Source organism: Sarcophilus harrisii, chromosome 4 (assembly GCF_902635505.1).
Source record: "Sarcophilus harrisii chromosome 4, mSarHar1.11, whole genome shotgun sequence".
NCBI classification, from domain to species: Eukaryota; Metazoa; Chordata; class Mammalia; order Dasyuromorphia; family Dasyuridae; genus Sarcophilus; species Sarcophilus harrisii.
Window position 1 is genome coordinate 271,461,469 of NC_045429.1, and position 60,948 is coordinate 271,522,416.

General features: G+C 38.7%; 2 protein-coding genes across 2 annotated transcripts; both read right to left on the reverse strand.

Moving 5' to 3' along the window:
- Positions 1 to 14,658: 14,658 nt before the first annotated feature.
- Positions 14,659 to 27,783, reverse strand: GUCA1A (guanylate cyclase activator 1A). The gene is made up of 4 exons (XM_031964855.1): positions 27,556 to 27,783; positions 21,967 to 22,116; positions 15,625 to 15,718; positions 14,659 to 15,170 (listed from the first exon to the last, which is right to left on the reverse strand). The coding sequence occupies exons 1-4, from the start codon at positions 27,754 to 27,756 to the stop codon at positions 15,010 to 15,012; spliced, it is 606 nt and encodes a 201-aa protein (XP_031820715.1). The 5' UTR covers positions 27,757 to 27,783; the 3' UTR covers positions 14,659 to 15,009.
- A 12,859-nt stretch (positions 27,784 to 40,642) lies between these two features.
- Positions 40,643 to 53,077, reverse strand: LOC116423195 (uncharacterized protein 114841037). Its single transcript, XM_031964856.1, has 2 exons — positions 52,946 to 53,077; positions 40,643 to 41,165 (listed from the first exon to the last, which is right to left on the reverse strand). Exons 1-2 carry the CDS (start codon positions 52,955 to 52,957, stop codon positions 40,827 to 40,829), a joined length of 351 nt encoding a protein of 116 aa, XP_031820716.1. The 5' UTR covers positions 52,958 to 53,077; the 3' UTR covers positions 40,643 to 40,826.
- Positions 53,078 to 60,948: the final 7,871 nt, after the last annotated feature.

Genomic DNA, 60,948 nt, shown 5'->3' on the forward strand with positions numbered 1-60,948 from the left:
TCTTGTCCCTGAACCATGTATTATATGTAACAGATAAAAGATAGCTAGATTTTTAAATGTCAGTGGGATATTTTGAGGAAAAATATAATCTTCAGAGAACTCTAAGATAGTCAAAAATATCAAGATAAAAAATAGAGAGATAGATAGAGAGACAGACAGACAGATTTTAAAACATCAATGGGATATTTGAAAGAAGAATGTAATCCCCAGAAAATTCTAAGATAGAGTCAACAATACTAAGCTGTCACCTGCAGAAGAGAACCTCATCTTGGAAACCTGAAGAACCTGAGAGAATTGTAGATCCTCATCCTTTGTGAATGTTAGAGAAACTCTGACCCATACAAATAACAAATTATAGGGATATGGTTTTCATTACATCTGTTTCTCATCCTAGACTGCCACCCCTAAGCAAAGCTGCAGCTGGCAACTGTTTCCATATCTTGCACAGGTTTAGGACTCTTAGTGCTGGATATAGGACCCTTTTGTGCCTAGATATACAGCCTCTTCCTGCTCTGAAAGGTTCTCTATTTGAGTTCCTGACCAGATTCTATCCCCAAAGTCTGCAAATGTTTCTGTCTCCTTATGTCAATCAATCTGTCCTGGAAAAAATGACTATGATTTTTTTCTTGTATTTCCAACTTAAAATTTAGTCTGATAAGTTTTTTCATGTGCAAAAAATGTTTATAACGGCTCTTTTTTAAAAAGTTTTTTTTTTATTTTCAAAATGCATTCATAGAGAGTTTTCAGTATGCACCCTTGCAAAACCTTATGTTCCAAATAGTTTTTTCCCTCTTTCCCCCCACCCTTCTCAGCAAGTAATCCAATATAGGTTAAACATGTGCAATTCTTCTATACATATTTCCACAATTATCTTGCTACACAAGAAAAATCAGATCAAAAAGATAAAAAATGAGAAAGAAAACAAAAATAAGCAAACAACAACAAAAAAGTGAAAATACTATGTCTTGAGCCACAGTCAGTCCCCACAGTCCTCTTAGTGTAGATGGCTCTCTCCATCCCAAGTCCATTGGTACTGACCTGAATCACCTCACTGGTGAAAAGAGCCATGTCCAGGTCTGATCAGTTTTCTAGATTAAGCAGCTAGGAGCCTCAGCAGATAAAATGCTGGAGTCATAAAGACTCATCTTCCTAAATTTAAATCTGGTCTCAGATCTTGCTATGTGATCCTTGGTAAGTCATCTAACTCTGCTTTGGTATTTGCCTTAGTTTCCTCATCTGTAAAATGAGCTGGAGAAGAAAATGGAAGTTTGGTATCTTTACCAGGAAAACCTCAAATAGGGTCACAAAGATTCAAACATGAATAAAAAATGACTGAACAAAAGCAACATTTTTTAGATCTATTTGATGTAGCTATTAGGTGGGGAAGGTTACTTTATTTCTACTTGCAATTGGTTCAGCCCATCAATGATCTTTTAATTATCAAATATGGTATTCTTTTCTCATTTATAATTCTTAATTTCTCTGCATCATTTGACATTGTTGATCACTCTTTCCTCTCAGATACTCTCTCTTCTCTGAGTTTTTGTGGTACTATTCTCTCCTTTTTCTCCTATTAGTCTTCTTTATTTGATTAGCATCTATAAAAGACCCCTGATTGTGATGTACCCCAAAACTTTGTGCTGAGCCATTTTTTCTTCCCTTTCTATCATCTGATTTGGTGACCTCATCAGCTTTCAGGATTTTAATTATCATGATCATGCATATAACTCACAGTGCCAGTCTTTCTCCTGAGCGTGGGCAAATGCCTATTGGCACTTTAAATTGTTTATCACATAGACATATCAAACCCAACTCCAAAGCAGACAGAATTCATTATCTTCCCTCCAAATGCACACTTCTAAACTTCCATATTTCTGTCAAGAACAACACTACCCTTTCTTTCCCCCAGTTCACAACTCATCATTAACCCCACTCCTCACTCTTCCTTGTTCCATACATACAATCACTAGACAAATGTTATTATTTTTGCCTCCCTAATATCTCCCACATTTCACCCCTTCTCACTAACCACACAGCCATACCCTAGTTCAGTATTTCATCATATCACCTGGACTACTGCAATGAAATGACCTCCCTCACCAATTGCCCTGCCTCAAGTCTTCATTCAAGTCAAGTCAAGTGAATCCAGAGTGAAGGATTCATGCCAATATTTTCTCCATACAGGTGCCAAAGTTGTTTTCATTAAGCACAAATACGATCGTGCCATTTCCTTACTCAAAAAAAATTCCAATGGCTCTTTATTGCTTCTAAGATAAAATACAAACTCATCTATTTAACTTTTGATCCTTTCAGTCTAGTCCCAACCTTCCTATCACTCTAATGGTCCCTTCCTGCCCTCTATGATCCAGACAAACTAACTTTTTTGCTGTTCCTTATACATGGAATTACCTTGCCCAACTCCATGCCTTTGGATGGTGAACCCCCATTCCTGGAATTTACTCCCAAATTCCACCTACTTCCTTTATGATTCAGCTCCGCCACCAGCTTCCACACGGAACCTTCATTGGTTACAACTGGCAGTGCCTTCCCTCCCTAAATTACCTTTTATTTGTTTTGATTCCCCATTATATATATACTTAGATGCTATAACCTTCATAGACTAAAAGCTCCTTGGAGACAGGGCTTATTTCATTTCCATTTTTAAATTGTCAGCATCCAGCACTATCTAGCTCATAGTGTTGTTTGATAAATACTTGTTGAAGGAAAACATAATGATAAATGTTGGAGGAGAAAACTGGGACATTAATGTATTGTTAGTGACCCAACCATTCTGGAGAGCAATTTGGAGCTATGCCCAAAGGGCTATAAAACTGTGCAAACCCTGGCACCCATGGCATACCATGGCATCCAGCAGTGCCATTACTGGGTCTGTTTCCCAAGGAAATCACAGAGAAGGGAAAAGGTGCAAAAATGTTTGCAGCAGCCCTTTTTGTGGTAGCAAAGAATTGAAAACTGAGTAGATGTTCATCAACTGGGGAATGTCTGAACAAGTTGTGGTATATAAAGATAATGCAATATTATTGTTCCATAAAAATGATGATAAACAAGCTGATTATAGAAAGGTCTAAAAGATTTACATGAACTGATGCTGAGTGAAACAAACAGAACAAGGAATACAATGTACACAATAACAGCAAGATTGTGAGATGATCAACTATGAAAGACTGGGTTCAGTGATCCAAAGTTATCCTAATAGTCTTTGAAACAGAATGCCATCTGCATCCAGAAAAAGTAAGGAGACTGAATATAAATCAATACATGCCATATTCACTTCTTTTTTCTGTTTTTTTTTTTCATTTCTCCCATGGTTTTTCCCTTTTGCTCTGATTTTTCTCTCCCAAAACGATTCATAAAGCAATATGTATTTAAAAATAAATAAATTTACTAGAATAAAATAAATAAATGCTTGTTGAGTGATTGATTCATACAGATTATACTTCAACTATCAAAGGAAATATGAAACGGAAGCCTTATGAAAGAAGAGTTTCTTTCATTTCTGACAGTTTGAAACTCGGCTGGAGGGGCAAGAGGAACTAAGACTCACTTGGCATAGAATCCTGATCCTTTCGGAAGTGAGAGTTATTGGCCTATAGGTTTAAGATATTTTTTCCCTTTCAGCTGATTCTGGAAAAATATTACCAGAGAAACAGGTACAAAGAAAAGATGGGGAAAAAGATGAAGAATAGTTTCACTTTCCCTTAAAAACTGAAAATGAAACCATTGACTGTTTAAAATAGCACAGCCATTCAAGGGAATTAGTGCAAAAAATGCAAACAAAAGTGGCCTAGCTGTACCATACTTAAAACTATATTATAAAGCAGTGGTAATCAAAACCATTTGGTATTGGCTAAGAAATAGAGTAGTGGATCAATGGAATAGCTTAGGCCCATAAGACACAACAATCAATGACTATAATAATCTAGTGTTTGATAAACACAAAAACTCCTGGGATAAGGACTCACTATTTGACAAAAATTATTGGGAAAACTGGAAAATTGTATGGCCAAAAACTAGGCATTGACTGACACCTAACACCCTATACCAAAATAAAGTCAAAATGGGTTCATGATTTAAACATAAAGAGTGATACTATAAGCAAATTAGGAGAACAAGGGATAGTTTATATCTCAGATTTGTGGAAAAGGAAGGAATTTATGTCCAAGGAACTAGAGAATATTATGAAATGCAAAATGCATAACTTTGATTATATTAAATTTAAAAGGTTTTGTGTAAATAAAACCAATGTCGACAAGATTTAAAGGGAAGCAGAAAACCAGAGAAAAAATTTACATACAAGGGTTTTGATAAAGGCCTCATTTCTAAAATATATAAGTAATTCAAATTTATAAGAATATAAGCCATTCTGCAATTGAAAAATGGTCAAAGGATATGAACAGGCAATCTTCAGACAAAGAAATTAAAGCCATTTATAATTATATGAAAAAAAATACTCTAAATCACTATTGATTAGAGAAATGCAAAGACAACTCTTAGGTACCATTTAAAACCTCTCCAACTGACTAACATGACAGGAAAAGATAATGATGAATGTTGGAGGGGATGTAGGAAAACTGGGACACTAATATGTAGAGTGCTAAAACTCCAAAAAAGTGTGCTTGAATAAAACAACCGAGCACTTAAAGCTAATTACCTATTTGAGGTGAGACACTCTATTAGCATATGTTTAGATAAATGGCTTTTCTCACAGTTGATGCTGAGTGAATGTTTGTTGTTATGATTATTGTAGGCAAGGATTGGAGAATTGGAGAATCACTTGACTGCAGGAAGAAGAGGAGGGAGGCTGGCGACTCCTGACTCCGGAATCCAGGATTCTGCTTTCCTGACTCCTTAACTTCTCCCCCTAAAGACCAAGGACTTTAATTCATCCTGACTCTGGCTGCCTCCGAGGCCTGCAGGGAACTAGCCCGGACTTTACACTAATACAATGTTGGTGAAGTTGTAAACTGAGTCCACCATTCTGGAGAGCAATTTGGAACTATGCCCAAAGGGCTATCAAATTGTGACTTCCCTTTGATCCAACTGGTTTCTACTGAATCTGTATCCCAAAGAGATCATAAAAAATGGAAAAGGACCCACATGTGGGAAAACGTTGTAGCAGTTCTTTTTCTAGTGGTGAGAAACTGAAAACAGAATGGATGCTCATCTACTAGGTAATGGCTGAATAAGTTGCAGTACATGAATAACGATGGAATATTATTGTTCTATAAGAAACAATCAGCAGGATGATTTCAGAAAGGTCTGAAGAGACTTACAAGAACTGATGCTAAGTGAAGTGAGTAGAACCAAGAGAACATTGTATATGGAAACAACAAGACTATGTGATGATGAGCTCTGATGGACATGGTTATTTTCAACAATGAGGTGATTGAGGCTAATTTCAATAGATTTATGGTGGAGAGAGTCTTCTGCACCCAGCAAGAGAGCTATGAGGACTGAACACAGATCACAATATAGTGTTTTTACCTTTTTTGCTGTTGTTTGCTTGCTTGTCTTTTTTCCTCTTATTTCTTTTTTCATTTTTGATCTGATTTTTCTTGTGCAGCATGATAAATGTGGAAATATGTTTAGAGGAATTGCATGTGTCAAATCTATACTGGATTATTTGCTGTCTACAGGAAAGAGGAAGTGGGGAGGAAGGGAGAAAATAAGGAACACAAGATTTTGCAAGGTGGAATGTTGAAAATTATCTTTGCCTCTATTTTGAAAAATAAAAAGCTATTATTAAAAAAAAAAATAAAATAATACAGCTAACAATGCCCAGATACCGTTACCAAAGGGTTCTAAAAAGTTCTTACATTGTCACCAGATTGCATTTCAGCAGTTCAGCAAGTGAAAATGAGCCAGCTAAAAAAGGGAGGAACCCCCCATCCACCCAATCCCAAGATTTGAATAGTGTGAATGCATGCATAGCTTTCTAAAATTAGGGCATTGCTCCACATCCTAAATGATCTGTCTGTTATTTTCTCTCAGATTAATTGATCCTGAGTCTATAGATGGAAAGCTGGAAGCTTGAAGAAATATAAATATGAATGTTATACTTCTGCTCATAAATTTCAAATGACCCTATCAAGTCATTCAAGGCCTTATGCTCAAAGTAAACTGGTCCTGTGTGCCCCATGAAATATTCTGTACTCTCCTCCTTCTGTTCTTTTGCCTATATTCTTCCCTTTACTTAGAATGCAGGAGATGGAGTAATTTCCAGTAAGGATGGAAAGGTAGTTTGTGGTTCAAGATTGTATAGGGCTTTATAAGCCAAATAGAAAAGATTTTATTTTATCCTAGAAGCAATCAGAAGCCACTGATACTGACTGAATAGGAAAAACACATGTATCGGTTAGCTCTGACTGAACTCTTCCAGAATGAAGCCGGGTTTCATCTCTTTTTAGGGTTTCCCTCAGAGGCTCTGGGGTATCTTTCTGTAATGCTATTGGCATTAGATCAGAGTCCGTTCTATTCATTGCTCTACCTAGCATTCTCTTTGCACTTAGTCTAAAGCTTAGGACCGACTCTAGGTCAGTCTCTAGGTCTTTTTCACTCTTAACTCACCTCTGATTGATGAATTGTTCTCCTCTAACAAACAGTGTAACATCTTGTCACTTTAAGTGAGAGTAAGATAATTGATTAACCCTTATACTCTAGCCCTAGATTTAAGATTTGCTGGCCTCTGAAAGTCTACTAGGACTGTTTTTGGCCAAGACTAAAGTCTCAACTCTTACATAGCTCTTCAGGGACTTGGGGAAGCTCTGTATTATCCTTTCAGAACATGTTTCCCAGTCACTTGTACTAAAAAGTCTCAGGAAATGTGTTTGTGGTATAATTCATAACAAAACCCAGTAATCAATGTTTTCCCCTCAAAAAACAAAAAATTCCACCTCCCACTTCCAAGCCCATGACTGCTTCCACTTTTTTTAGGACCCTTAGTGCCTTAAGCACCCTTCATAAGGCATCCATTTAAAACCTTATCGAATGACTTTTATTAGCATCCATATAATTATATTCTAGGAAACTTTTTCCAATGTGGAAAACCAGGGATTCAGGTTAATTTACTTCTCTCATCCACTTAACATTTTCTGCTTAGCTGCCCTGATTTAGCCTGGTATCTTAACTGGATTTTAAGCTTCGTAACGTCAAAGTACATCTTAGGTAAACTGTTTCTCTTTCCTACAGTAGCCTAGAATTCTGTACAAAACAGTAACTTAAGAAATGCTGAATTGAACCAAATTGAATTTGGGAGAGAGAAATTTAAAAGTAATAACGATATTTTAAAAGGTATAAAGCATTTTTTATATTGATGCCAATACAATTTATTTTTTAAAAAAACCAAAATTTTGGTGCTTGTTTCTGAACAAATTTTTTTCTTTTTTTTAGCTTTTTATATACAAAACATATGAATGGGTGATTTTTCAACATTAACCCTTGCAAAAACTTTTGTTTTAACTTTTCTCCTCCTTCCCCCCATCCCCTCCCCTAGGTGGCAGGTAATCCCATACATGTTAAATATGTTAAATATTATATATATACACACATATTTATAAAGTTATCTTGTTGCAAAAGAAAGATTGGATTTTGAAAGAAGATAAAAATAACCTGAGAAGAAAAAAACAAAAATGCAAGCAAACAATAACAGAAAGAGTGGAAATGCTATATTGTGGTCCATACTCATTTCCCAGTGTTCTTTTGCGGGGTGTAGCTGGTTCTGTTCATTACAGCTCATTTGGAACTGATTTGGATCCTCTCATTGTTGAAGATGGCCAGGTCCATCAGAATTGATCATCATGTAGTATTTTTGTTGAAGTATATAATGATCTCCTGGTCCTGCTCATTTCACTCAGCATCAGTTCGTGTAAGTCTCTCCAGGCCTCTCTGAAATCATCCTGCTGGTCATTTCTTACAGAACAATAATATTCCATAACATTCATATACCACAATTTACTCAACCATTCTCCAACTGATGGGCATCCATTCAATTTCCAGTTTCTAGCCACTACAAACAGGGCTGCCACAAACATTTTGGCACATACAGGTCCCTTTCCCTTCTTTAGTATTTCTTTGGGATATAAGCCCAATAGTAACACTGCTGGGTCAAAGGGTATGCATGTTTGATAACTTTTTGAGTATAGTTCCAAATTGCTCTCCAGAATGGTTGGATTTGTTCACAACTCCACCAACAATGTATCAGTGTCCCAGTTTCCCCACATGCCCTTCAATATTCATCATTATCTTTTCCTGTCATCTTAGCCAATGACATGTGTATAGTGGTATCTCAGAATTATCTTAATTTGCATTTCTCTAATCAACAATGATTTGGAGCATCTTTTCATATGAGTAGAAATAGTTTCAATTTCATCATCTGAAAATTGTCTGTTCATATCCTTTGATATGAGAATGGCTTGATTTCTTATAAATTAGAGTTAATTCTCTATATATTTTAGAGATGAGGCCTTTATCAGAACCTTTAGCTGTAAAAATGTTTTCCCAATTTCTTGCTTCCCTTCTAATCCTGTCCACATTAGTTTTATTTGTACAAAAGTTTTTTAACTTAATATATTCGAAATTATCTATTTTGTGATCAATAATGATCTCTAGTTCTTCTTTGGTCACAAATCCCTTCCTCCTCCACAAGTCTGAGAGGTAAGTGATCCTATTTTCTTCTAATTTGTTTATAATCTTATTCTTTGGCATAAAGCATTTTTAAAATTTCCTCATGATTTTCCAACTCCTCTGTTTCAGAAAACCCAGGCATCTTTAGATCATTCAAGGTTCAATGGTATCTATCACACACACCCATGATCATTGCTTTAAAAGCTTCCCCAGGTTTCTATGGAGATAATTCTCAATTTTTTTTAGTGGTAACATACAATTTGTTCTTTCAGACAATTGGCTCAACCTTGTTGTTAACACAATTCAGCTTGACTTTTGAAGATCCTAGAACCATAACTAGAGTGGGACAACCAAAGCTTTACTCCTGAGTAACAGGAGGAATTCCATTCCCATAGACCTGTACCTTGAAGTCTTCCACAATTTTGCAATGCATGATGTGATCCTGCATCCCTCCTAGAGCCCAGGGTATGATTCCTAGGATTTTATAGTGAAGTCAAGTCAAGTCAAGAAGCATTTGTTATTTTTTTTAAAAAGAAGCATTTATTAAATACTAACTATGCGTCATTTTGCTAAGCACTGGAGATACAAAGGAAAATAAACTAAAAAATAAACAAATCAAAACACCCTAAACCTAGCATGGGTTCAGACAGGCTAAGGGAACAGTCTATCTTCTTTCATTCTGTGTTCTCTTGGATTTGAACTATCTTTGTCCCATGATTTTCCTTCTAATCCTCAACACACAACATTTGTCCATTAGGTGAAAGAATTCCTCGTGCTCCAATCTAGATCCCAACCTTGTATTCCCTCTCAGCAGAGGAAACAACTCTGAAAGGGAGCTCATACTGATACCAATGTAATGCCAGAGAAACTGAGGCAAAAGATCAGATAGTTTTAAATATTTTCTTTGCATTTCTGAAAGGGAGAGATTGTGCTGAGGGCATGCTGTCCCCAGGGCTGATGCCCAAAGCATCCAGCATCAAATGTGAGTTCTCAATGACATATGTATAGCTCTTAGCTCAGGTAGTTAAACAAAGGCAGAGGGATGGAGTCCAAATTCTGGTGAGTGGGAATATCCAGGCAGGGACCATCCAACAGGTTCTGACAGTTTGAGAGGTAGGACCATAAATTCTTGATGACTTAGGAAGAATTAGGAGCCAGGAAGTCTGAATTCCCCCTTATCTTAAGTTTACATATTTACAATTTATACCAGAGTATACTAGAGTAACTAGTCCTGAGTTATATCAGTCCTAATGAACCAGAGCGGGGGTTGCAACTAAGGGGATTGAGGCAAAACAATTAAGGGAAATTGAAGTGTAACAATTTAGGGAAACTGAGGCAGGACCATTAAGGAAACTAAATCAGGACAATAAAGGAAACTGTGGCACCACACCTCGAACTCTTTGTGTGAATTTATGGATGTGTGTGTGTGTGTGTGTGACACAGAGAGAGAGAGAGAGACACAAAGACAGACAGAGATAGATGGACAAAGGTGCTGGGAGATGAAAAATGGAATCTTAATTGAACCAGCTACCACCAGCAAAAGAACTCTGGGAGATAACTAAGAACCATTACATTGAATTCCCAATCCCTATATTTTTGTCCACCTGCATTTTTTTTTAATTTCCTTCACAGACTAATTGTACAATATTTCAGAGTCCGATTCTTTTTGTACAGCAAAATAATGGTTTGGACATGTAAACTTATTTTGCATTTAATTTATACTTTAATATATTTAACATGTACTGGTCATCCTGCCATCTAGAGGGGGGGGTGGGGGGAAGGAGGGGAAAAATTGGAAAAAAGGGTTTGGCAATTGTCAATGCTGTAAAATTACCCATGCATATAACTTGTAAATAAAAAGCTATTAAAAAAGAAAAATGGAATCTTAATCTCAAGCTGGCCCAGACTACCTTGAGCATCAGCACCAAATGTGAGGGATGCTCTCAACTGATGTCCAAGATGTGGATAATGCGTGCCTTTCCAGGAAGAGAATGGAAGTGAACAGAGAGGGATGTTTTAAGAGGAAGGAAAAAGGCCAACAGTATTCTAAGAAAATGTCCTGGAAGTAAGGAGTAAGACTGTAGTTTGTGGTGACCAGATGCTGGGGACTCCTTTAGGGAATCAATTCTTTCAGGGGACTAAATTCCCCAATGCAGTGGGACAGGAAGGGTTATTTCTAGGTAAAGGGAAAAAACTTGGGGTAAGTTTCTGAGGAATCTGAATCACCACCTTTCCATGCATTCCACATAGCCTAGGCTAAAGTTACATGCTTTCAGCTTCTCTTTCACACAGTTTAGCTCATTGGGGACTTTCCAACCTTAATTCTCCAAAAGACTGTCCTGGTCAATCAGCAGCCAAAGAACCAGTGATCTCATTAGTTACTAGGTAAAGCTGTTATCTGAAGATCCCCTTGGCTTGCTTCTCTCCTCCCTGGTTTGTAGAAGGCTTCTCCCCCAACTTTATTCTTTATTACTTTCCTCTCCTGAGAAATGTAAAGGTATTCCTAAATACCTCATCCCAACCAGGCCCAGCTCTGGCCCTTCTCCTCTGTCCCCAGGATAATATCTTGCCTATCTTTTCCTCTAATCATGTTAATAATATTTTTATATAGCTTCATCATCCCTTTTTTTTGGTAATGTGTTACAACCCAATCATGACTACCCTGCATATGTTGTGTATTTACATAGCTATCTCTTCTTATTTCTATTTTTATTCTTTTTCTTAGCGTAGTTCTGATTTTGACTTCCGATTTAACAAGGCAGTAGTATTACTACACACACAGTTGAACTAAGAATGATTCCCAGGTTAGCAATAAATAATTTCCTATCAATTAAAATACATTCACTTTCTTTCTTTGTAATGTTTGTCAATATTCAACACATCCCATATCTTTTTGTTTTTTCCTTGAAGAAAATATTCATATCCAGGAATGAGTATTCTACAGGCCTTTAACTTCCCCCACTTCTTACTTTTGAAATATCTCTTCCAACAACTTTTTCCACCATCCTCATCCATACCCATGTTTGTAAACATGATAAAAGTAGCCACCAAGTATCCAAGTACAGGTTGATTTAATTGGGAATATTTTACTAATTTCTTTAAAGAATTTTTCTCTCTTCATTGATTGCAACAGATATTGATACATAAGCTGCAAGCATTTTCATGGTAATCTCTTTGCATATGTCATTATCAGTGCAATACAAAATGACTGAACAGCCTATGAAATTATGTTTCTTGGAGTCTTTGGGTGCCCCATAAAACCAACTATATAAACTGTTCTTCCATTTAACTCTAAGATTTTCCAGTCTTCTGGTTTTATTTTTGCTGAAAATTTATACAACTCAGTTTCTCTGTAAATATGTCTACTTGCTGGTTATTGACAAAGATATCACCCTTAGTAAGTTCAGGTTTATAGACAGTTTTACAAGTTTATAATTCTTAATGCCTTCTGTCCCCTTTTTACCCACTCTACTGCCAACACTGTAAAAATATAAAGGAGTTACATAGGACTATATGGTATTTTTCTTTGTTTTATAAGTTGACATATCAGAAACTCTGATAACCTAAATTGGTCCTCTGATAACCTAAATTGGTCACCTTGCCACTATGAGGTACTGGGATTGCATTTTTTGAAGATACAAGGGATATAAAGACAAGAATAACTTATTATTTGCTCTCAAGGAGTTCATATACTATTCAGGACATGAGTACAGATACACATAATGCAATAGTAATTAGCTGATTTTGTCCTTCATGCTTAGAGTACCAAAATAGCATCACTATGGCAGGGTCAGGGTAAAGTGTCCAGCTTGGAAGGCTCTACCACAGGTCAGGAATAAATAGTCCATATGAACATTTGGAGTAGAAATAGAACATCTAAGAGAAAGGATTGCATTTCCCATGAGGCTCTGAGCTTCAGGGACAAGCCAAATTATAGGGCCTAGGATTTCAGTGCCCATATGACTGTCACAATACAGAGGGTTCTATTAAGAGGGCAATGGAGACTTCTAGGAAGAAGGAAAGGAAAAGGTTAGCTACAATGTAGCCCTCTTGCTAGTTGATAGGCAGAGGGAAGCAGAAAAGGATGAAAGCAATGGACTCAGATCATAGATTCAGCTCCTCCATGAATGGATCTCTCCCACCAGTCTAGTCACCCAGGAGACATGCACCTTATACTCCATTCATCAGAATATGAATCTTGAAGAAGACTGCTTTTCTATGATTTTCTTGGGCATGAAGCTCTAATCCCTAAAATAGGTGTGATGAAAATAATGCTGCTTTATTGCATTATTCATTGTTTTAGTACTGATTAAATACTTTATTTTTATCTTGCCTATTCCTTAGCTTCCCAGCTAACATGATAAAACTGAAGTTAGATGACCTTAAAAGTTCCCAGCTAAGGTAGGAGTGAAGCTTAAGCCAAATGAGATATATTATTATATCTCCATACTGAACCCACTAATCCATAAGAATCAAAAATTGAGTACCATGTTCATTATACAAGTTAATTGGAGAGAGATTAACATCTAGAAAGATCAAGGAAAATATCAAAAAGAGATGGTTTCTGAGCCACCTTTTTCCAGAAGGAAGAAAAAGATTCAACAAAGAGTTGAGGAAGAAATGTCTTCTGGCATAATGGAGGTTTGGTACATGTTTGGACTACCTACCTAATTAAGATAAATGCTTCCTAGAGGCTGGATATGGTTAGAAGGACAAGGATATGGTATCCTTGTCCAATAACCAGCAAGTAGACATATTTACAGAGAAACTGAGTTGTATAAATTTTCAGCAAAAATAAAGTCTTTTTCCGTTGGCTGCATATCTGTCTTTAAAACTGATCACTTCCAGGGCTTTCTCTACACATCCAAATGTAGTGAAGAACTCTTTTTCACTTATAATATGTGCCTAAGGATCACTTCTTTAACACTTGTTAATTCAAGACTTGGAAAAGGTAGGAAGGGGGAAGATTGGTCTGTGTGGAGAAAAAATGGAAGTGAGAAATGGCATTTTGAGTTTGAGAAATAAGAAATAGTCTTATTTTTCTGGAATATGCATTAAAGGAAGTCGGTCTGAGAAGGTTTATTTTAATATCAGACTGAGGAGTTTGTATTTTATCCTACAAACAAAAGTAAAGTCAGGATGCTCCAAGCTTTGGATATGGACAAATCTGTGGTTTCAGTAATACTGTCTTAGTAATTGTGTGGAGGATGGATTAGAGAGGGGAGGACACCTAGAATAGCAGGTAGTACATAGTAGGTACTCAAACATTTGTTAAGTAAACAAGGTGACAATTTTCATAAGGTTGGTAAAAATAAAAATCCTATGGGATATCACGGATTTGCATGTGAAATACATACATCTATATGTATATACACTCATATTCGGATACACAATCCAGCATACTAATCCACAGTTCACATACATGCCCATGTATATATATACACCTATAAGGTTTCTTCCAACCACATGGTAGATCTATGCAGAATGCCCACGTATAAGCCAACTGGATCCAGCCTCTAGGAAACTTATCTTAATTAGGTAAGTGGTCCAAACACGCACCAAACCTCCAACTTTACCAGAAATCATTTCTTCCTTAACTCTTTTTTGAATCTTTTTCTTCCTTTGAGGAAGAAGATGGCTCAGGAAGTATCTTTTTTTGAGTTTTTCCTTGGTCTTTCTAAATTTATTGAATGAGTGACTCAGGATAAATTGAGAACTCCCTGGAGGAAATGGAAGGTCTTTTCTCCTGTGTTTTTCCCCTTCCCTTCTTCATCAGCCACTCATTCCCATGCCCACTTTCCAAGGATGAGAAGGGATCGAGATAAGACAGAGGAGAAGCCTAGGACTGGCTTTCAGAGGCTGGAGGATCCCTTGCCTGGGATGTAGTAGTAGCCCGGGTCAGGGATAGAATAAATCACCATTGAGATGTCTTTGAACTTTGAGATCATTGTGGTGCTAGGACTATAAAGAGCTGATCTAGCTCACTCAGGAAGGCTCACCCAGGCTTCTCCCTTCTCATGTCCTGTGAATGAGACCTCAGGAAATCAATCACAGGATCCTAGATTTAGAACCAAAAGGGACTAAGGGGACTGAGTCCAACCCCTTAATTTTGTGAATGAGGAAAATGGGCATTTAAGAAAGTTTTTGCCCAGTGTCATGAGCAGTGTCTGAGGCAAGCATCAAATCTAGACCTTCCTAATTCCAAATCAAGCGCTCTATCCACTGTTCCACGCTGCCCGACCGCCCACCAACACCCCGAAATGAGTTAACTGAAACCCGCGTAAGTAAGCGCTGCATAATCTGTATTTTTTTTAAAAAAGCAACACAAACGGAGCCCTCGGAGGAGGCAGCCCGGACCCCCCGGGCTCACCCCGCGGCCCCCTCCTCCCCTTGCGCGGGGTCCGCGCTCTGTCCGTTGCTCTGTATCATGCGGACAATATGCGTCAGGTCTAAGCTTCGGGTCAACGTATCCAGCAGCATCTTGTCTTTCTGGACGCCCTCCATGAACTCCTCCAAAGACAGCTCGCCTGGAGAGGGCAGAGGAGAGGGCGTGAATCTGCGGGCGGGGTCAGGGTCCCACGGGAGGGCCGGGGGAGCGGGTGCGGCGGGGGAGGCTCCGGAGTCAGAGCAGATCCGGAGTCCGGGGCGAGGGCAGGGATCGGTTAAAGGAGGGGCCGAAGGCCCGGGGGGAACAAAGGAAGGCGATCTGGAGGCAGAGGAGGGAAGGCAGAACCAAAGCCGCGGGGTCAGAAGAAAGGGATGAGCGCGGAAGCTAAGTTTGGGAGGGCTGGTGGATGGAGCGCGCTTGCAAGGATCCAGGGCGCACGGCCAGGGCGGGTACCTCTAAAAGCCAACGCGGAACCTGCGGAGCAGGGCTTGAATGGGCGCTTGGACCCATGCACCGGCGAGGGAGGAGGTGGGAGCGAAGGAGAAGGGTCCCCAAGACATCGTCCCCTCCCCCCCCCAGGGTTCCTCCTTTACCGTCCCCATTGACGTCGATCTTGGCAAACACTGTTTCGGTGAACTCCTCCGCAGTCATGGTTGTGTCGCTGCAAGGGTTAATGGCGCGTATGGCCTGCGGGAAGATAACGGGAGGGAGCGTGAGATGAGCAGGAGCCGCAGGGTCATCCCAAAGCTAGCCCGGAGAAGGGATGCAATGCCAGGATTCGGGCAGCAGGCGGCGCGGCGGACAAGCTCTCAGGGCTTCGGGGCGCCGCCGTTTAGATCTGGAAGGAATCTCATTTCCCACGAATTCGAGTAGCTTCTTCACTTTCCTTCATAGTCTGCCTTGACTGCAGTCACATCCAGGCCAGAGAAGTCTAAAACTGGAACAGCGTTTTTCAAAAAGAGTTCTGGCTTTGCTTTTGCAGACTGCAGGACTGAGAAAGACAATCGCTTTCTTTGCTTACACAAAAACAATCGCTTTCTTTGCTTACACATCGGAAGGAAATGGGTTGGTGTCCAAATACATGATGGTCTTTTTGACAGACTGCTCCCCCTAGTGGAGAGTTTGCAGACTGCAGGACTGAGAAAGACAATCGCTTTCTTTGCTTACACAAAAACAATCGCTTTCTTTGCTTACACATCGGAAGGAAATGAGTTGGTTTCCAAATACATGATGGTCTTCTTGACAGACTGCTCCCCCTAGTGGAGTGTTTGCAGACTGCAGGACTGAGAAAGACAATCGCTTTCTTTGCTTACACAAAGACAATCGCTTTCTTTGCTGATACAAAAACAATCGCTTTCTTTGCTTACACATTGGAAGGAAATGAGTTGGTTTCCAAATACATGATGGCCTTCTTGACAGACTGCTCCCCCTAGTGGAGGGTTTGCAGACTGCAGGACTGAGAAAGACAATCGCTTTCTTTGCTTACACAAAAACAATCGCTTTCTTTGCTTACACATCGGAAGGAAATGAGTTGGTTTCCAAATACATGATGGCCTTCTTGACAGACTGCTCCCCCTAGTGGAGGGTTTGCAGACTGCAGGACTGAGAAAGACAATCGCTTTCTTTGCTTACACAAAGACAATCGCTTTCTTTGCTGATACAAAAACAATTGCTTTCTTTGATTACACATTGGAAGGAAATGAGTTGGTTTCCAAATACATGATGGCCTTCTTGACAGACTGTTCCCCCTAGTGGAGGGTTTGCAGACTGCAGGATCGAGAAAGACAATCGCTTTCTTTGCTTACACATTGAAAGAAAATGAGTTGGTTTCCAAATAGTCCCTAGCAAAAGGGTTAAGTAAGTGACTTGCCCAGGGTCACACAGCCAGGAAGTGTTAAGTGTCTGAGGTTAGATTTGAACCCAGGTCCTCCTGACTTCAGGGCTGGTGCTCTATCCACTGTGCCACCTAGCTGCCCCTATTACAGTATTTTTCAAGTCAAAACCATCCACAGCTCAGAAAATATGAATTTTTCTCTTCCTACAGAGGCGGCAACGAGCTTCATTACTGGGAAGCAGTGCCTTGCTGCTCAAGTCACAATGTGGTTGATGCTGTGTGGGGACAGGACATGAGCTATAGGGATCATCCAGTCTGGGGACAATAAGGTGACATGGTGGATAGGGTACAGATTGGGAGTCAGGGAGATCCGAGTTCAGTTCTGTCTTCAGACACTTCCTGGCTGTGTGTCCCTGGGCAAGTGACGGAACCCTGTTTGCCTCAGTTTCCCCATCTGTAAAATGAGCTGGAGAAGGAAATGGCAAACCACTCCAGTATCTCAGCCAGGAACACCCCAAGTGGAGTCACAAAGATCGGACTGGACTGAAACAACTGAACAACAACAACGCTCCATCCTCATGGGCTGTAGTTAGTGAAGTCTGAACCTAGCAGCTTTGTCTTCATTCCTGGAAAAAAACAGTGGTGGGGAAAAGAGAGGGAAGAAGGAGGAAGGCTTGGTTTAGGGACAGAGAGAAGATAAGGGTGAAAATCAAAACAGGAAGATACAGATTGGTTGTTTTCTCTGACAGAATGTGAGTTCCTTGAGGACAAATGGAGTGTAGAATCAGAATTTTGTGAGTTAGAAGAGATTTTAAAAGCTTTGTAATAAGTGGATGCCTTTGATCTCCACGTTCCCATCCACTCATCCATCATTCAGTACAGGAGTCCCATATATGTCTCATGTTTTATACTTTTCTGTGTTCCCGGCAGTGCCACACCCAGGACCAGATGTACTCAAAATGTACTCGGTTTATAACAATAAAAGAAGAATTCTAGACTTGGAATCAAAAGACCTAAGTTTGAATACTACTCGTGCCATTGACTTTGTAACCTCACACGAGCTAATTCCTTCTCTGTACCTCAGTTTCCTCACCTATAAAATGAAAGGGTGTGGCTAATTGATTTCCAAGTTCTCTTCAATTTTTGGTAGTCTATGTTTTGTTCTAATATTCTATAGGCCTCTTCCAGCTCTGAAATTTTATGTCCTGTGTTCCATCATTCTAATTTTAAAGTTTTTCTACCTCTGATAGTTTGCATTATCTATTCCAGCATTGTGTTCCAAGTTCCCTAACAGTCCCAACGATCCAAGCTCTATGTATGACATTCTATGTTCTAAGCTCCCTTCCAGCTCTAAAATTCTGTGTTCTGTGATCTCTGTCCCTTCCAGCTTTGACAGAGAATATTCTGTATTCTAACATTCTATGTTCTAAAATCCCTCTGCCAGCCCTGACATTTTATATTCTGTAATCTAACATTCCATGTTCTAAGGTCCCTTCTGTGTTCCAGTTGATAATCTGTGCTCTCTGTCTAACATTGTATGTTCTAAGGTCCCTTCCAGCTCTAACATTTCATGTTTTGTGTTCTAACATTCTCTGTTATTTATTGTTTACTATGTGTTCACAATAATGATACCCCCCCAAAAGTAAAAGACAATCCTTACTCTTAAGAAGCTTGATTCCTATGATAGTGTGATCATATGATCTCACATTTCCATTTTGATCCTCATAGCCTTGTGAGGCAATATAAGGACAATAATTCACATGTAAACAGAGCTCTAAAATTTGCACACTACTTTGCTCACAATGACAAGTGTGAACTTGGTAGTAGAATAATTATCTTCTTTTTATAGATGAGAAAACAGTTCAGAGGCCAAGTGACTTGCTTTAGAATACTATATGGAGAGAGACAAATCTTCAGTCCGTAAATCACAGAATTGCGCAGGTGCAGGGGACCTCCACTACCATCTAGTTTACCTTGTACTAGAAAAGGAATTTACACTATAAACATCTGCCACAAGAGGTCGTCTGGCCTTTTCCGAAGACTTTTAAGGCAGGGCAACTACTGATGGAATTCAGTCCACCCCACTTTTGGACATTTGTAATGATTTAGGAATATAATCTAATTATATTAGGAATTAGTAATTATTTCCTGACATCAATCCTAATTGTTCCTCTTTAGAATTTCATAGGATCATAGATCTACAGGGGAAAGGATCTTAAAAGCCACTGACTCCAAATACCTCTTTTAATAGATAAGAAAACTGAGGCACTGAGAAATTAAATAATCTGACCTGCAAGACTGTTGAGTCCAACTCCCTCTTATGACAAATGAGGAAACGGAAGCACCAAGATAAGGATACAGATAGGGAAAGTTGAGGAATGGAGAAGTGACTTGCCCTGAGATATATATTAAGTATTTGAGTAGTTATTTTAACACTGATCTTCCTGACCACCATACCACACTTATGCCTAAAAGAAGGATCCAAAGCTGGGAAGATACCCCAGATACCCTCTGACACTGACCCCCTAATTATATGGATGAGGGAACTGAGGCCAAGGGAAGATACCCCAGATACCCTCTGACACTGACCCCCTAATTATATGGATGAGGGAACTGAGGCCAAGGGAAAATAATTAACTTTCCCAAACTCATGTAGGTAATAAACATCAAAACTGATACTAGAATCCAAGTCTGACATCTGACTCCAAATCCATTGCTCCTGGATTTATCCACAGCTAAACAGGCTAAACAGGAAGAGTTCAATATTTCTGCCATATGACATCTCTTCAAATACTTGATGACAACTATCAAGACCAAGACTATATATATATATATATATATATATATATATCCTCATGATATCCTTCCATTGGTCCTTACCTTATTCAAGGGAAAAATATGAAGGGACTCAAAATCCTTCACACATATACCATTGTCCTTATTTTCAAGGAGTTTATAAACCATCCCCTGGACACTTTCCATTTTAATAATGTCCTTCCCAAACTGGTATAGTGGCCATGTGAATAAAGCAGTGGGGCTGGAGTCAGGAAGACCTGAGTTCAAATAAAGCTCAGATAAGTCACCTAATCTTGTTTGTCTCAGTTTCCTCATCTGTAAAATGAGCTGAAGAAAGAGATGGCAAACCACTCCAGTATCTTTGCCAAGAAAACCCCAAATAGAGTCACAAATAGTTCCATTAATGGAAAAAAAAATCATCACTTGTACCAAATTGGAGATGAGATATCTTTTAAGATATCTAAGGTTCAGTCTGACCAAACCTGAATCCAAGTCTCCTGATTTCCATTTGTACTACAAAATATTTATTAAAAATTTTTTTTTTGGACCACACATGCAAAAATGTTTTTATTAGCCCTTTTTTAGGGGCAAAAAACTGGAAACTGAGTGGATGCCCATCGACTGGAGAATGGCTGAATAAGTTATGGTATATGAACATAATGGAATATTATTGTTCTATAAGAAACAAAGGGCAGGATGATTTCAGAGAGGCTTGGAGAGATTTACATGAACTGATGCTAAGTGAAGTGAGTAGAACCAGGAGAACATTGTACACAGCAATGTTGCGAGATTGTGTAATGTTCAGTTCTAATGGTCATGGCTGTTTTCAGCAGCAAAGTGACTCAGGTGAATTCCAATAAACTTATGAAAGCCATCTGCATCCAGAAAGAAGACTATGGGGACTGAATGTGGATTGCAACATAGTATTTCAATTGTTTGCTTGTTTTTTTTTCTTTCTCATTTCTTTTCTCTTTTGATCTGGTCTTTCTTGTGCAGTGCAATAAATTTGGAAATATATTTAGAAGAATTACACATTTAACCTATATTGGATTATTTGCGAAGAGGGGGGAAGGAAATGAGAAAAATTTGGAACATAAGATTTTGCAAAGGTGAATGTTGAAAACTATCTTTGCATGTATTTTGAAAAAAATTATTATCAAAATTAAAAATATATTTTAAATTAAAAATAAAAACACTTATTAATAGAGAAACTGAAGAGCCAAACCCAACACTTTTTAGCCTGTGCTTCTCCCTTCTCCATACCTAATGCCTACAGTAGTCAATCAAGGTAGCTGTTTCCAGACTTTCTAATGCTTTCAAGAGAGAGGAAAGTAGGTGGGATTGGAGGTAGTAGATACCAAGTGCTAAAACTTATTTCTAACTAGCCAGTAAAAAGAAGAGAAAAAGAGTGGGAGTAGGATAGGACTAGGGCTACACAAACTTTCAATGTGAAATATATATTTCAGAAATGAGGAAAAGCTAAAATCCACGGTTTGGTTTATTATTTTGTTGATTGATTAAACTTAAAGTAAATGATAAAATATTAATAATTCAGATTATGGAATATCTAGGTGGCATATTAGATAGAGAGTGGTGGACCTAAAGTCACAAAGACTCATCTTCCTGAGTTCAAATCCAGCCTCAGACACTTCCTAGCTGCATGACTGTTAGCAAGTCACTTCACCCTGTTTGCCTCAGTTTCCTCATCTGTAAAATGATCTGAAGAATGAAATAGCAAAACATTTCAGTATCTTTGCCAAGAAAACCCCAAATCAGTTCACAAAAAGTTGGACATGACTGAAACAAGTGAACACCAACAACTGAAAATTAAAATTACAAATTTGTTATGAGTACATTTTTTTCTTCAGAGAGCCAGTTGTTAAATATTTACCAGCATACCATTGACTATGGATCAAGCAAGATATTATAAAAGGAGATTATTTATATCTCCTCCCTTCTCCAAAAAGCCTAAAGCAAGTCTAGAGAAATTTTTCTTTTAGGGTTGATCTGGAAAAGGGGTCTAGAGCTATAGTCAAAGTCTTAAGCATTATAAGGAGCTAATTTAGATATGGTTATTCATAGAGTAAGGAAAAGGACTTCACAGTTGGTCTATAATCATATTTTAGTTAGATGGGGATCTCAAATATGATCATTCACAGGATAAGGAAGAGGGCTTCACAATTAACCTATAGCTATATTCCTAGTCCAAGGGATCAAACAGGAATTTCCCAGCATGCTTGCCCAGATTATTAAAATAACTGGGCCAATCTGGTCCAAACCAGACTGTCTGGTCACTTTAAGTTACCCGGATGATGTTGAGCAGCTCCGCTCGGTCAATGCAGCCATTGCCATCCACATCGTACAGTTTAAAGTACCAGCGAAGCTTCTGTTCCACTTTCCCTTTCAAGACAAGACTCAGGGCAGCCACATACTCCATAAAGTCAATGTAACCATCCTAGGCAGAAACAAACAGCATTATTAATGGATTCCTAGCTCAAGCACATTCTTTTCCATTTAAAAAAAAATCATCTCTGGACTCCTATCTTCCTACCTCTGATAAAACTGGCTATTGTAATAAGTGGGCAGCTAAATGGATAGAGTATAGGCCTGAAATCAGGAAGACTCATTTTCCTGAATTCAAATCCGGCCTTGGACTTGGACTCAGACAAGACCTAGCTTTGAGCACCTCCTCTGACATGCTGTATGAGAACATGTAAATCTGTTATTCTTTTTGATCTTTCAGTCTTCACTTTTCTAAAGGTAACTTAGGCATAATATAAGCTACTTTATAGGACTATTTAAGGAAATCTATTTGAAACCATAAAGCTCTTTAGAAGTGTGTAAGCTATAATAGAAATATAAATCAGTTACTGTGGTCTTGTTTGGCATCCTTCCCCCAACACTTGCCTGTCTGTCCCCATTTCATCAAGATCTACTGTCTAAGAATTCTGTAATATAACCCCCAAGCTGAAATGACTGCCATACTTGTCAATAACAACCTGTTCTCCCTCTTGACCTTCACTGGCATATTGATCTTTACTGTATTTATCTTATACTATTTTGCATCCCATTTTTATCCAAGAGTATTGTTATTTTTCAGTTGTATGCAATTCTTTGTGACCCCATTTCAGGTTTTATTGGCGAAAATAATGGAGTGATTTTCTATTCCCTTCTCTAGTTCATTTTATAGATAAGGAAATGGAGGCAAACAAGAGTAAATGACTTGTCATATTTCTAGTTAGTATCTGAGGCCATATTTGAACTTAGGTTAACATTTATATATCATTTTAAAATTTGCAAAGAACTTTACAAATATTATCTCATTTGATCCTCACAACAAACCTAAAAGGGAGGTGTTACTATTTCCCTCACTTTATAAATGAGGAAAATGAAGCAGGCAGAGACTAAGTAACTTGCCTGGGATCACACAACTAGTACCTATCTGAAGCTGAATTTGAACTCAGATCTTCCTGACTCCAGGTCCAATGCTTCATCCAATATACTACCTAGCTACCTTCCTCCTATAAGTTCCATAAGGATGTTATTATTTAAAATTTCCATCACCCCATCAATCAGTCTACTTGCATTTATTAGAAATGCCTACTATGTGCCAGGCACTGTGCTAAGTCCTAAAAATACAAAGAAAGGCAAAAGATAATCCCTGTTCTCAAAGATTCTGTAATCTGAGGAAGCAGACAACATGAAAATCCAATTATTTTCATGTTGTCTCCCCCCTCAGAATATAAGAATAGAGGAAAAAATAATGCAAATTAAATTTTTTAATGTGTCAAACATTTTCAGGGATCTAATAGTGAAACATTTACCAGCAAATCACTGGGATAGAAAATGTATTGAATGATGCTGTTAAGTATGTCTAGTTCACACATATTGGTGTTCCTAGGTCCCAAGGGGAAGTTAAACATATTTTCCCAAGGACCATGTCCACGTATTTCACATATCAAAAAGAGCCATGTTAATTTTTGCATGCAGTTTGAAGCCTTCCATAGAGCTTGACCACTTCAACTCTCAGGAATCAATCTTTCCCTCTCCTCAACTCCCATTACCCTTCCTATCTGTTCTGTTCATTTGGAACTAAGCACTCATTACCTTGTGACAATAACAATAATAATTTGGCATTTATATAGAGTATTAAAGTTACAAAATGTTTTATAAATATCACTTCCTTTAATCCTCACAACAACTCAGGTAAATGCTATTATCTCAATTTTATTTCTATTTTGAGGAAACTGAGGCAGAAAGAGGTTAGTGACTTGCCCAGAATCACACAACTAGGAAATATGTAAAGTCAGACTGAACTCAGGTCTTCTTGTCTCCAGATCCACTGTTCCACCTACTTGTTTTTTTACTATTTTTATTTATTCCTATTTACTATTACTGTTGTTACTGAAATTTGTTTTATTTTAATTTTCTTTTAATTTCCCCCAGTTATATGTAAAAATAACATTTTTTTTGTTATACATGTACATTCATATTTCTTTACACATCTCCTTATGAATCCTGTTGGGAGAGAAAAGTTAAAATGTGTTATATCTGTTAAAAGGCACTATAGGAGGCATTGGGCACAAAGTCAAAATGAAAATCAGTCCCTATCAGTTTATCCATTGCTGTGCCACCTAGCTGCCCGTCAAAGAAGAAACTCTACTAAGACAGACTGGTAGGGAAGACACTTGGATTGAGGATCTCAAATCAACCTGAATGGGTCCCTTCCTACTTCCAGCCAGCAGAGGATATTATCAGTTCTGGGATAGTGTTACTGTAAACTGAAGCCCTTCTCTCTCCCTAGGGCTCTGGCTCTATCTCTCCTGTCTTTTTCAGCTGGCTACAGGATGACATGAGTGGGACATGAGTTGCCCAGAACTGAATACAATTAGGTCTCCATTAATGAGAATAATGAATCTCCATGATGTGAGTGCACTATTCAAGTTCTCATTGCAAATTTCCACTGGACTGGAACCAATGACCATTGGTAGAAAAAACATAATTTTAGAAAATGTCAATTAAAATGCATTCAACCACTTCAGGAGATTCACACTAATCAGCATCTAGCTTCATCTAAGGCCAGGGAAAGCTGATAGTAAAACAGTTGGATTAATATTTGTTATCCCATTCCTGTGTGCTGTGATCCTGCCAAATTGGTCTTAGCCAGTCTTGCTGGAAAATGTGAAGGGTTAGGCCTGATGGCCTCAAAAATCCCTCCTAACTTTAAATCTGATTCTCTGATTAGTTTAAAGCAGTTTGAAAACCTAAGGGCAGCTAGGTGGTGCTGCAGTGGATACAGTGCCTGACCTGGAGTCAACAAGACTCATCTTCTGAGTTCAGATCTAGCCTTACACACTTTCTAGCCATGTGACCCTGTTTGCCTTAGTTTTCTCATTTGTAAAGTGAGCTGGAGAAGAAAAAAGCAAATCACTCCAGTCTCTTTGCCAAGAAAATCTCAAATAGGGTCACAAAGTTAGACTCGATTGAGATTGAATAACAATAATAGAAAGTCTATTCTATTCTTTTTAGTTACTAATTACTAGTATCTAGCTCCAAAATTAATTTTTAAAATATAAAAATTTATATTCATTTTGTATTTATTCATTTACATGTTCCTGCACAAAATAAAAATTAGTGATGGAAGTGAATAGAAGCAGGTAAAGAATTTGGGTCCTCCATTCCAGATTTAAATTGTACCTACTATGTGCCAAGCAGCAGCTAATAGCTTTCTCCTCTCCCCAAGGTGAGGAAAAAAGGAAAAAAAGCTATTATCTCCCTATAGTTGAAGGTTATGAACGCCCAGGGTCAAAACTGGTAAAATTTGAAGTCAGGTCTTTCTGACTGCAGACCCAGCACTGTACCACTAACTGCCTGATTGTTATCAGGCTGTATGTATGGACAGAAGTCAATGACCACAACTGTTCATTTCTTCTTCCTTTGACTTTTCAGGGTAATCTCAGCTAACAACCCATATGGATCAAAACCACCACTGATGTATGGGGGTTGCAAATCTCTTGGGGAAAAGCTTCAGATTTGTTACATAAGCTTCAAGTGTTCCCCATGGGCTCCTTAGAGTTCCAGTGCCAGTCATTAGGCTGCTAAAGTGCTGCTGCTGAGGTTATTCTCCCCTTCTCCCTTCTAATATTCCCACCTGTGGATTCTAGACATCTGTCCATACCACTACAGGTAACTCCCATTTCCCCGCAGATGCTTCTCTGACTGGATTGTTCCTTTCTCTGCTTCTTTTCACCCACTGTCTGGATGACTCAGCTCCCTCCTACCTTGGCTACTTTTCCTCCCTCCAGCTTCTCCAGGAAAAAGCTTCAATCAGCAGACTGAAAATCTTTCTATTTCCATTGCCCAAAATCCATAATCTACTTTATGCGAGTTGAAAATAGCCCTGAGTCCCTACCAGCCCCCAGAGGTTCCCCAGTGCCTCTTATAGACCCATGTGTAACCCAATAGAACTCAGGTCAGCCTCTCTCAAACTCTTTCTTGCTTAATCCTGGCCCCAGGGGAAAAAAAAAAAGATAATTTTATTTCATTATCAGCTTCAGTGAACAATTCCTCTCATGCCTGTAGCCCATTGCTTGGGTCAGGGAGGCAGGAAAAGGGTGTGATTCAGGCTTGTTTGTTTTTATTGAGGGCAATCCAGAAATGGTGGTCTGTTCTGAATCCAGGAGGCAGTGGAGAAAGGTAGTCTTAAGAAGAATTTATATTAGCACTTCCATTTTCTTAGATACTTCTGAGGCCAGATTTTATTTTCAATTTTTAAAAAATGTTTATACTTTGAAAGAGCTGGGATTTTGCCTGTGTGGATACTTCTCCTACTCTCACCCCCAATCTATGCCAATAAGAATCCCTCTAAGCCTTATCCTTTTCATGAAGTACATTGGACAAATGCCTATAGAACAAGTGAGACTTCTGGTGATGAGACAATAAATATTCTGTGGTTTTGGGGAAATCACTCAATCTCTGGCCTTCAAAGTAAATTGGAAATAAAGTTCCACTCTAATGCTCCCATACGTCATGAAGATTCCTTAGAGTTCTAATAGACTATGGCAGCTTGGCAGGTCCCTCTAGAACTTCCTTGGTATTGCCTTAGGGATCCAAGAGTCACCTCCATATACCATGAAGCATCAGAATGGAACTGAATTTTCCTTACAGATAAAGAAAAAATGACACAGAAGTTAAGTGAATTTATCCAAAGGTCAGACAATAAGATAATGGTTTCAAGGCAGTTTCTCTACCACCACAACAAATGGCCTAAGAGGACCTAGGTTTGAGTCCCACCTTCGACTCATAACTGGCTGTGAGATTTTGGGCAGTAATCTCCTAAAGTTCTAGGCACCTCTCAAAAGCTATATAAAATACCCTCACTGGTATAAGAGAGTTCCTTATCCCAATAAAATCACAATCCCATTCTTAGTTCCCTCTCTCTAATGTCATGGCAGAATCTAAATTAAATTCCAAGCTCCCAGACTTGCTCCATCTGTATGCTTTCACCTACATCATTAACTCTGTCTAATCTATAAGGGGCATAGTGCATAGAGTGCCCAGCCTGAAGCCAGAGAGACTCATCTTTCGGAGTTCAAATCTGGCTTCAGACATTTACTAGCTGTATGACTTTGGCTAAATCACTTAATCCTGTTTATCTCAGTTTCCTTATTTGTAAAAGGAGATGGAAATGGCAAATCACTCTATATCTTTGCTAAGAAAATGGGATCATGATTTCTAAGCTTCCCTCTCACTAAAATAATAGAATTGCAACCTCCTTATTTTACAGAAGGGGAAACTGAGGCCCAGAGGGATGAAATAATTTGCTCCTCCTATGATGCTATAATCTGCCTTCCAAGACTTCTTGGGCTGCTTGGTCTCTTTGGTCCCCACTCACCTTGTTGAAGTCAAATGTCTCAAACATCTGCTCGACGTACTCGCTAGCTGAGGGACTCAGGTTTTTCAAGCCAAAGAATTGTCTGAACTCATACAGCGTGAGCTGGCCAGATGGACACTCGGTCATGAACTTCTTGTACCACTGGTGGCATTCAGTGCTGCTCAGCTCCTCCACTGTCTTCCCTTCCATGACATTCCCCATCTTCTCTCTTAAGATTTCACCGGTTAGCTGATGAGAAGGTTGAGATTAGGGCAGAATTTGCTCCCTTTCTTCTTTTCAATGGGACATACAATCCCTTTTAAACCGATCCCTTCTCACTGAACACACACATTCACACAAACAAATAAGTTTCCTCTTTCAACAGCAAGCACACCGGAACTCCTGGACAGAGTAGTGGAAGAGGAATTGGATGGATGCTTAAATCATCCAAGGGAGAAGCAGAGAAAAAGAAATCAGCTGAAGGGAAGGAAGGTTGGACAGCTAGCACATTAGTCTTAATTCCTACATCTAATGTCTGGCCCTTCTTTTCTCCCCTCCCCCAGGTGAAAGACCTATCCCATTATCTTCTGACAGCCCCCCCCAGGTGTTAAAACCCCTCACTAAATCCTTGAGTAGCCAATGGGGCTGACACCCTAAGGGAGATCAAGTGAAAATAGAAAGAAGGCGACAGAAGGGAGTGCCAGGGATTAAACCCTCAGAGAATAGGTGCCCAGATTTTCTTAACAAAGAATAATCTCTTAATCCCCTCTTGCAGGGATAGAGGAGGACAGTTGGGCAGAGGAGGAAATGGACCGCAGTTCCCTTTGCTCTGACTGGTCAGAGCTAGGACCTGTTAGACTGTGAGAAGCCCCCTTAAAAGCAAAGGCAAGTAGGTGATGTAGGGGATAGATCATTAGACCTTCAGTCAGGAAGATCTGAATTTTATTCGATCTCAGACACATATAAATTGTGAGATCTTGGACAAATCCCTTAACCTCTGTTTACCTTGGAGGTAAACAGATAAAGTTTAGCAGATAAAGTCAGAAAGATCTGAGTTCAAATGTAGTCTTGGATATTTAATTAGCTGTGTAATTTTTGACAAGTCGCTGAACTTCTTTTTGCTCTGATCCCATGAATAAGGAAATGGTTAACCATTCTAGTTTGCCAAGAAAACCCCTTAAATATATATGGTCCTCAGGATCACAAAGAGTTGGATATAATTGAAGAACAGTCATGCAAGTATTAAGTGTCAGAGTCAAAATTTGAATCCAGGATCTAATTTCCATTTTTCTTTTAAAATTCAATTATTTTTTCAGTGCAATATGCTTCTTACTCCCTCCACCCCATATATACTCTTCCTCACCTAGTAAGTCCTCCTCTTCATTTCAGTCTATATAAATCCAAAGACATGATATATAATAATAATAGTTGCAGAGTCCTTTGTCATTTACAAAGTACTTTCACTCACATCACCTAATTGGATTCTCAAATTTTTAAGGATTTAGAGCCAGAAAGGACCTTAGAAACCATCTGTCTAAGTTTCTGGTGCTAGACTTGGAATCAAGAAAACCAGTAGGATTATTAGCCTTTCTGAGCCTCAGCTCCTCATATGTAAACAGGATAATAATACTTTCTATATAAATGCCATTTATGATCATTATCATTTAAATTATCTTACAGATTAGGAAGCTAAGAATCAACCTTGCAAAGTAGTTCATAATCATTCATTTTTAACTAGCACTTGAAGGTTTATAAAATACTTTCTATATATTGTCTCATTTGATCCTCCCTAACCCTGTAGGGTAGATGCTATTGTTATTTCCATTCGTATAGATTAGGAAAACGAGGTTCATAGACACTAAGGAATTTGTACAGAATTATGCATCAAACAAACCTCTCCCTAAATTCAAATCTAACCTGACACTTCCTAGCTATGTGACCCTGGGCAAGACACTTAACCCTGTTTGTCTTAGTTTTCTTATCTATAAAATGAGCTGGAGAAGAAAATGGCAAACCACTCCAGTATCTTTGCCAAGAAAACCCCAAGTGAAGAGTCAAACACAACAACAACAACAAAAAAAAAATTTACCTAACACACAAGTTTTCTTGACACTAGGCCCAGACATCTATCCAACACACCACACTTCCTCTCAGGACAAGGAAAATGTTAGAAATAAATGTTTGTCGAATTAAATCTCCCCCACCCTTCACTTTTGCGGTCACATATCTATTAAGCAGCTGAAAGAGAATTCCTATATAGGTCTTCTGGTTACTATTTCAACATGACAGAACTTTGAAAGCTCAACAAACAGAAAACACAAAGAGAGCTTTAAATATATAGTTAATAGGATAATTCCATAGACAATCAATACAAGGGTATAGATAAGAAGAAGGCAGACAGGCAGGAAGGAAGGAGGGGAGAAGGAAGGGAGGGAGGAGGGAGAAAGGAAGGAGGGAGAAAGTAGGAGAGAAGAAAAGAAATCAAGAAAAAGAGAGAGAGAGAGAAGGGAGGAAGGAAGGAAGAAAGGAAGGAAGGAAGGAAGGAAGGAAGGAAGGAAGGAAGGAAGGAAGGAAGGAAGGAAGGAAGGAAGAGAAAGAAAGAAGTGAGGGAGGGAAAGTGGGAGGGAAGACAAGGAGGAAAGGAAGGAAAGTAGGGAGGAAGGGAAGGAAAGAAGGGAAGGAAGGGAAAGAAAGGAAGAAAAAGAAAGAGGAGAGAGACAGACAGACAGACAGACACAGAGAGAGAGACAGAGAGAAACACAAATTTTTGGAGCCTTGGTATCCTCATCTGTAAAATGAGAGATTGCCTGGACATACTCTAAGGTGCCAGCAGCTCTAGATCTATTATACTTAGATGGTTTTGGCAGTTTCATTATCTGCCATCTAGGTCCAAGATAGGTCATTATTATAATTCATCAAAATTAGACTGCCTTGTGTATTATTTTCATTTGTATTAGTGTAGTCATTGTTTACATTGTTCTCCTGATTCTGCTTACTTCACTCTATATCAGATCATTAAAAATCTTCCCATGTTCATCTGGATTCCTTTATTGCTTCTTACAGTACAACATAGCTTTTTATTCACAATGCCACAATTTGTTCAGCTAATCCTCACTCCCAGGCAGTAAGTAGGTAAAGAACTAAATAGGACACTGGCCCTGAAGTTAGGAAAACCTGAGTTCTAATCTGGCTTCAGATATTAGCTATGTGACCTTGACAAATCACTTACCTTCTGTCTGCCTCAGTTTCCTCAACTTTAAAATGAAAATATTGGCACCTTCAGATTGTTATGAGGCTCAAATGAGAGAGTTTTTGTAAAGTTTTTAGTACAATGTCTAGAACATAGGAGGAACTTAAATATCCATTCACTTTCCAATCTTTGTTACTTGCTACCTCAAAAAAGTGCTGCTAAAAAAATAAAACAAAAACAAAGTGCTGGCATATAACTTGTAAATAAAAAGCTATTAAAAATAAAATAAAATAAAAACCCAACATGCTGCTGATAATACTGTGATGTATATGCCAGTCCTTCTTTTTGCTGAACAGCTAATAACCCTTTCTACTATTTGGAAAATCAGCTCCTCGGATGGTTGAAACAGTTTTTTTTAATTGTTTCATTTTTCTTTTACCACAGCTGCAGATGCCAAGGAAGAAATCCTCCTCATCACAGGATCTAGAGATGCCCTATGTTAGGGAGAGACTCTTTACATTCTATGTCCACATTCTCTGTCAGAACGGTTGGAAAGGAACTTATTTATGGGCTCCTTTTGTTTTAAACCACATATTCCCAAAGTCTCACAGACTTGGGATCTTTTAGCTTTGGTTATAGTGCATCCTGACAGAAATAATTTTAATATTTTACTTGAGAGGCAATCTGGTACAGTAAAAGGAGACTTTTTAGCAAAGGTGTTAATCACGGAACCCACACAGAGCTCCAGGAACAGCTGGTTGAAATGGGAGACCTGTGCTTCCACCAAGGATCAGCAGGAGAAGGGAAGGGGATCCTTGTCCATCACCACCCCCAGCTGGCCATGGTATCCAGCAGAGAAGATACTGACCCCTTAAGAGGTAACTCATCCAGTTGTTGGAACATAAATTTGAGAGTTCGAGGAAAAACTGAGGGAACAGTCACACTCTCCCAACAGATCTAAGAATCAAGGAATCCTGACAGCAGAGAAGAGAGCACAGTATGAATTCAAGACATACCAGCCCTAGTAATCAAAAGTGGAAACAAGCAACCCTTGGGATCTCAACTAGACAATCCATCAAAGGAGATGCTGCAGAAGCAAGCTGCATGAGGACCCCACGAGGGGAGAAGGAACAGGAGGGCATTCGGCACAAAAGGTGTGAATTACCTTTGGTCACTCACACCATTGAATTCCAAGCTTGGGGCTGGGTTTTTCCAGTTAACATAAGGCATCATATTTGTGGGACACTATACCCCAGTTTTATGGGGGACAATGTTTTATAATGACTATTCTTGTTATTCTGTTTTAATAAATGTATTTGCTTTTAGGTAATTTTATCTACTGCCTTACAGTTAAAGGGAAGCAGACTAATTAGGACTCAAGCTAGGAGGGCAAATCTTTTTTTTTTTTTAATTTATTTTTTATTTAATAGCCTTTTATTTACAGGATATATGCATGGGTAACTTTATAGCATTAACAATTGCCAAACCTCTTGTTCCAATTTTTCACTCTCTACCCCCACCCCTCCCCAGATGGCAGGATGACCAGTAGATGTTAAGTACATTAAAATATAAATTAGATACACAATATGTATACATACATGACCAAAACGTTATTTTGCTGTACAAAAAGAATCAGACTCTGAAATATTGTACAATTAGCTTGTGAAGGAAATCAAAAATGCATGTGGGCATAAATATAGGGACTGGGAATTCAATGTAATGGTTTTTAGTCATCTCCCAGAGTTCTTCCTCTGGGCATAGCTGGTTCAGTTCATTACTGCTCCATTGGAAATGATTTGGTTGATCTCGTTGCTGAGGATGGCCAGGTCCATCAGAACTGGTCATCATCTAGTATTGTTGTTGAAGCATATAATGATCTCCTGGTCCTGCTCATTTCACTCAGCATCAGTTCGTGTAAGTCTCTCCAGGCCTTTCTGAAATCATCCTGTTGGTCATTTCTTACAGAACAGTAATATTCCATAATATTCATATACCACAATTTATTCAGCCATTCTCCAACTGATGGACATCCATTCAGTTTCAGTTTCTAGACCACTACAAAAGGGCTGCCACAAACATTCGTGCACATACAGGTCCCTTTCCCTTCTTTATAATCTCTTTGGGATATAATCCCAGTAGTAACACTGCTGGATCAAAGGGTATGCACATTTTGATAACTTTTTGAGCATAGTTCCAAATTACTCTAGGAGGGCAAATCTTCACAAGCTATTGTAGAACCTGGGAAAAGTACTTGCCTTTTGGTATAAACTATATAAACATGTGATTTAACTGTTTTGGAAAGATCACTGTATTCTCATCTTCTGCTAGAAAATATATGCTTTCTGTTAAGAATATAGGAAATTGCAGAACATAGAGATCTTCCCGCAAGCTTCTGTCCATCTGGCCTCTGGGTTTGCTTTCTGTTAAGAATATAGGATCAAACTTTGCATATAAGAAGAATCTGATAAAGTGTTTTCCTAGTAACTCATATGCCTAGTAACTCATAATTCTACTACCTGTCTACCCCTGACCAACAATTCTTTTTTTTTTTTTTTTTATTTTATTTAATAGCCTTTTATTTACAGGATTTATACATGGGTAACTTTACAGCATTAACAATTGCCAAACCTCTTGTTCCAATTTTTCACCTCTTACCCCCCCACCCCCTCCCCTAGATGGCAGGATGACCAGTAGATGTTAAATATATTAAAATATAACTTAGATACACAATAAGTATACATGACCAAAACATTATTTTGCTGTACAAAAAGAATCAGACTCTGAATTATTGTACAACTAGCTTGTGAAGGAAATCAAAATGCATGATGTGCATAAATATAGGGATTGAATTTAATGTAATGGCTTTTAGTCATCTCCCAGAGTTATTTTTCTGGGCATAGCTAGCTCAGTTCATTACTGCTCCATTAGAAATGATTTGGTTGATCTCGTTGCTGAGGATGGCCTGATCCATCAGAACTGGTCATCATCTAGTATTGTTGTTGAAGTATACAATGATCTCCTGGTCCTGCTCATTTCACTCAGCATCAGTTCGTGTAAGTCTCTCCAGGCCTTTCTGAAATCATCCTGTTGGTCATTTCTTACAGAACAGTAATATTCCATAATTTTCATATACCACAATTTATTCAGCCATTCTCCAACTGATGGACATCCATTCAGTTTCCAGTTTCTAGACCACTACAAAGGGCTGCCACAAACATTCGTGCACATACAGGTCCCTTTCCTTCTTATAATCTCTTTAGGATATAATCCCAGCAGTAACACTGCTGGATCAAGGGTATGCACAGTTTGATAACTTTTTGAGCATAGTTCCAAACTACTCTCCAAAATGGTTGGACTCGTTCACAACTCCACCAACAATGCATCAATGTCCCAGTTTTCCCGCATCCCCTCCAACAATCATCATTATTTTTTCCTGTCATCTTAGACCAATCTGACACGTGTGTAGTGGTATCTTAGAGTTGTCTTAATTTGCATTTCTCTGATTAATAATGACTTGGAGCATCTTTTCATATGACTAGAAATAGTTTCAATTTCTTCATCTGAGAATTGTCTGTTCATATCCTTGACCATTTTCAATTGGAGAATGGCTTGATTTTTATAAATTAGAGTTAATTCTCTATATATTTTGGAAATGAGGCCTTTATCAGAACCTTTGACTGTAAAAATATTTTCCCAGTTTATTGCTTCCCTTCTAATCTTGTCTGCATTAGTTTTGTTTGTACAAAAACTTTTCAGTTTGGTATAATCGAAATTTTCTATTTTGTGATCAGTAATGATCTCTAGTTCTGCTTTGGTCATAAAGACCTTCCCCTTCCACAGGTCTGAGAGGTAAACTATCCTGTGTTCCTCTAATTTATTAATAATTTCATTCTTTATGCCTAGGTCATGAACCCATTTTGACCTTATCTTGGTGTACGGCGTTAAGTATGGATCAATGCCTAGTTTCTGCCATATTAGTTTCCAATTTTCCCAGCAATTTTTATCAAACAGTAAGTTCTTATCCCAAAAGCTGGGATCTTTGGGTTTGTCAAAGACTAGGTTGCTATATTTGTTGACTGTTTTGTCCCTTGAACCCAATCTATTCCACTGATCAACTAATCTATTCCTTAGCCAATACCAAATAGTTTTGGTAACTGCTGCTCTATAATATAATTTTACATCTGGTACAGCTAAGCCACCATCATTTGATTTTTTTTTCATTAATTCCCTTGAAATTCTTGACCTTTTGTTTTTCCATATGAACTTTGTTGTTATTTTTCTAGGTCATTAAAATAGTTTTTGGGAGTCTGATTGGTATAGCGCTAAATAAATAGATTAGTTTAGGTAATATTGTCATCTTTATTATATTTGCTCACCCTATCCAAGAGCATTTAATATTTTTCCAATTGGTTAGATCAGACTTAATTTGTGTGAAAAGTGGTCTGTAATTTTGCTCATAAAGTTTCTGATTTTCCCTTGGCAGATAGATTCCTAAATATTTTATATTATCAGTAGTTACTTTAAATGGAATTTCTCTTTGTAACTCTGACTGTTGGATTTTGTTAGTGATATATAAGAATGCTGATGACTTATGTGGGTTTATTTAATAACCAGCAACTTTGCTAAAGTTGTGGATTATTTCTAATAACTTTTAGCAGGATCTGGGGTTCTCTAAGTATACCATCATGTCATCGGCAAAGAGTGATAATTTGGCTTCCTCATTGCCTATTCTTATTCCTTTAATCTCTTTCTCAGCTCTTATTGCTATAGCTAGCGTTTCTAATACAATATTAAATAGTAACGGTGATAGTGGGCAACCTTGTTTCACTAGATCTTATTGGGAATGGTTGCAGTTTGTCTCCATTACATATGATGCTTACTGATGGTTTTAAATATAATGCTAATTATTTTAAGGAAAAGTCCATTTATTCCTATACTCTCAAGTGTTTTTAATAGGAATGGATGTTGGATTTTATCAAATGCTTTTTCTGCATCTATTGAGATGATCATATGGTTTTTGTTAATTTGGTTATTAACATGGCCAATTATATTGATAGTTTTCCTAATATTGAACCAGCCCTGCATTCCTGGTATAAATCCTACTTGATCATAGTGTATTATCTTGGAGATGATTTTCTGTAGTCTTTTTGCTAATACCTGACCAACAATTCAACAGGGGAAGAAGGGAACAAGTATTTATAATGTAACTACTATCAGGTACTATGATAAGTGGTTTTACAAATATCCTATTGGATACTCTGTATCCACAACAACTCCGTAAGTTAATTGCTATTATCCAAATTTTACAGTTGAGAAAACTGAGGCAGACAGAGTTGTCTAGGATCAAGCAGCTAGTAAGTATCCAAGACAGGGTTCCTGAATCTAGATCAAGTACTCTAACCCCTGCACCACACAGCTGCTTATAGAAGTTCAATATTGCATTCCTGTTATGTACTAAGACTCTAGGTTTAGAGTTTATATATAATCCAATCCCTTTGCAGATGAGAACACTGAGAAGTTGAATGGCAAATATCCAACATCATACAGATAATAAGTGAAGAAGTGAAATCTGAATCCAAGTAAATTGACTCCAAATTCAAAGCTTTTCCCACTACATTAGGAGGTCTTTCTAGTATACTAAGTGCCCTACTGAAGATTTAAAAGCAGTACATGGAAGAGATGTACTTGGGACAGATTTTTCTTCATGGAATGAACAGGTTTTAAAACAAACACACTTTCATCAGTCCTCTTTGTTGTTTTACTGGCTGAGTCTGCAACTGGGGGAGAGAAATAGCTCAACACAGAGATGTTTTTTACTGTTGTTCCAATCTAGCTGATGACAAATGGGGGACTCTTGTCGTGACTTTAATCTTCTAGCCCCAGTCTCTTCTACTGTACCATTTCCACTCTGGTTCACAATCCCTCCCCTTTTCAGATGACTGGTACCCCACTCCCTGACCCTTATTTAAACTGGGAAGAGCTGGAGTGAGACAAGGCATTGACTTCAAAGACTGATAATAGTTTATATAAGATTTAGTAAGAGATTTTTAATTCTCATGATAAAATGAAGGCTTTTGTCCTAAATGCAGCTAGGAGCATAATGGATAGAGTGCAGTTTCTGGAGAAAGGAGGCTCATCTTCCTGAGTTCAAATCTGGACTCACCAAACAAGTCACTTAACTCAGTTTGCCTCAGTTTCCTCATATATAAAATGATCTGGAGAAGGAAATGGCAAACCATTCAAGTATCTTTTCCAAGAAAACCCCAAATGGGGTCACAGGCTGGCTGTAATGATTAAACAATAATATAGAAGTTTCAACAAGGCTTGCCAATCAAGTAAGATGATATTTGGGAAGTTATGGAGGAAACTAGGGGGTCTATAGCAAAATTGGATCTTTGAAGAGATTTGATGGTATGATTAGAGCAAGAGTCTTAAGGCCATCTCTTAAGCTTGAGAGATGGTGTCTGGAATGCAATGGAAAAACCTTGGTAGACAGTGAGTTCCTCATAAGTGGAAGTGTTCAAGCAAAGGTTGGATGATCACGCATTGCAGATGTTGTAGAGGGGATTTCTGATCAAGGAAGGATTAGAGTAGTAGCCTCTTTCCCTTCAGAGTGTGTTGGCTCTTCTAAATAGTGAGAAGAGGCCCTCAGAACCAGTAATATGTCTACCACTAGCCTTAATGAACTCCCCACTTACTTTGCTGTGGGTATGAAGGGACCCTATGGAAACCTTGGGTTGAATACACGGGATTCAACTTCATATCTTTCTAGCCCCTTTCCCCTCTGAGGCTTGGAGAGCAAGTAAAGGGGTAGACATGTATACTGATTTTCTAAGGTTATTTTTCCCTCCCCCAAGGAGCTGGAAGCTCATGGAACCTTATGGTGTTCCCCAGCTGTTTTTTCTCTGCTTCTGCTCAGAAATCCTTTCTGGGACAGATTCCACCCCAGATTGAGAATCCACAAGGCTGAATAGCTGCCAGTGGAAAAAAAAAGGGTGGGGCAGGTGGCTGGGCTGGCATGGGATCATATCCCAGGCAGAGGCAGGGTAGGATAGTCAGGCCGGATGCCTGGCACAACAGAGCCACACGGTGGCCAGCCCACTGGGCAGTTTTCCAAAGGCTTAGGCCACTGTTGTATGTCTTCCAACTCTGAAACTGCAGAATCCAGAGATCTTCCCACAAGCCCCTGTACATCTGGCCTCTGGGTTTGTTCTGCTCAGATTCAAGTGGGCCTTGAAATGTCAGAAGCAGGCCCATCTATGCAAAGTGGTCACAAGAGGGAGGTAACCCTTCATTAATGTCTAGTGCTTTAGTTTCGGAGAAATAGGTCTTTTTTCTTCTCTTTTCCCTTCCAATTGCATTCTATTCTTACCCTTCTCCATCTACTAAATCATTCAAGTGAAGAGAAGAAAATCTATAGGGACAATTATTTCAGCCCCTACTTTTTCCTCCAGAAGAATTAGATTTCAGATGCTGACCAGCCTCTAGCCATTTTGTCTTTTTTTGTTTGTTTTAATGAGGAGACTGTACCTCTAAGGTCTCTTCCAACTCTGATACATGAATGATGGACTTTATATAATTCACGATGCCACGTCTACTCTGCTGCTATCTTTCTCCCAAAGAGGAAAGACCTGGGGAGGTCTGGTCAAACCCTTTGGCTACTTAATCATTATAGGTTTCCCTCTCCTCCACAATCCCAAATCACAACAGAATGTTGAAGCTGGAAGGACCTTAGTGTAATATGATTCTTATTTAACAGATGTCCCAGGCCCAGAGAAGGGAAATGACCAATGTCATATAGAATATAAGTAGTAGAGGGCCATTCTTCCCCATGAATACAGCTCTTTTGAATCCACCTGCAATATTCTTTCCATCATAGCATCATTCTTCCCTCCTAGTCCAGTCTTGTCCCCAACTTCAGAAGCTGTCTCACTAAATAATTCGGCCAACCAGGGGTGAGGGGTGGAGCTGGGGAAATAATGGCTGACTTCCACGAAACTTGTTGGGCAACCCTTTCCCTGAAGCTTAGACATCAGGCAATATTGAGGAACTCAGGTCACTGACAAAGGTAATTGCTTCCTCTTCCCCATACACCATACACCTACCTGGAACACCCCTGTATGCTTTCAGAAGTTTTCCTCTCCTGGTTTCTGAGAGAGGAAACAGGAATCCTCTTCTTTCCCACCTCTCCCCCAAAAAAATTAGCAAGGAAGACCTTTAGATTTGGTGGAAGAGCGAATCACCACCAGACTCCAACAGAAGTTATCTGTTCTTCCCCCTTCAGTATGGCCCAGGTCTGCTGATTCATTATCCATAAGATCACAGGAGTTAATATTGAAATCAATTATCCAAAGGATGAGAAATGGTCTAATCCAGCAAATGTGATCCAGGGACCCCTGAGGATCCTGAAATCCTTTCAGGGGGTCCAAGAGGTCAAAACAATTTTCATAATAATTCTAATATAGTAACTATTAATAGCACCTCCCCCCTTTTTCCAGCTTCTTTTTATATTTTCTCATTTCTCATTAGAATATAAGCTTTTTCAGGGCAGGTTCTCCCTTTCTTTTTGCCTGTATTTATTTTCCCAGTGCATGACACTATGCTAAACTGAAAAAAATAAATGAACAAATAAGTTAATTATTAATAGAAAACTTAATGAATACTTATTGCCTATAGGCTGAGCTATAACCCACATAAAGAAAGCTTTGAGGAGGGAGTCTCCTCAATAATTTTTAAAAGTGTAAAGGGAGCCCAAGACTAAAAAGCTTTGAGAACTCCTGCTCTAACAACCTTTATAACCATTGCCATGCAGCATTTGTAGTTTGGCTCTTGGCCCTGCCACTTACTATTTGTATGACCTTTTCTGTGAGCCTCAATTTTCTCATCTATAAAAGAGAGAAGTGGTTTAGAACTCCAAGAAACATGCAGACCTCGTTTTCAATGAAAATATTTATTAAGTGCTTACCATTTGTCCAGATGTAGGGCTAAATTCTAAGGATTGAAATACAAATAAGAAAGATAATCCTTGCCTTCAAGGAGTTTACAATATAATTAGGAAAGACAACATATTAGAAGAGCAAGAGCTGGAAAGCAGAGGAAGGCAAGCTGAAGCTGTATGGGTAAAACATCATGTCTTAGAAATGTTTGCCTGGGAAGTCTCATGGCAAGTCCTAGCCTGGGTAAGCTAGGGTAGAAAGCTCATCAATCAGAGGCATAGGAAAGTAGGATAAGAGATCTTGGATAGGGAAAAGAGGAAAACTAAGGTCAGAGAATGGAAGTAATGTGCCCAGGTCACACACTAGCAGGTAGGACATCTGTGATTGTCTTGTAGGTCTTCTAAGATCCCCTGATCTCTTCTCAGGACTTCCTTGTCCTCAATTATCTTTGATCTTCATGGAGGGGAGAAGGAAGGGGGTTTGAGGGACAAACTTAAAATGAGGTTTAGTAAGCAAGTCATAGAAATCCCCTTCTGTGAGCCTTTTTTTTAATCCTTTTTAAAATGAATTATTATATCATAGATCTACACTTGGAAACTGATGTCAGAGGCCAGGAAAAATCTATAGACAAGGGAAGTTAAGTGACTTACTTATAATCCATTCTACATTCATGGGTAAAATTTAAACCCAGGTCTTTTGAGACCCTAATTAAGAGTTTTTTCCCTTGAGCCCCGTTAGGTTAAATATTTATAAAAATCCTTTCTAACTTAACTATCCATAAATCGATGGAAAGTGATAAGGCAATTCTCCTAAGGCCACACCAAGGGAGCAACTGAGGCCCGAACCTCATTCTAGAGACCCAGAGGTGAGTGAAAGAGGGGGTTCGGGAGAAGGAAAGGGACAGTGCTATAGAGGACAATCTCACCAGCAGCTTATCACACATGATATCCAGTGTAACTCGCTTGGATGTAGCCTCAATTTGTAGACTAAAGAAGGGTAATGTTTAATTGGTGCTGAAGAGGTCTCCCTCGTTGCCCAAAAGTGACCATCCTGGGGAGCCCAGCCGCCGGGGCAGCCCCTCCCTCCCCTAGCAAACACACCCTCCTTTCTGAGGGCCCAGCCTTCCAGAGATGAAGCGGGCGGAGGAGTGCGGGAGCCTCCGGGGACTACAGAATGGCATCAGTCCGCCATTTGTTTACGTTGGTATAAGGGATGTCCAACCTCTTGCGGGTGTGGTCCGTGTCTTGGCAGTAAAGGTAGCCGCACGACGGTTTCTGCAAGGTGTAGAAGGGCGTGTATGAGTTGGTGTACTGTCGGGTGTAAAAACGGTGGTTGATGACCTTCTGCTGCTGCTTCCAGGGGTCTACGGCCACCGGTATGGTGGAAGCGAAGGACTTGCGGGGATGGGAGGGGTCCTGGTGCTTGTCTGGGATCTGGCAAAAGCTTAGCAACGGATCCTTGTCCTCTGGTTTGGCCTTTAGGGGCACCCGGATTCTCCTTGGTAGCTGGGGACACAGGAGAGAAGCAGGAGGGAACACACAGCATTAGGTTGGGAGAAGGGAGAATTATTGAATTCATTTCATTCTTTATTATTGATTTATTAAATGTCTGCATTGGCCCAGGGAACGATACAGTGCCAGTTATAAGCTTGCATTGTGACTTTGGGCAACTCAGTCTCTCCAAGCTTCCGTCTCCTCATCGGTAAAATGGGGATAATGGTTGTATTACCCACCTCACAAGGCTGTTCCAAATAAACCTTAAGGTGCTGCAGAAATATAAGAAACTATTATTACACTGGAGGAAGTGACATGTAGGCAGTGTGGGGCCAGAATCATTGCTTGTCCGAGCTGTAAGGGACCTTAGATGTCATCTATTAATTAGTCAATCAACAAGCAACCCTTAATCGCCTACAGTAAAAAGATGAATGACTCTTTGAAATGCTCTTTATTCTCCATTGCCACTTCCAGTTTTCTCTCTACCTCCATCACTCCTAACTTCTCCTTTAAGGTCCTTGATTTTCATCTTTACTAGCCAATCAAAATCCTGGTAGCTAATTTTTTCCAGACCCCTTCCTTCCTCAATGAGTCCAGTAGATGGGTCACGTTTTTCTCTCTCCTTCCTAATTCCTGCTCTCATAATAAGGACTTCAACATTGATAGGCCATTTCCCCAAAAAAGACTTGTATTTTCCCCCCATCTTGATTCCTTAGTGAATTCTACACTATTCTCCTTGCTTGAATATCTAATTCAGCTCTATACTATTCTCTTTGCTCTAGCTAACTCTTATTATATTGTCTATTTTGGCCAGTCAAGCCTCAACCTTGAGTCACTCCCACCATTCACCAAATGCTACCCAATGCAGGTAGAGAAAATAATACAACTGTTCCAATTGGGCTACTACAAATGTATGTTATATAATCTCAACTGGACTCTCACTACTGCAGGTAATCCTGTTTTACTTCTCTGCCAACTCATCCACTTCACAGTGACTCTTCCAAACCTTTTCATCTCTCCTCAGAACTCCTATGGTTTACCATCTCCCTATTTTCTCAGCTGAGAACCCGGCCTCATATTTTACAGGAAAAATTGAGATCATGAATTTCTACTTCTCCACTCTTCATTTCATATGACTCATATGTCTTTTATCCCTTCCATGCTTGTTTCACATGATAAAATCTCCTTATCCCTTAAGCAAGACTAACCCTTGTACCTGTTCAAGCATTCCTATTCCATCCCATCTCCTTCAATAGATTGCCCCTTTCTACCCATTCTATCACTTATTTTCAAATTCTCCTTGTCTATTGGCTCCTTCCCTACTTCCTATAAACATGTTCATGTCTATTCTGTCCTAAAAATAACTTTTACTTGATCCTTCCATTCCCATTAACTATTTATCTCTTCTGCCCTTTGTGGCTAAAATTCTTGAAAAAGCCATCTATAATATAAGTTTCCACCTTCTGTCTTCTCTCTTTCTTAATCCCATACAATTAAGCTTTTGACTTCATAATTCCACCAAAATTGCTCTCTCTAAAGTTTTCCAGTAGTCTCTTAGTTGCCAAATTTAATGGGTTTTTTCTTGATCCATTTTCTCCTCAATCTCTCTACAGCCTCTGACACTGTTTTCACCTTTCCTTGTCTCTAAGTTTTCAGGATACCACTTTCTCCTCTGGTTCTCCTCCTACCTATCTAGCTACTCCCCTGTCTCCTTTGCTGGATCCTCTGGATCTCCAGTTGTTGTTTAGTCAATTCAGTCATGTCTCACTCTTTGTAATCCCATTTGGGGTTTTCTTGGCAAAGATATCATAGTGGTTTGCCATTTCTTTCTCCAGCTCATTTTACAGATGAGGAAACTGAGGCAAACAGAGTTAAATGATGTGCCTGGGGTCATACAGCTAATAAGTGTCTGAGGCTAGTTTTGAAATCAGAAAAATAAGTCTTCCTAACTCCAGGTCCATTGTGCCACCTAGCTGCTGGCAGACATCTTAAATTCAACATGCCCCAAATTTAATTCATTATCTTTTCCCTGAACTTTTACCTTCTCCCACCTGACCTAATAGTGTAGAGTATAATGCCATCCTACCAGTCTTTAAAAGTCCTCCTGGATTCCTATCTTTCAGCCCCCATATCCAAGCTGTTGCCAAGGTCACCTTTGCAATCTCTCTCCAATCTGTTCCTTCTCTCTTCTGACACACTGCCATCAATCACTCTAGTATAGACCACATCAGTTGTAATAATCTATGACAAGTCTGTCTACCTCTAATGTCTCTTCACTCAAATCCTCCATTCAGCCATCAAAGTGATTTTTCTAAAGTGCACATCTTGTGATGTTATCTCCATACTCAATAATTCCAGTGGCTCCCCATTGCCTCTAGAATCCAATACAAAATCTTCTGGTGTTAGACAGCTAATAAATGATAGACTTGGGATTTTAAGATTAACTAAATTAGGGAAATCATAAGGTCAATATCACAGAATTGCATGGAGTTCTAAATGCCAGTCCAGTTTCCCACCTTCTTCTAGATTACCCTCCAAAGCCTATATTTGAACAGTTTCTCTGATGAGAAGCATTATCTCCCAAAGCAGTGTTTCTGTTTTTTGGTTTGGTTTAGAATGATAATAATCCAACCCTTTCATTTTACAAATGAGAAAACTAAAGACCGAACTTATATGGCTTATTCAAGGTCACTCTGATGGTAGATGGCAGAGTTGAGATTTGAACCTACATCTCCTGACTCTAAAACTTTTTCCACTACACTTAGTTCTGTGTCCTTTCTTAGGATGAGTTGAAATATTCTTTTCTGGAAATTCTCCCTCTTGTTTGTCCATATGGTCAATTCCATTCAGACATCATAAACCCTTGTCTCTTTCATTGGAGCAGAGAAGGGAAAGGGGAAATTCATCTCTTATGAATAGATGGTTATGGGGGTTCACTTATGGGGCATAGCTTCCAAGCCTCAAACAAGTTTCCCTGATCAAGAACCCTAACTAACCCTGATGATTCCTGCAGTTCCATCATTAAAATCATTTTCTCCACCCACCCCCTCCCAGCAGTATTTTCTCTTTTCAAAATTCAGCTCTAAAATTACAGACCACTTTTCACACAAATTAAGTCTGATCTAACCAATTGGAAAAATATTAAATGCTCTTGGATAGGGCGAGCAAATATAATAAAGATGACAATATTACCTAAACTAATCTATTTATTTAGCGCTATACCAATCAGACTCCCAAAAAACTATTTTAATGACCTAGAAAAAATAACAACAAAGTTCATATGGAAAAACAAAAGGTCAAGAATTTCAAGGGAATTAATGAAAAAAAAATCAAATGATGGTGGCTTAGCTGTACCAGATGTAAAATTATATTATAGAGCAGCAGTTACCAAAACTATTTGGTATTGGCTAAGGAATAGATTAGTTGATCAGTGGAATAGATTAGGTTCAAGGGATAAAACAGTCAACAAATATAGCAACCTAGTCTTTGACAAACCCAAAGATCCAGCTTTTGGGATAAGAACTTACTGTTTGATAAAAATTGCTGGGAAAATTGGAAACTAATATGGCAGAAACTAGGCATTGATCCATACTTAACGCCGTACACCAAGATAAGGTCAAAATGGGTTCATGACCTAGGCATAAAGAATGAAATTATTAATAAATTAGAGGAACATAGGATAGTTTACCTCTCAGACCTGTGGAAGGGGAAGGTCTTTATGACCAAAGCAGAACTAGAGATCATTACTGATCACAAAATAGAAAATTTCGATTATACCAAACTGAAAAGTTTTTGTACAAACAAAACTAATGCAGACAAGATTAGAAGGGAAGCAATGAACTGGGAAAATATTTTTACAGTCAAAGGTTCTGATAAAGGCCTCATTTCCAAAATATATAGAGAATTAACTCTAATTTATAAAAAATCAAGCCATTCTCCAATTGAAAAATGGTCAAAGGATATGAACAGACAATTCTCAGATGAAGAAATTGAAACTATTTCTAGTCATATGAAAAGATGCTCCAAGTCATTATTAATCAGAGAAATGCAAATTAAGACAACTCTAAGATACCACTACACACCTGTCAGATTGGCTAAGATGACAGGAAAAATAATGATGATTGTTGGAGGGATGTGGGAAAACTGGGACATTGATTCATTGTTGGTGGAGTTGTGAACGAATCCAACCATTTTGGAGAGTAGTTTGGAACTATGCTCAAAAGTTATCAAACTGTGCATACCCTTTGATCCAGCAGTGTTACTACTGGGATTATATCCCAAAGAGATTATAAAGAAGGGAAAGGGACCTGTATGTGCACGAATGTTTGTGGCAGCCCTTTTTGTAGTGGCTGGAAACTGGAAACTGAATGGATGTCCATCAGTTGGAGAATGGCTGAATAAATTGTGGTATATGAAAATTATGGAATATTACTGTTCTGTAGAAATGACCAACAGGATGATTTCAGAAAGGCCTGGAGAGACTTACACGAACTGATGCTGAGTGAAATGAGCAGGACCAGGAGATCATTATATACTTCAACAACAATACTAGATGATGACCAGTTCTGATGGATCAGGCCATCCTCAGCAACAAGATCAACCAAATCATTTCTAATGGAGCAGTAATGAACTGAACTAGCTATACCCAGAAAAAGAACTCTGGGAGATGACTAAAAACCATTACATTGAATTCCCAATCCCTATATTTATGCACACCTGCATTTTTGATTTCCTTCACAAGCTAATTGTACAATAATTCAGAGTCTGATTCTTTTGTACAGCAAAATAATGTTTTGGTCATGTATACTTATTGTGTATCTAAGTTATATTTTAATATATTTAACATCTACTGGTCATCCTGCCATTTAGGGAGGGGTGGGGGTAAGAGGTGAAAAATTGGAACAAGAGGTTTGGCAATTGTTAATGCTGTAAAGTTACCCATGTATATATCCTGTAAATAAAAGGCTATTAAATAAAAAATAAAAAATAAAAAAAAAAAAAAACAATACTATATGATGACCAGTTCTGATGGATCAGGCCATCCTCAGCAACGAGATCAACCAAATCATTTCTAATGGAGCAGTAATAAACTGAACTAGCTATACCCAGAAAAAGAACTCTGGGAGATGACTAAAAACCATTACATTGAATTCCCAATCCCTATATTTATACACACCTGCATTTTTGATTTCCTTCACAAGCTAATTGTACAATAATTCAGAGTCTGATTCTTTTTGTACAGCAAAATAATGTTTTGGTCATGTATACTTATTGTGTATCTAAGTTATATTTTAATATATTTAACATCTACTGGTCATCCTGCCATTTAGGGGAGGGGGTGGGGGGGGGGTAAGAGGTGAAAAATTGGAACAAGAGGTTTGGCAATTGTTAATGCTGTAAAGTTACCCATGTATATATCCTGTAAATAAAAGGCTATTAAATAAAAAAAAATAAAAATTAAAATTAAAAAAAAAAAATTCAGCTCTACCAACTCCATCATCTCTCCAAATAATCTTTGTTCATTTGTTCCTTTTTCCCCAGATGAAAATACTTTATAAACTTTAAGACACCAATTCAACATGAATGTATTGTGTGGCACAATGGACCAAGAGGTGATGCTAGGAAGATCTGGGATATTCAAAACTTAAAATGTAAATTAAATTAAATGTACACAAATTAAAAATTTTAAAATATCAGTGAAATTTTCTGGCATTTATGGCATGTATATGTCCAGAAGGAAATGTGTGAAGGGAGGAAAAAGCTTCTCTTGTTGCACCTGAGAAGAACGCTATTTAGTTAACTAAGGAAATGATTGAACTCCATCCTTCAAGCATATAGGATTTTGGGAGATGACTTTCAAATAATGGTTGCATATGTTCCTCTTTTTTACAGACCAGCTACACATCACAGAGCCTAAAAAATTCATAGGACTTCCCTTTGTCTTGTTAGTTTCAATCCCTTTTCCCTCTAATAACCTCAAGCTGTTTTACTTCAACGCTTTAGGGAAACCTTGGTCTTTCTCCCCTTTGTTCCCTCCTATGGTGCTTAAAACCTAGAAATTGTAGAGGTGACAGGGAAGGGAACTCTTCTTATGCTATTCATTTTAATTATCTGTTTCCTCTCCCCCACCTCCCACTTCCAAGTTTAGACTCCAAGCCAGCTCCCACTGGTTTAGAAAAAGAGTTAGTTTAGCCTGAAAAATGTGGTTCCTTGAGGAAAGGGAGGGGGCAAAATGAGAAGAGAAATGTATCCAAACAGGCAGAAAGCAGGGACTTTCATATCCTCGGTATGTATTTTGTATGTACCTATCAGTATGGTGTAGTGGATAGACAAATGGGCCTAGAGTCAGGAAGACATGTTCAAAGCTCATCTCAGATACTAAATGGCTGTGTGACCTTGGACATGTCATTTAACCTGTGTCTCAGTTTCCTCATCTGTAAAATGATAGGATTGGTCTTAATGGCTTCTGAGGACCCTGTCGATCCTAAATCTATGCTCTTATGTCTCTTCTGTTAGAATATAAGCTCTTTGAGAGCAGAAACTGTTTTCTCTTTTTCTTAATATTTTATTTTTATTTATTTATTTTATTTATTTTTCTTTATATTTATATTTGTCAGTGCCTGGAACATAAGTCAAATCAACTAACATTTATTAGGCATTTGCTATCTCCTAGGCATTATGCTAAGTGCTAAGGATACAAAGAAAAGCAAAAAGCGCTTACCACCCTCAAGAAGCTGATTCTAATGGAGGAAACCACATGCAACTAACCATGAACATACAATCCATACAAAGGTAAATTGGAGGTAACTTCAGGAAAAGCACTATTAAAGGGGACCAGAAAAGACTTCTTGTATTTAATAAATGCCAATTGGCTGGTTGATGGTGAGAAATTTTTCAAGCGGCAACTAGGGGCAGTGGATTGAGAGTCCAAAGATCTGGGTCTAAATTGGAACTCTGCTACATGCAACTTTTGGCTAATCACTTCCCTTCTCCAAGGTTCCTTTTATTTATCTGACAAATGATTGAATAAAAATAATGGTCTTGAACATGCTCTTCAAGTTCCAAATTGTCTGATCCTACTTTTTCCCTGGGAGAAAAGGAATACTGCAGAGCTTGGGGCTAAATTTTCAGCCCCAGGTATAAGAAGATAGCAGCTATCTGGACTTGGTCTCAAGACTCCTGATTTGGGATGATTTGTTTCTGTATACCTGTTTCAGGTCCCCTCAAATCTTAGTAGACAGACAAGTGTAAAGGGGTTTTCTCAGTTCTGTAAATGGCCATGTCGAAGTTAAGCTGGTTGATTTGTTCTTTTAACAAACATATAATGAGAAACTACTAGAACATGATACAGCTGGATGGAGGAGATGGAATATGGGGAAAGTAGTACTGATGCAAAAAAGAAATATATTCCCTGCCCTCGAATAAACTACCTAATAATCTAATAATTCTGATAATAAGTCTAATAATTATTCATCTAATAATGAGTCTAATAATTATCGATGGGTACAGTAAATAAAGTGCTGGTCCTAGAGCCAGGACTTTTGTGGCTCTGGGCAAGATCCTTAACCTTGTTTGCCTCAGTTTCCTCATCTGTAAAATGAGCTGTAGAAGGAAATGACCAATCATTCCAGTATCTTTGCCAAGAAAATCCCAAATGGGGTCATAGTGAGAAATAAAGAGTGAGAAATGACTGGAAAATCACTGAACAGCAATTAACAATAATAATCTTTGGTATTTAGAAGTTTGTCAGGGGATTGAAACTCCAGGTCCTTTTTGTGCTGCACAGAAATAAAGGCAGAAAGAAAATAGCCTCTAGCTGTTTTACTTCAATATTTTGGGGAACCCTTGGTCTTTCTCCCCCTTTGTTCCCTCTGAACTATGGGGTATAAAACCTAGAAGTTGTGGAGGTGACAGGGAAGGGAACTCATATTATTCATTTTAATTACCTATAATATTAATAATAGCTTATAGTTATAGTATGATTTATAGTTTAAAAGTGCTTTACAAGAGTGGGGTTGGACTACATGATGCCTAAGGTTCCTTTAAGTTCAAAAGTTTTATAAACTCTTCCTCATACCCCAAGCTAGTCTCTAGTTAGGTTCTATCTTAATGTTCCACTTTAGTCTATCAGGAGCAGTTCTTGCATTACCATGGTTACAAGACTTCCCTGAGATGTCCCTTAGCATCATGAATATCCTTAAATGTCCAAGGTCCTGACACTCCAATAAGGTGTACTTTTTTTTCCACTTGGCTAAGAGTCTATGAAAGTTTTCAAGCCCAAACTCTAATCTCCTAGTGGATTAGAGGAATGATTCCTTTATTCCCTTGTAGCTGACAAATCTGCCAGTTACTAACCACTCACACTTCACCTCTCTGGTCTTTAGGCTTCTTCTTCTGTAAAATGAGTCAAAGTGGATGGCCCCTCTAAAGTGTCCTCCACATTTTATAATTCTGGGGCATCATTGTTCAGCCTGTTTAATAGGAGGAAGCAGACTACCAGGCTCTGGTGAGAAGTTCCTAAAACTAAGAGAAGAAACTCTTGAGAAGACTGAGCTAAGGAATCCTCACATTGGGATCTCTAGACCACATCTCTCAATCCTTAAGCTATTATAACATAACTTAGCCAAAGATTTCAGAAAAACCTGAAAAGACTTACATGAACTGATGCTGAGTTAAGTGAGCAGAACAAGGAGAAATTTGTACAAAGTAAAAACAAAATTGTCGAGTGATCAGCTATTAATAGACTTATCTCTTCAAAGCAACATAGTGATCCAAGACAATTCCAAAAGACTTGTTATGGAAAATGCTATCATATTCAGAGAAAGAACTATTTTCACTTTTTAAATTTTGTTTTTGTTTTTTCCTTTTGTTCTAATTCTTCTTTCACAACAAGACCCAATGTGGAAATATGTTTAACATGATTGTAGTACATGTATAGCCTATAACAGATTGCTCTCGTGGGGAGAAGGAAGGGAAGGGAAGAAGGAAACACTATATAGAACTCAAAATATTACAAAAATAAATGTTGATGAACTGATGCTAAGTGAAATGAGCAGAACCAGGAGATCATTATATACCTCAACAACAATACTGTATGAGGATGTATTCTGATAGAAGTGGATTTCTTTGACAAAGAGAGGATCTAACTCAGTTTCAATTAATCAATGATGGACAGAAGCAGCTACACCCAAAGAAAGAACACTGGGATATGAATGTAAACTGTTTGCATTTTTGTTTTTCTTCCCCGGGTTATTTCTACCTTCTGAATCCAATTCTCCCTGTGCAACAAGAGAACTGTTCGGTTCTGCACACATATATTGTATCTAGGATATACGTGACATATTTAACATGTATAGGACTGCTAGCCATCTGGGGGAAGGGGTGGGGGAAGAAGGGGAAAAATCGGAACAGAAGTGAGTGCAAGGGATAATGTTGTAAAAAATTACCCTGGCATGGGTTTGTCAATAAAAAGTTATTAAATTTAAAAAAAGAATAAAAAAAATAAATGTTGAAAACAATCTTTACATGTAATGAGGGGATGGTAACATACTGTTAAGTACAAAAACAAAGACACAAACAAATTTTACTTAGGTAAAGGAATAGAGAAGGAAAGTGGGATCATAGAATCCTAGACAGAAGAACCTTAAGAGACAAATTATATAATGCAATATTTTGATTTACAAACAAGTAAAGTAAGGCCCAGGGAAGGTAAGTGATTTATTTGCTTAAAGTCACATTGCATATCCAAGGCAAAGACCAAAAGGGCACAAACCAAGTCAGGTTAGACCAGAAGATTGGAATCTTTCCCTCTGTAATCAATTCAGCAATGAAAATGAGGGTGGGGAGAGAAGGAAGAAGGGAAAGAAGGAGAAAATGGGAGAGGAGTAAGTGGTAAAAGACTAAAGGGGATAGAGAAGAAACCCAGAAGTCTTGTTCTTGGTCCTGCCCTTTCCAAAGGCCAACAAGCCAGGCCCTAGGTGACTAACCTTGGAGGGAAGGCCCTGGTAGGACAGGGTGGGGCCTTTTTACATACTTTCCAGGTTAACAGCTGGTTTCATTTAACCATCTCCTATCCAAAAACTACTAAAGTCTTTCCTGTCTTTCCCTTCGTTGAGGGGAGAGATGGGGCAGGAGAGATGAAAAAGAAGATAGATTCTTTAGTTCCCTGAGAAGAAATTAAGCCAGTCTCCTCCTGATCTTTCTGCTCTTTTTATTTTTCACCCCTCACCAGTTGAGGTAATTGGGGTTAAGTGACTTGCCTAGGATAACACGGCTAGGATGAGTTAAGTGTCTGAGATCAGATTTGAGCAACTCAGGTCCTCCTGATTTCAGGGCTGCTGCTCTATCCACTGCACCAACCAGCTGCCCCTGGTCTTTCTTCTCTCAATATTCAAATTCTGCTCAAGCTTCAAGCTACACCTCCCAGAGTTCATAGGGATCATAGAGGCTTAAAGCACCTCAGAGGCCATCTGGTCCAACCCCTCCCCCATGTTATTGATGAGAAGCTAAGTGATATCTGTGTACAGTCACACAGGTGGGAAGCATCAGAGGTAGGATTTGAAGGTAGGTTCCCTCATTCCAGAATCCTAACACAGGAAAATCATGATGTCTCGCTGTTCAGACATGCCATTCTTCCCTCCTCTCCAGCCCAACCCTCCCTTCCCGGGGCAAGACCCCTTGATGTGCTAGAGCCAGCTCTTAACCAGATGTACACTTCAGAAGTCAGCACTGATTCTAACATCAGGGTTTGATTTGTTGTTGTTGTTTAACCTGTCTAGGCTTAGGAAAGCACTAATAAGTCACATTAAACTTAAAAATATACCTCCCCAAAAATTGATTGTTAAATATTTATCAGATCACTCCTGGCAAATCCATATGAAGGAATCCCTAAACTTTTTTTATTCAAAAACTCAGTCCCATTTGGGTTCCTGTGCTCTTGTTCATTAACTAAAGAATTCTGGTTGGTAAATAAAAGCCTCCCTTATGAAAATGTATGAAATATGGATGGAGAATACTCAAAGATCTGATTTTAGAGATTCCAAGAAATGCACTCCTCTCCCCATACTTTCTCCTTCATTCTACCAGAATGATTAAAATTTCATCATTAGAGATTCATTCCTTTGGCTTCTAGTTAAAATGTTAATTTTCATGGGAAAGGGAAGTCTACCTCAGAATGGCTGTTTATTAGCTGGGGTTGATATAGAAGAAAGCCCATAAAGATTATGTTGGTATAGGGGAAGATGGTACATTTGAATGGGTCTTGGTAAGAGAAATCTTTAAAAGGAAAAGGGAGGGAAGACTTTTCCTCTCCACTGAATATGGAATAATCCTTACTTCTTTATTTGGCCTGAGTCCAGCAATACAGCAATCTAAACTGCTAGAGAAAGAGGCCCTGGAAAGGGGACCTTAAAGAGCACCTAGTCCAGTCCTCTCATTTTTATGAAGAAAGAAACTGAGGCTTAGAGAAATAAAATTAATAGAGAAATAAAGTCAAACAGGTAACAGGAGGTAAAACCTAGACTTAAATCCAGATCTTCTGAGTTCCTCCACTATCATTTGCCCATTCCAGAATCCTTTTTCTTTCTTTCTTTCTTTTTTTATTAAAGCTTTTTATTTTCAACCCAGAATTCTTTTTCAGGAAATTCACAAACCTACTGACCCCCAGCCAGTATACTGCACATGAAAACAGGGAGTGATATCACACTACTTAGAAAACCTCTACTCCCACCCAGGCTGCTCCTGTGATTCCATAGAACTAAATTCATCCACCCTGGGGTCCTAGGATATCATACCATATAAGGCATCTTTCACGACTTTCTGAGAATCTTGAACTTGGCAGGTGGAAGGCCTTTGTGGAAGGAAAGAGAGACCTTTGTTGGTATTGGACCCTATCAAAAAGGGCTCCCATGAAGTTCTGAGTAGTGTTTGGGTAGTCTCAGGGTGGGATAAAGGGACCATTGTGACTCTTGACACTAGGGACTAGGGCCTGGGGGATGGGAGACAAACCCATACATACAGCCCTAATTCCCAGATTTAGCTTCCTCTGCTATTTCTTATACTCTTTGAACTATCTAGCTCATACCCTCTACCCACTGCATATATATTCCCATCCCAGAACTTATACAAGACAAAAAGACACTTAATTCTGGAACTGGACTTGTGGTGCAGAATGAAAGGGGAAGGAAAAGGAAAAAAGGAAAAAAGAAATAATAAAGAGAGTGAGGGAAACAGGCAGACAGAAAAAAAGGATAAAAGAAGATAGAAAGGAAAGAAGGAAGAAAGGAAGGAAAGAAGGAAGGAAGGAAGGAAGAAAGAAAGGAAGGAAGGAAGGAAGGAAGGAAGGAAGGAAGGAAGGAAGGAAGGAAGGAAGGAAGGGGAGGGAGGGAGAGAGAAAAGGAGGGAGGAAATAAGTATTAATTATTATGTGCCAGGAACTGTGCAAAAATGCTTTAAAATATTACCAGATTAGATCCTCGCAACAACCCGGAGACATAGGTGTTATTATCCCCACAAAGAAATTGAGGCAAACAGAAGCCAAGTGACTAACTTGCCAAGGACCATATAACAGGGACCAGATTCAAGTTTTCTTAACTCCAGGCCCAGCATTCTAGTCACCTAGCTATATGGCACACCCCTAAAACATTATCATTTGCCTAGGAAGCCCTCTCAAAGTATCCCTCACACTTCCTTTCTCAAACATATGAGGGAATCTCTAGAAAGCATAATACAATGGAAAGAAGTGTCTCTGGAATCAAAGGATCTGAGTTAATTGAAATCCTGTATCTGATACTACTTAAGTAACTTTCTCCTTCCTGGGCCCAAGTTTTATCATCTGTAAAATGCAGATGGAGGAGGGTGAGCTGTTCTGGATGGCCCCTCAGTTGCCTTCCAGCTCTGGAACTATAATCCTTTTTTTTTTTTTTTTTTTTTTTTTTAATTTAATAGCCTTTAATTTACAGGATATATATACATGGGTAACTTTACAGCATTAACAATTGCCAAACCTCTTGTTCCAATTTTTCACCTCTTACCCCACCCCCCAATTTCTCCCTAAATGGCAGGATGACCAGTAGATGTTAAATATATTAAAATATAACTTAGATACACAATAAGTATACATGACCACAACATTATTTTGCTGTACAAAAAGAATCAGACTCTGAATTATTGTACAATTAGCTTGTGAAGGAAATCAAAGATGCAGGTGTGCATAAATATAGGGACTGGGAATTCAATGTAGTGGTTTTTAGTCATCTCCCAGAGTTCTTTTTCTGGGTATAGCTAGTTCAGTTCATTACTGCTCCATTAGAAATGATTTGGTTGATCTCGTTGCTGAGGATGGCCTGATCCATCAGGACTGGTCATCATCTAGTATTGTTGTTGAAGTATATAATGATCTCCTGGTCCTGCTCATTTCACTTAGCATCAGTTCGTGTAAGTCTCTCCAGGCCTTTCTGAAATCATCCTGTTGGTCATTTCTTACAGAACAGTAATATGGAACTATAATCCTATAGATTTCTTAGCCTTAAAAAAAACAAAAACAACAACAACAACAAAAAAACTTACCTTCAAAGGAATTAATGAAGAGAAAAGCAAATGAAGGTGCTTAGCTGTATCAGATCTAAAACTATATTATAAAGCAGCAGTCATCAAAACCATTTGGTACTAAGAAATAAAGTAGTTGATCAGTGATCAGATAGGTTCACAGAACAAAACAGCCAATGACTATAACAATCTAGTATTTGACAAAGCCAAAGACCCCACCTTTGGGGATAAGAATTCATTATTTGACAAAAACTGGGAAAATTAGAAACTAGTATGGCAGAAACTAGGCATAAACCCACACCTAATACCATATACCAAGATAAGGTCGAAATGGGTTCATGATCTAGACATAAAGAATGATATTATAAATAAATTAGAAGAACATAGGATAGTTCACCTCTCAGATTTGTGGAAGAGGAAGGAATTTGTGACCAAAGAAGAACTAGAGATCATTACTGATCATAAAATAATTTTGATTATATTAAGTTAAAAAGATTTTGTACAAACAAGACTAATACAGACAAGATTAGAAGGGAAGCAATAAGCTGGGAAAACATTTTTACATCCAAAGGATTTGATAAAAGCCTCATTTCTAAAATATATAGAGAATTGACTCAAATTTATGAATTCAAGCCATTCTCCAATTGATAAATGATCAAAGGATATGAACAGACAATTTTCAGATGAAGAAATTGAAATTATTTGTAGCCACATGAAAAGTTGCTCTAACTTACACGAACTCACGCTGAGTGAAATGAGCAGGGTCGGGAGATCATTATATACTTCAACAACAATACTATATGATGATCAATTCTGATGGACTTGGCCATCCTCAGCAATGAGATGAACCAAATCAGTTCCAAAGGAACAGTAATGAACTGAACCAGATACACCCAGCGTAAGAACTCTAGGAGACGACTAAGAACCATTACATTGAATTCCCAATCACTATATTTTTCCCTGCCAGCATTTTTTTAAAATTTCCTTCACAGGCTAATTGTACAATATTTCAGAGTCCGATTCTTTTTGTACAGCAAAATAATGGTTTGGACATGTATGCTTATTTTATATTTAATGTATACTTTAATATATTTAACACATACTGGTCATCCTACCATCTGGGGGAGGGGGTGGGAGGAAGGAGGGGAAAAATTGGAACAAAAGGTTTGGCAATTGTCAATGCTGTAAAATGCATTTAACTTGTAAATTTAAAAAAGCTATAATAAAAAAAAAAGGTGCTCGAAATCACTATTGATTAGAGAAATGCAAATTAAGAAAACTCTGAGGTACTACTACACACCTGTCAGATTGGCTAAGATTACAGGAAAAGATAACAAATGTTGGAGGAGATGTGGTAAAACTGAGACACTGATACATTGTTGGTGGAATTGTGAACGGATCCAACATTCTGGAGAGCAATCTGGAACTATGCTCAAAAAGCTATCAGATTGTGCATACTCTTGATCCAGCACTGTTATTACTGGGTTTATATCCCAAAGAGATCTTAAAGAAGGGAAAGGGACCTGTATGTGTACGAATGTTTGTGGCATGCCCATCAATTGGAGAATGGCTGAATAAGTTATGGTATAGGAATGTTATGGAATATTATTGTTTTGTAAGAAATGACCAGCAGGATGATTTCAGAAAGGCCTGGAGAGACCTATATAAAATGATGCTGAGTGAAATGAGCAGAACCAGGAGATCATTATACACGGCAACAGCAAGATTATATGACGATTAACTCTGATGGACATGGCCCTCTTCAACAATGAGATGATTCAAACCATTTCCAATTGTTCAGTAATGAAGAGAGCCATCTACACCCAGAGAAAAAACCATGGGAACAGAGTATGGAACACAACATAGCATTCTCGCTCTTTCTGTTGTTATTTGCTTGTATTGTGTTTTCTTTCTCAGTTTTTCTTTTTCTTCCTTCTTGATACGATTTTTCTTGTGCAACAAGATAACTGTATGAATATGTATACATATATTTGATTTAACATGTATTTTAACATATTTAGCATGTATTGGACTACTACCTACCAGATAGGGGAGAGGTGGGGGAAGGAGGGGGAAATTTGGAACAAAGGTTTTGCAAGGGTCAATTTTAGAAAAATTATCCATGCATGTGCTTTGTAAATAAAAAGCTTGAATAAAAATATTTTTTAAATTAAAAAAACTTTACTCTGGTATATTGGTAAATGTCTAACAATCAAATGGAGAAATGCATACACACTTTTAAGTTTAATCTACAATATTAACATTTTCTTCTTCACTTTTGTAAGTCAGAACAATAATACATCAAGCTGTGATTTGTAGCTTTGGTATATTTCCAAGGTATAAGTGCTCAGATTATAATGGATTGCCCTGACTCTTGTCCTACTGAGGATGCTTCCCCTCCCCTCAAACCCATCTGGGGTGGGAACCTCCTAGAAGTGTGTCTAGAATGCTAAAAATGTGAGTGACATACATCCCCAGGGCAGCAAAGGGAGGAGGGGGGAGAAAACAACAGCTGCAATTGGTGGGTGACTTCACTGGCTCTGTCAGGCTGGCTTCCAGGAGGGAATACACCTTATTTATTTACCTTTCAGTGCTTAGTCATTAATGAGTGCTGGTTACCAGTGGACTTTGGGGCCAAGCTGCCTAGAGATTTAAGTCTTAATAGCTTTGGTGCCAGTGGTCAGATCTTACACTCTGATGATAATGACCTCTAATAATAGAGAAGGAAGGCAAGGCTGAGGGTGGAAATTGGGGAGGAGGGAATAGAGGGAGGCCCAGAGGGAGAAATAACAAGAGAAGACAACATAACTACTGTTTCATTTGACTCTCTGATCAGTGATCTCCAAGCACGCTGAGATTGACATCATTTTCATGTGGGTGACAAAGGCAGAGATTACAAGAGAAGGAATAAGAATGAGCCGGATGGTGACTACCATTCTAGTTTCTCCCCACTTTGGTCCATCACTTCCATAGAAGCCAATATCACCTCCATTTTCATCGTCATTATAGCTAGCATTGCAAATAATACTTTAATATTTCCAAGGCTCTTTACATAACAACAACTCTCTATAGTAGTCACTATTATCATGCCCATTTTACAGATAAGGAAACTGAGACTGAGGAAGGATAAGTGATTTACACAGGTCTGACCACTTTATTCCTCTGCTCAAAAGTCTTCCATGACTTCCTGTTGTGTAAAGGATATCTTGCTCCAACTTACTTTTCCATCTTTATTTTTTATGCCCTTTACACATGTTATAATAGATAATACAGTCAAAACTTCCTGCTTCCTCCTCCCCTTCCCATCTCATCCTGATTCCAAACTAAGCAGCTCTTCATTCTTTGTCTCTACCCTGCTCAACTCAGCTTAGATGTTTCCTCCACGGCCTTCCCTGATCTCATCAACTCTAAGCGTTCTGTTCCTCCTCAGATTTTCCTGCAATTTTTTGGTCCTATTACATTCCAGTTGATTTTACTATATGCCAGATACTGTGCCAAGTGCTGGAAAAATAAAGGTCAAGAACCCTCTCCAACCTCAAAGAACTCAGTGTCTAATGGGAGAATAATAAGGTATGTCCATGACATGCTCAGTAGATGGTTGGTGATCTCAGCCGGAGGGACAAGGGAAGATCTCTTACAGGAAGTTGGACTTCTGCTGAGACTTGAAGGAATCCAGGAAAATTAAAAGGCTGAAGTAACGAGGGAAAGAATTGCAGGCATGGGGACTAGTCAGTGCAAAGGCATGGAGATGGGAGATGCAGCAAAAAGTTCAAGGACAAGCAAGCAGGTCACTTTAGCTGGATTGTAGAGTATGTGGAGCCCAGTTAGAGACCTTGCTTACAAAATGGAAGTAGTTGCTGTTAAAGACCTTAGCTTAAAAAGATCGACATTTCCCACTGCATCCAGGGCCATCTCTAATTGTCCCGACCTATATCTGGCCACTGGCTCTGGAGGAGAAAGTGAGACAGGGGACTTTGCACAGACCCTCCCTCACTTAAACCCAAATCCCTTGCATATCATAGCATATGCATAGTTGATGCATATCATAGCATCAACTCCCTGATCATAGTCCTCTTCAAGACTGAAGGACAAACAACAACCTTTGTGGGAAGGAGTTGCCCCACTGAAGCCCAGGCAACACAGCTTCATTCCTTCCTTCTTTCATTTCTTCCCTCCCTCCTTTCCTTCCCTTCTTATCTTTCTTCCTTCCCTCCTTTCCTTCCCTTCTTATCTTCCTTTCTTCTCTCCTTTTCCTTCCTTCCTGCTTTCATTCCCTCTCTTTCTTACTTCCTTCCCTTCCTCCTCTTCCTTCCTTCCTTGTTTTCTTTCTTCCCTTCTTTCCTTCCTTGCTTCCTTCCTTTCCTTGCTCCCTCCCTTCCTTCCTTCCCTTCCTTCCTTATCTTTCTTCCTTCCCTCCTTAGCTTTCTTCCTTCCCTCCTTTCCTTCCCTTCTTATCTTCCTTTCTTCTTTCCTTTCCCTTCCTCCCTGCTTTCATTCCCTCTCTTACTTACTTCCTTCCCTTCCTCCTCTTCCTTCCTTCCTTGTTTTTTCTTCCCTTCTTTCCTTCTTTGTTTCCCTCCTTCCTTTCCTCTCTTTCTTCCTTCTTTCCTTCCAAAAAGGCCATTCTTTTCCTCATTTCTTCCTTACCCAACTTTAATCACTGAATGGAGGTTGCCTCAGATAAAGTGGAAGTAATCTAAAAGCATATACAATGTAAAAATCAAACCCAGTAATAAAACCAAGAATAAACAAAAAATTAAAAGCTAAATGCCAAGCAGAGAAATTGATGCTTGATTCTAAAACTAATAGGGAGCTACTGGAAATCATTGAGCAGGGAGTACCTGTGCTTGAGAAAATAAAAATGGCTCAGAGTGGAGGAGGGTGAGACTGGAGCCAGGCAGCCCAGTTAGAAGGCTGCATGGGCAGCTGGGGTGCAGTAAGTTCTAGCACTGGAGTCAGGAAGACCTGGATTTAAATCTCTTCTCAGAGTCACTTACTGGCTGTTGAGCCTGGGCAAATTCTTTAGTCTAGTCCTTTCTCAGCCTCGGTTTCCTCATCTGTAAAATGGATATAATAATAGCACTTACTTCTCAAGGTTGTTGTGAGGAGCTAAATGAGTTAATGTATGTAGAGTACCTTGCTTATAGAAACAGCTAAATGAATACTTTCTGATTTTGAGTTTTCCTTCTACAACTTCTGTTCTACTTTTCTTGGTCCAAACCCAGAACAAGTCTCATTCACTCAAATCCCCCTTTATAATAGTTACTGCCTGTGTAACACTGGGCAAGTCTACTTAAATTCCCTTGGTGTCTCTGTCAGAAATGAAGGGACTGGCCCACATGGGCCTTTCAAGTTCTAAAGCTATAATCCTAAAATCCTACCACTAGATGGCCCCTGAGGTCCCCCTTTAGCTAGACTTACTTTTGGGGATAGGCAATAGACAGATTCTAGAGCAGAGGAAAATGTGTGGCCTTGGACAACTCAGCCCCTCTGGGCCTTAATTTTCCCTACCTATAGGATGAGGAGGTTGAACTAGATGGCTACAAAGTCCCTTTTAGGTCCAAATCTATCATCCCATCATGAAAGTGGCATTTGAATAATAATTTGAATACAATTTTAGGTTCAAAAATCACTTAGATAATCCATTATTCTTTCCTCTGTTGTCAGTGTGCAAAAAATATTAGAGGGAGAAAGGCTGAGAAAAGTGAGATCAACTAGGAAGTTGTTTTCATAATCCAAATGTAAACTGAAGAAGTTCTGGACCTTGGTGGTGGCACTTTGAATGGCAAGAGTAGATTTAAGGGACTGGGTTGGAACTCTTGGGGTCCTGGCCCTGTATTAAAAGAGGAAAAGTAACTTTAGGATATAGTTTTTCCCCTGTCTCCAGTTTATTTCCATCCTGCCCACTGGACACCCACACACTGCCTAAGTAATGAATGTCCACCTGTTTTATTTTCTTTCTCAAATGCCCTCCATATTTGGTCAGAAAATCCCATGCTGGAAATCTGTCCTTGACTCTGGAGAACAGATTCCTAGCCATATCTCCATTTAAGATTTCAAGTGACTGACCATAACTTTACTCTCCAGGGATACAAGGTAATTGGGAAACTGGCTCTTTAATTATAGGGATGGTGCTTTTGTCTGTTTCCAGAGGGGAGCCCTGTTATTTGACTGTTTCTTTTATTGGGGGGGGGGCGGGGGTGTTGGTTGTTATTATTTGGTGAGTGTAGTTGGGGCTGAGCATAAATAA

Excerpts from the sequence above, each read along its gene's own strand:
- GUCA1A (XM_031964855.1), bottom strand. The coding sequence starts at position 27,756 with ATGGGGAATGTCATGGAAGGGAAGACAGTGGAGGAGCTGAGCAGCACT. Across the intron at positions 22,117-27,555 it reads AGACATTTGACTTCAACAAG|GATGGTTACATTGACTTTAT; the intron begins GTGAGTGGGGAC and ends GTTTCTGCCTAG. Across the intron at positions 15,171-15,624 it reads GATCGACGTCAATGGGGACG|GCGAGCTGTCTTTGGAGGAG; the intron begins GTAAAGGAGGAA and ends TGCCCTCTCCAG.